At 42.8% G+C, this 72089-nt stretch overlaps 1 long non-coding RNA gene and 1 other non-coding gene across 2 annotated transcripts; one reads left to right on the forward strand and one right to left on the reverse strand.

The window, feature by feature from the left end:
- Positions 1-19567: 19567 nt before the first annotated feature.
- On the reverse strand, positions 19568-43321 carry LOC129060810 (uncharacterized). The gene is made up of 4 exons (XR_008527705.2): positions 43106-43321; positions 42598-42706; positions 20447-20566; positions 19568-19685 (listed from the first exon to the last, which is right to left on the reverse strand). It is a non-coding gene; the product is annotated as an uncharacterized LOC129060810 (long non-coding RNA).
- Positions 20469-20572, forward strand: LOC112134821 (small nucleolar RNA U13). The gene has a single exon (XR_002916171.3). It is a non-coding gene; the product is annotated as a small nucleolar RNA U13 (small nucleolar RNA).
- Positions 43322-72089: the final 28768 nt, after the last annotated feature.

The raw sequence follows: 72089 nt of genomic DNA on the forward strand, positions 1-72089 counted from the left end.
GTTTATGATAGTCTCTAATTATCTTTTGTAATTCTGTGATATTAGTTGTAATATCTCCTTTTTGTTTCTGATTTTTATCTCTTTGGGTCTTTTCCTTTCTTAGTTTATGTAGGTAAAGGTTTGTCAATTTTGTTTATCTTTTCAAAACACAAATTTTTTATTTCATTAATCTTTTGTGTTGCATTTTTAGTCTCAACTTTATTTCTGTTTTGATCTTTATTATTTCCTTCCTTCTACTAATTTGGGGTTTGATCCATTTTTCTTTCTCTAATTCCTTAAGGTGCATCATTAGGTTGTTTATCTGAAGACTTCCTGCTTTTTAATGTAGGGTTTGTTGCTACAAACTTCTCTCTTAGTGCTGATTTTGCTGTATTGTCTTAGTATGTTGGGTTTCCATTTTCATTTGTTCAAGCAATTTTTTAATTTCCTTTTTAATTCTTCATTTATCTATTCATTGTTCAGGAACATTTGGTTTAATTCCCATGAATGTGTACCATTTTCAACATTCCTTCTGTTATTAAGTTCCAGTTTTATTCAATTGTAACCAGAAAAGATATTTGATATGATTTTGATTTTTTAAAATTTGTTAAGACTTGTTTGTGACCTAACATATGGTCTACCCCAGAATATGTTCCATATGTTGTTGAGAAAAAGGCATAATCTACAGCTGTTGGATCAAGTATTCTGTAAATGTCTGTTAGGTTCATTTACTCTAGAGTGCAGTTTACTCCACTGTTTCTTTGTTGATTTTCTATCAAGATAATCTGTCTATTGCGATAAGTGAGGTGTTGAAGTTTCCTACTATTAATGTATTGCAGTCAATCTCCCTTTTAGGTCTTTTCAAATGTGTTTTATATATTTGAGTGCTCCAGTATTAGACACATGCATATTTATAATTGTTATATCATCTTACTGTGTTGATCCCTTTATCATTCTATAATGGCATTCTTTGTAGCCTTTTAAAAAATTATTCTTGGTTTAAAGTCTAATTTATCTGAAATAAGTATAGCTCCTCCTGCTCTTTTTTGTTTCCATTTGAATGGACTATCTTTTGCCATCTCTTCATATTCAGTCTGTGTGTGTCTTTACAGGTGAAGTGCATTTCTTACAGACAAAATATAATTGGGACTTGTTTTTATACATTCAGCCACTCTCCCTTTTAATTGGAGAATTTAATCTATTTTCAAGAGTATTATTGATAAGGAAGGATGTATTGTTTCCATTTTGCTGCTTGTTTTCTGCTGGTTTTGTGGGTCCTTTCTTCCTTTTTTTTCCTCTCTTACTTTCTTTGTGGTAAAGTGATTTTCTCTGGTAGGATATTTGGATTTCATGCTATTTATTTTTAGCATATCTATTACTGGTTTTTGCTTTGTGATTACCATGAGGCTTATAAAAAATGTTTATAGTTGTAACAGGTTATTTTAAACTGAGAGTGGCCTAACTTTGATTGCAAAGAAAAGTAACAAAAACAAACTCTATACTTTAATACCACCCGTCCTACACATTTTGACTTATTGATGTTTCAATTTACATCTTTTTTATTGCCTAGCTCCTAATTATTGTAGCTATTATTGATTTTAATAGTTTTGCCTTTTAGTCTTCATACTTAAGATGCAAGTGGTTTACTTACCACAATTACAATAGTAAAGTATTCTGAATTTGTCTATTTTTTCACCAGTGAATTTAGTATCTTCAGATATTTTACATATAATTCTAATATTACACATTATAATCCATTTTTTCTGAATGAAGAACTCTCTTTAGCATTTCTTGTAAGACAGGTGTGGTGTTGATGAATTCCCTCAGCTTTGGTTGGTCTGGGAAAGTGTCTCTCTTGTTTAAAGGATAGCTTTCCTGGGTACAGTATTCTTGGTTGTCAATTTTTTTTTCCTTCAGCATTTTGAGTATAGCATCCCACTCTCTCCTAGTTTTCAGGGTTTCTGCTGAGAAATCTGTTAAAAGCCATGTTGGAGCTCTATTGAGTCCAATATGCATCTTTTCTTTTGCTGATTTGAGTATTCTTTTTTGGTCTTTAATTTTTGCTATTTTGGCTATAATGTGCCTTGGTTGGGTTGAATTTGGTGACCATTGAACATCATATACCTGGATGATGTCATCTTTTTCCAGATTTGGGAAATGTTCGGCCATTATTTCCTTTAATATGCTTTCTAGGGCTTTTTATCTCTCATGTCCTTTAGGAATATTTATTGCTTGGAAGTTAGTTCACTTGATGGTATCACATAATTCTCATAAGCCATTTTTACCCTTTTTGACTCTTTTTTCTTCTTGCTTCCCTTATTGGGCAATTTCATATATTCTGTCATCAAACTTTCTAATTCTTTCCCCTGTTTGATTAAGTCTGCTGTTGATGCTTTCTAATGAGTTTTTCTTTCTTTCTTTTTTTTTTTTTTTTTTTTTTGACAGAATCTTGCTCTGTCACCCAGGCTGGAGTGCACTGGTGCAATCTTGGCTCACTGCAACCTCTTCCTCCCAAGTTCAAACAATTCCCCTGTCTCAGGCTCCCAAGTAGCTAGGACTACAGGCAAGCATCACCATGCTGGCTAATTTTTGTATTTTTAGTAGTGACAACGTTTCACCATGTTGGCCAGGCTGGTCTCAAACTCCTGACCTCAAGTAATCCACCCACCTCAGCCTCCCAAAGTGCTTGGATTACAGGTGTGACCCACAATGCCCAGCCCAGTTATTGTATTATTTCTAAGATTTCTATATGTTTTATTTTTCATTGTTTCTAATTATTTGTCAAATTTCTCCTTCTGTTCCTGAATTGTTTTCCAAACTTTATTTAGATTTTTATATGTATTTATTTTCTTGTTATTCTCTTAACTTTTATAATTATTCTCAATTATCTGTCCAACATTTCATAAATCTTCCATTTTTCTGAGTCTATTGCTAGAGCTTTGCTGGTTTCTTTTGGTGGTGTCATACTTCCCTGAATTTTCACAATTCTTGTATCTTTACACTGATACCCATGCATTTGAGGTCACAGTCATCTCTTCCACTTTTTACAGGTGTTATTTGGTGGTGTTAGACCCTTACTACCTAGTATCGGAACTTACACATTGCCCTGTTGTTTCTTCTCATTCTGGGGAGGGCTTATGTTGAGCTCCAGAACTAAAACATTGCACTGGAACTAACTCACTACACTGCCATTGTTTCCCAGTCTGGGAAGGACTTATAGTGAACAAGAAAAGTTGAATGTTTCCTCAAAATTATATTGCTGTTGTGATGTCATTTCCCAGTCTGCAGAAGATTTAAGTGGGAACTGGAAATTAATCTCAAACTTTTAGTTGTTTCTGGGCCAGGGGAAGGCTCCACATTAGCACCTGGTGATACACCCAAATCTCGTTTTGAAATGTAATCCCCAGTGTTGGAGGGGGGGTCTGGTGGGAAGTGTTTGGATCATGGGGGAAGACCTCTCATGAATGGCATAGGCCATGCCCTTGGTGATAAGTGAGCTCTCACTCTGAGTTCACACAAGATCCAGTTGTTTAGAAGTGTGTGGCACCTCCCCATTCCCCACCACACCTTCTCTGTCTCTCTCTCTCTCTCTGTTTCTCCTGCTATCACCATGTGATGTGCCTGCTCTGCCATAAGTAAGTTTTCTGAGGCCACCCCAGAAGTGAAGGAGATACTGGCGTCATGCTTGTACAGCCTGCAGAACTGTGAACCAATTAAATCTCTTTTCTTTATAAATTACACAGCCTCAGGTATTTCTTTATAGCAATGCAAAAATGGCCTTACCCACCTGGGCTTTGTGAAAAGTCCATACAGAGATTTGGGCCTTCCAATAAATTGTGTCCCTGTAGCACTACAGCACCATTAGTCTCTTAAAAGTGGCATCCCCACTGATCAAAGGGCAAAGTAGCCACCAAGAGCTACATGACAGCTGCTGCTATCAGTACCCTTCTCTCTGTCCCAATTCACCCTCCTGGTAGTTCAGCCCTCCTGGTGCTCCCAATTATCCTAGTGGGATGAGATTGTAGTGGGTCTCCCATAAGATTCCCAGACCAGGGAAGAAATCAAATGTCCACTTCTAATTTCTTCCTCTCACCTTGGAAACTGTGGGTCTAGGGAAAATTTTTGTGAGTGTCATTATGCTGGTTTTGGGGAGGGAGTGGTACAATCTGAAATGACCAAGTCTCTTACTAGTCACAGCTTCTCTCAATTCTGTGGGCCCAAGGGGTTTCTCTGCTTTCTCCATGAGTTCTGGTAAAATCAGGGTGGTATTCTTATATTTGAATAGTTTCTAGTTGTATTTCATGGGAGGGTGATGCTAGAGGCTCTTCTATTGTGCCATCCTGCCAATGTCTGTCCCCTATAATGGAATTTTAGGAGCTGGATCCGCCATCAGTTGGCTGGCAATAAGTACCTCATCACTGGTGGTAGGTGGAGTACTGAGAGCTCTGGCATGTTGACATTGCAATTGTTGAAACTGTCACCTGTTCTGAACCGGATGAGATTCCTATGGAAGGAAATGCACTGGCTGGTGAATAGATAAAGCGTTAAGAGGTGCAGGGCAACTGAAGTAGTAATTAGAAGTACAGTAAAATCAGATGGCTGCTGCTAGGTGTTATAAATTCATTAGAGAAAGACAACGAAATGTTGAGGTTATTTATCATTATTAAAAGGTAAGGAAGGAAAGTCAGAGGGTTTCCTTGTCAGCAAGCAAAGAGACTCTCATCTCCTGCAGCCAGAGGACAGAAAAAACTTAATTATAAGGTCGTGGAACTCCACAGAAGGTTGACATCCAAACTGCAGCAAGGCTGCAGTGTCTAGTTAAAGCTCTGATTGGGAAGGAATGGAACCCTGATACCTGGGTGGAAACAACTGGGTCAATGCACTGAGGAACTTTGAAACATGGGATCCTCCTGAACCTCCTGGACCTGAAGGAATAGCCCATTCCTCCGTGTTACAGGCTAGCACTCCAGCCTATCCCCTACTGCTTTACTTGAAGACAGTTTGAGTGCAGAGGTCCTCAAGTGCAAGACAACAAATGATCCCCTCAGAATCTCACCCCACCTCCTCTCCTGGCCACCAGAACAATTAGGGTCGAGTTACAACATGATAAATCCAGGGAAGCGCTAGGCCTGCTATGAAAGAACCATAGGCGAAAGAAGATGCTAGTCCTCACCAAGATGCATCAACAGGAGCCAGGAAAGTCTGTATGGGACTGGATCCCAAGGGCTTGGATCAAGGGGACAGAATATAAAGTTGGATAAGAAAGCTTATTGATATGGGAAAATGATGTAACACTCTAGCAACAACCACAGGAGATGGTGTTGATATGCATCTTGGATGGCTACTGAAAGCTTGAAGAAATTGATGTCTCACCATAAGTGCGGTACAAATGCCAGAACTTCCTCCAGACAGTGGAGGAAGGGGTCAAAAGGCTCAGAGAAGGAGGTGTGTAGCATTGTTATAGTACCTGTGGTAGGCACACCATTACATGACCCTCAATGAGCCATGCCCTTGTATAATCCCTCCACTTGAGTGCAGACAGAACCTGCGACTTGCTTCTAGCCAACAGTGTCTGGCAAAGGTAATGGGATAGTCATTCTGTGGTTATGTTTCATTATACAATACTCTAGGTTGGCATCCTGGAATGAGAGATTCTCCTGCTGGCTTGAAGAAGTGAGCTGCCATGTTGTGAGAGGCCCTGCAGGAAGGAACTGCAGATCACCTCTAGGAATTGAAAGCAGCACTCAGCTGACCATCAGCAAGAAAACAGGGACCTCAGTCCTACAACCACAAGGAACTGAATGCTGCCAATTAGCCCATGAGTTTGAAAGAGGATCCTGAGCTCCAGTTAGGAGTGCAGCCTGAACAACATTTTGACTGTAGCCTTTTAAGACCCCAAACAAAGGACTTCAGGTAAGCCATGTCCAGACTTCTGACCTCCAGACACTGTGAGAAATAACTGCATGTTATTTTAAACTGCTAATTTTGCAGTAAGTTGTTATGTAGCATAGATAACTAATATAATACTTAAGGCTGGAAAACCCACCAGCCAGTAATGTCCGTGGGATGGCCCAGTGGGTGCCTCATTTACCAAAGTAATGAGAAATATGTCCATGAGGTGGGGCACCAGCATCACTGGGATGTTCAGTGGTGGTCATCCTCTGTGGGTCACAGCTAATGCTATTGAAGACCCCCTATTAGCAAAGGGACTGATTGGGTTTCAAAATAGTGAAAGCCATGTAGCAATGTTGAAGTATCAAAAGCAAAGTTGTCATAATTACTGTAATGAGTAACAAGGTTAAAATGTCAACCATGCGCTGGGCGTGGTGGCTCACACCTGTAATCCCAGCACTTTGGGAGGCAGAGGCAGGCAGATCACGAAGTCAAGAGATTGAGACCATCCTGGCCAACATGGTGAAACTCCATCTCTACTAAAAATACAAAAATTACCTGGGCGTGGTGGCATGCACCCATAGTCCTAGCTACTCAGGAGGCTGAGGCAGGAGAATCTCTTGAACCCAGGAGGTGGAGGTTGCAGTGAGCTGAGATCATGCTGCTGCACTCCAGCCTGGCTACAGAGCAAGACTCCATCTCAAAAAAAAAAAAAAAAAATGTCAGCCATGGGGCCTGATCCACAAAGTTCTAGAGGTATTTGGAGTGAGAAAAAAAAAAATGTGTGTAGTGTTTATGAGAAGATCAAATAAGAAAAATTACTGCATGAAAACTCTAGTGTTCTATGGCAGTGGTCCCCAACCTTTTTAGCACCAGGGACCAGTTTTGTGGAATACAATTTTTCCATGAACAGAGACAGGGGATGGGGGAGGAGTGGGTATGGTTTCAAGATGAGACTGTTCCTCCTCAGATCATCAGGCATTAGATTCTCATAAGGAGTGTGCAACTTAGATCCTCACATGTGCAGTTCACAATAGGATTCATGCTCCTATGAGAGCCTAATGCTGCCACTGATCTGACAGGAGGCAGAGCTCAGATGGTAATGCTCACTCACCCGCCACTCACCTCCTGCTGGGCAACCCAGTTCCTAACAGGCCATAGACTGGTACAGGTCCATGGCCCAGGGGTTGGCAACCCCTATTCTATGGCAATTCCAGGCTATTCACAGCAAAGAACAACATACCATGCAAAAAAAAAAATCCCTCACATGCTAGTAAAGATGGAGCCTATAACCATGGACATCAAATGATCGTGCAGCCATTATGAGCTGGGCTCCCATCGTGAGCTGGATTCACATCATGAGCTGGGTTCTACCACACCCAAGAAGTCATAAGGCAAGGCAACCCTGCAGCAATCCACTGCCACATGGAGGCAGCACATTCATAATCAGGCACTGACAGGGTCAGAGGGCATAAATAAGCCACACAAGCAGTTGGCCCAGTCCCCAGCTACACAAAGGTGCATTAATAAATGGACTACAGCTGTGGGCAACTGGGGCTCAAGCTTCCTGGGTATCCCCCGAGAGCCTCTATAGAATACACCTCAGAAAGTTTCCATCAGGGGTAAAGAAACTGGGTTATTTATCCACCAATTGCCTGCTTTCTTTGTTTGAAGATTTCTCCCAGAAGTTAACTCCCTGGCACTTCAGATCTCTTCCCCAACCCCAATACATGGGCTGAGCATGATGTTTCCACCAGACGAAGATGCCTGAGTTAGAATTCCCTTGGCCTGGATGAAAACTGTCCACCAAAGCTTCTGGTGACCTCCTTGGTGGATGAGTGCTGATAACCAAAAAAAAAAAAAACAACCTCTGTAAAATATTTAAGGAGGTTTATTCTGACCACGGCCTGGGAAACAGTCTCAAGAAAGCCTGAGAAAGTGTACGCAAGGTGACTGAATTTACAGTTTAGTTTTATACATTTTAGGAAAACAGAATTTACAGGCAAAGACATAAATCTATACATGTAAAGTATACATTGGTTTAGGCTGGAAAGGCAGGACATCTCGAAGAGGGGGCTTTCAGGTCATAAGTGGGAGATAGATGATAGATAGATAGATAGATAGATAGATAGATAGATAGATAGATAGACAGACAGATAGTCTCCCATATATTATACGTATATTTCCCTCTGCTGTTTTTTTTCATACGGATATATGTGAAGGGAGGGAAAGATTTTTAAATCAAGTAGCAATAGGATATTACAGTCCATAAAAGGTAAAATTTGCCAGTGTATACACTCTTTCAAAATGTTATCAAGATCGCCTCCTCACAAATATTAAAGGGGCACTTAACAAATATCAGTAGGGCAGTGTTTCTTCTTATTTACCCAACATAAATAGCACTTGCTCTTGCTACTGAGCAATCAGCTTGTTGCAAGATTGTATCATAGCAACATTCAGCCAGAGAACTTTCCAGAGCATTGAAACATCCTTCTGGGTGGCTACAGTTGTCCTAGCAGCAAGATGGAACAGAACAAAAACTCCCAGCTGAGTGATTAGTGTACTGGGCCTTAGAGACCCAAATCTGCCACAAACTGGATGCATGACCAAGTAGTTTGGACTATATCCATTCCTTCATTTATTTAACAGATATTTACTGAGCATCTCCTAGGTGTCCAGGCTCAGAGCCACTGTGCAGGGGATGATCTCCAAAGTCTTTTTCAAGTCTAACTGGAGACTCAGAATGGCACATTTGTAGAGATATGGAAACATTTATCAAAATCAGCATCTCCCAACATAGCCAAACCCTTGATCCTCTTGTAAACGACCTCCTTGCACATCATCTTTCTTTGTAAAAAGATAGCAGATGTTCTGAGTCCTCTCCTTGCCCACGGAGAAGAGTTCACAATGGAAATGGGAAAGGATGGGAGTGCGTTTGTCTGGGGCCGCTGAGTCAGCCAGACTCCTCCCAGCAACTAGTCCAGTCTCTCCTCTCTTCTCCAGAGAGGCACGCCCTCTCTGCCACTTTGTGGGCTGTGGAAGCTGATTAGCATTTTGCACACTTCAGCAAACTGAGCTTTGGAATCTCACTTGTCCCCTCAGCAAAATATCAGATGGAAGAGGAACAGATTTGAATGCAAAGGGCAATTGCATAATTTGCCTAAGTCCCAGGACAGAAACGCCACATGACTTTGCTAGTTTGCTTCTTCTCTTTTGCCCTTTTCCCCAGCAAGCCTAGAAAAGTAATCCCACAGCCTAGCAACTAATCCCACATGTGACCTTTTGGCAACTGAGGATGCTTTCTTCACATGCTGGAAAACTGCGACATGGCTCCAAATTAAAATGCCTTTTGCCTCTCATTACCATATTAAAGGGTTTGAGGTTGTGAGATGACAGTGCACTTAAATTGTCCAGGAAAAAGAAAAGGTCATTCTTTTACATTCTGTACCTGACCTACACTTCTTCATGAGCCTCATTTCACAGAGGAGCAAGGGAGAATAATAAACTCACCAACTGAAGGCCTCTCAACCTCTTCCAGTTTAAAACAGCCTCTTTCAAGCTGAGTCGCTGAGAAGCAAATGCTCAGTTTTTCAGGGTTTTTTCATGCCTGGGTGCAAAAGAAAGCTTTTATCTTGCAGTAGCTAGAGACGAGACCTCAGATGTAAGACCTCCTTCATGGAAGGCAAATCTTTCCTAGGAGGCAGCTGAGCGGGGCTGGTCCCTGGGACCCAGCACAGGTATCTTCTCTGGCACAATGAGTGCCTCCCCATCCTTTGGAGCAATAAGCTGGCACCTGCTGCTGAAATGTGTGGTTCTTGCCCTTTCTTCCAGTTGAGATGTCTCTGTACAATCGGTACTGAGCCAGGCCTCTGCTAACCCAGCAGTTATTTCAGGCTCCACATCACCTCTGCTGGATTCTTTTCCCAAGGCTGTCATAACAAATTACCACAAACTACATGGCTGAAAACAGCAGAAATGTATTCTTTCACAGTTCTGGAGGCCAGAAGTCCAAAATCAAGGTGTTGCTAGTGCACTGTTCCTCCAAAGGCCCTGGAGAAGAATCCTTCCTGGTCACTTCCATCTTTGGATAGCTCCTGGCCTTCCCGGGCAGTGGCAGCACCACTCCAATGTCTGCCTCCATCTCCACGTGGCCTTCTTCCCTGTGTCTCTGTGCCTCAAATCTCCCTCTCTCTCTCTCTTTTTTTTTTTTTTCCATAAAGACACTACTGAGTGGATACAGGACCCACCCTAAATTCAGAATGATTTGTCTCTGTGCCTCAAATCTCCCTCTCTTTTTTTTCATAAAGACACTACTCATTGGATACAGGACCCACCCTAAATTCAGAATGATTTTATTTCAAGATCCTTAATTACATCTGTAAAGACTTATTTCCAAATAAGGTCACATTCACAGGTACAAAACATTAGGACTTGGACATATCTTGTGGGGGGCCGCAAGTCAACTGAGTACACCCTCCAAGGGCCATCTGGGAACTACTAATTCCATTACCCCTCTTACCCCAAGTTTGCAGGCTGTAGAGAATCAGGAGTGCTGGTTCATCAATTGAGATGTGTCCCTTAGCTATTTCTCACCCACTGCTCAGGTGCCATGGTGAGGCTGGACTTCTCTGTACATCCTGGGAAACCTGGACAAGAGTTGTTTCTGCTCTAAGACGCATTAAAATTTATCTGGAGTTTCAAGCAAACCCTCCAACTCCTTGCTTCTCTATCCTGCCTCACCCACCTTTCTCCCCTACATTCAGCCTCATCTTCCCGCTCCCTTGGAGGAATGTCCTGAAAGTAAAATGAACTCAAACTTTCAAAAGAAAACCTGAGTTTGAACTCCAGGTCAGACATTTATTAACTATCTATCCTTAAGCAAATCATTGCCCCTATTCTGAATTATTCAGTGCCGGGCTCTGACCATGACAGAGACACCCAGACCTTCAATCCCTTGGTTCAAGTCAGTAAGCCCCTTTCCACCAAGGAGAAGTCGGCTGCCACATAATATTCACCGAGCCATGGCTCCAGCTGCCCTGACAACTCCACCTAAGGGGAGACAGGCCATCCTCCAACCCTGCCTGCAAAGACCACAGCTTGTGAGCTGCCTAAAGGTGCCCCTGCCCAATTCTCATCACAGGACTAAGCAGCTTCCCAGTGGCCCCAGCTCAACACTGAGCCATAACCTTAGCTGATTATCCATCCTCTTCTAAGAGACATCCAAAGCCCTTTTCATCACACTTCACATCCTCAATTATCTCAGGCACCATAGGAAGTCCCATCATTATATGTTTTTTGCTTTTGTTTTGTAGAGATGGGGTTTCGTCATGTTGCCCGGGCTTGTCTCAAACTCTTGGACTTAAGTGATCCATCCACCTCAGCCTCCCAAAGTGCTGGGATTGCGGATGTGACCCACCATACCTCCATCATCATGTGGACACTTATTTTCATACTGCTGGTGCATCTGCTAATCAAAACCATCTCCCATCCCTCATCTCCCCTCAGAACCTTTCCACAGAGCCCTCTGGACCTCATGCTTTCACCAGCAAACTCCCCTTCCTCCTCAACCTCTTCTCTGAACATTCCAGTCACCTTCCTCCACTAACTAAAATCGAACCAGTTCCTGACGGTCCCACAGTCTTCTCAAGCAGAAATTATTATTTTTCTCCCCTAACCCTTAAGCCTCAGGGTGTGGAGGTGGGGCAGTGATACACTTTGGGTGTTGTTCCCACCCAAATCCCATATTGAAATTCTATCTCCAATGTTGGAGATGGGACCTGGTGGGAGGTGACTGGATCATGGAGGCGGGTTTCTCATGAATGGGTTAGCACCCTGCCTTTGACACTGCCCTTGTGATAGTGAGTGGATTCCCCGGCGATCTGGTCATTTAAAAGTGTGAGGCACCTCCCGCCTGACTCTTATGCTCCTGCTCTGGCCATCTCATGTGCCTGCTCCTGCCTCACCTTCCGCCATGAGTAAAAGCTCCCTGAGGCCTCCCCAGAAGCTGAGCAGATGTCAGCATCATGCTTCCTGTACAGCCTGCAGAGCTGTGAGCCACTTAAACCTCTTTTCTTTATAAATTACACAGTCTCAGATATTTCTTTAGAGCAATGAGAGAACAAACTAATACAAGCAGGTGTCCTCTTTGCTCCTTATTGTTTCTTCCAACCTATTTTTCCTCCCTGCTCCACCAAAAACAAAAACAAACAAAACCCTCACCTCCTTTGAAGTCTACTTTACCCAGTTTTATCATCACTTCCTCTCATCTTCTCATGCCCGTCTTCACAATTCACTGATGACTTCAGTGCCTGGCTGCTGGTCCGCCACTTCACAACCCCCCTTATCATTCCCAGTGAGTTTAAAATGACATAAATGACACAGCCAACATACATGTTTTCCAATTCCTTGGCTCCTTAACTCCAGCCATTTTTTTCTTCCACCCCATCCCAGCCAACTGTTCAAGTGAAATAAATAAATGGTGGGAGAAGCTCATTTAAAAATGAATTAAACAGCCAGGTATCATGGCTCACACCCATAATCTCAGCACTTTGGGAGGCTGAGGCAGGTGGATCACCTCAGGCTGGGAGTTTGAGACCACCCTGGCCAACATGGCGAAACCTCATCTCTACTAAAAATACAAAAATTAGCTAGGTGTGTTGGCACATTCCTGTAATCCCAGCTACTTAAGAGGCTGAGGCACAAGAATGGCTTGAACCCAGGAGGCAGAGGTTGCAGTGAGCCGAGATCATGCCACTGCACTCCAGCATGGGCAACACAGAGAGGCTCTGTCTCAAAAAAAAAAAAAGAAAGGAAGGAAGGAAGGAAGGAAAGAAAGGAAAGAAAGAAAGAAAGAAAGAAAGAAAGAAAGAAAGAAAGAAAGAAAAAGAAAGAAAGAAAGAAAGAAAGAATTAAACAATATGGAGAGATGAAGCCTTTGCTTAAGTGAAGTTAGTGCACAGAAGTGAGGCGGAAGCAGAGTCAGGAAGACCTCTCAGAGGAGGCGCCACTAAGGAGAATTTTTCTATATAAGCCAGAGTTAGAAACAGGCGTATGAAGGAAGGGGATTTTATTTGGAGATAGTAGATATGCAAAGACACAAAGCTGGAATGAATTATGGCAAGAGGTTTATTTGATTACAGTGGAAACTTCAAGGAAGGGAGCACTGAGAAAAGAGGCTTGGAGAAACAGGCAGGGACTAGATAATCATAGGTCTTGAATGCCAAGCCAAAGAATTTGGACGCTAGTCTGAGAATATTTGGAGCCACAAAGGTTTATTTTGGGCACATAGCTTCCAACAATGGTCACCAGTGATTCCTTCCCTCCCTGTACACATATGATGCTCTACCTATCAAGAGGTAGGATCCCTTTCCATTCCCCTTGGACCTTGCCTGGCCTCATGACTTGCCTTGTCCTGTACAGTATGACAGAAATGACACAGTGCCATTTCTGAAATGAAACTTGAAGATATCAGGCAGCTTGCTATAAAGCAGCTCAGATTCCTGAGTGATGTGACACCATGTTGGGAGAAAGGCCATGTAAAGGAGCAGTGAGGTGCCAGACATGTGTGTGAGGTCTTCCCGAACCTCTCAGCCCAGCCAAGCTGCCAGATGGATACAGCCGGATGAGTGACTCCCAGCATATACCAAGCAGAACAGAAGAACTGCCCAGCTGAGCCCTGCCTGCGTTCTTGACCCACTGAATCATAAGAATGGTGAATCATTGTTGCTTTCTGGATGATTTGTTATATAGTAGCAATAGACAACTGAAACACATTTCATTTTATCTTCAAAATAGTACAAGGATATAGTATTCCCTCCATTTAGATGTGATGAAAATGAGGCTCAGCAAATCACAAAGCAATAAAGGATTCTAAGAGGCATTCAAGATTGAACTCAACCTTTACCAACTGTAGAACCCATGCTCTTTTCACTAGACATAGGGAATAAGCCTAGTATTTAGCTAAAATTTTGGATACAGTCAGCCTCTATTCTGATTGATCTGGAGTTGCTTCCAATTGCTCAGGCCCTTTTCTTTACTTGTTATTAAATATTTGGAATACTGTGATTGCCTGGGAGCACAGGATTATGAAACAAGAACCACAACCATCTTTGGAAGATGTTGGAAGTCTTTCCAGTTTATAGAAAATATCCCCCAAGTCTTGTTTTCCTGGCCTTACCAACCTGGCTTATTTTGGATACAATCAGTACCTGAGGGTGAGGCTCAGAAGTGCCATCTGGTCCTCCCGTGTCTCCATGGCATATCTCATACACAGCCAGAAATGGCTGTCAGCAGGAATGCCCTACAGGCCAAACAAAAATGCACCCAGTAATAGATGCACCTTTATTTTCTTTTCTATTTCCCACCTTTCTCTCACTTTATTTCAGAGCTTTTGCTGTCTGTTTTACTACTTGGGAAAGCCCCTTGGAGTATCATTCTAAAATAAAATTACTTCATTTAATCCAATGTATTGCTCTTGGAAAAAGGTTTTATATCCTGTACTTGAAGCTGGACAGTAAACAATAAGCTTCCATTTTTCCTAATCCTAATTTCCAACCTTTTCTTGTGTCTTCGTAGTTAAGGGAGCTAACAAATTTGTACCATGCCCCATCATTGAAGGAGACTTTGCCTGGAGCCTGGATGGAAAAACAGATATTTCTGTTCAAATTTTACTCAACACACTCCCAGAAGAAAAGGCAGTGAACCAGTTATGCTCAGGTAGTTGCCTTCACGTTTTTAGGGAGTTGTTCTTCCAGGTTGAGTGGTTCCAAGAATGAGGTACAAATTCTTTAGTTCTACAACATTTTCAGTGACTGCATCCTGCACACGAGAACTTTCCATGCAGCTTAGCAAAACAAGGTAGGCATTGACTTTGGAATCAAAAGAACATTCAGATTCTTCTCAACCCATTTCAATCAGACTTTTACCCCCACCATGTAACAAAGTCACCAATGGCCTGTCAAGGTCACTAGTGCCTGCATCTGACCAAGTCCAACAATGGATTTTAATCCTCATCTTACTCAATAGCAGCAACTGACACTGTTGATCCTTCTTTTCATGAAACACTTTTTTTACTGGGTTTCTAGGCAGTCCCACACTCTTTTTTCCCTCTTCCCAATCTGTTTCTTCCATCTTTCCCTCACTGGATTCCCCTCTTCCTCCTGACCTATATAGACTGACAGGCCCCAGGCTCACTTTCAGCCTTCTTGTTTCCTCTCTCTGCTCTCATTCTCCATGTGAGCTCATCCAGTCCATGGCTTCAAAGTCGGTCTACATGCTGAGGACGCCCACATTTTATCTTTAAATCCATTGTTTCCCTTATTAGAAATGTCCAAAACGGAATTCCTAATTTTTCCCCTTAACCCTGATCCTCCCTCAGACTTCCACAACTCAGCAAATGGTACAAATCCTTCACCAAGGTGTTCAGACCAAAACCCTGGAGTCCGTCTTAACTCTTCCATTTCTCATACCCCACATTTATTCAATCAGCAAGTCCTTTTACCACCTCAACTGTTTCCACTCTAGACCAAGCCAGCTTCATTATTTTTTATTGAGACAAGGTCTTACTCTGTCACCCAGGCGGGAGTGCAGTGGTAAGATCACAGCTCACTGCAGCCTTGAGCTCCCAGGTTCAAGTGATGCTCCTGCCTCAGCCCCACAAGTAGCTGGGACTACAGGTGTGTGCCACCATGCCTGGCTAATTTTTTTTATTATTATTATTTGTAGAGACAGGGTTTCGCCATGTTGCCCAGGCTGGTCTTGAACTCCTAAGCTCAAGTGATCCACCTGCCTTGGCCCTCAAAGTGCTAGGATTACAGACATGAGCCACTGCACCCAGCCACTGGCTTCATTTTTGCCTTATTATTGCAATAAACTCCTGTGGTTTCCAATAACTTGCTTTTCCTTCCCCACCCCACTGATACTAGGCTTACACACATGACTTGCTTTGGTCAGTGAAATGTGATGGAAATGATGTTTGTCACTTCCGGGCAGAAGAGTTCAGAAGCAGCATGTGATTCACTGTGATCTCTTTTGTCTCTTCCATGAGACCATCAATAGCTCCAGATGGAGCTGCTTCGTCAACTTGGGTCCTAGAGTGAAGATAATGTGGAACAGACATGCAAAACATGGAGCATTGTTCCTTTGGCATTACTCAGCCCATCCTGATGAATACACCTACCCACTTGGCTTTCTACTTCCATGTCACCGCCCTCCCCAACATCCACCCAGTAAATTCTCCACATAGTAGTCAGAGGGATATTTTGCAAGGGTAAATTAGATCATGTCATTTCCCCACTCCAAGTCCTCCAAAGACTTCCACTTAACTTAGAATAAGATCCAGTTTTCTCATCTTGTCTATAAACCCCTTTATGGCTGAGTTCTAGCTCATCACTCTGACCACATCTCTTGTTCCCTTCCTCTTGCTCTTTTCTGAAAATAAGAAGTCCACACTGGCTTTCTCTCTGTTTCTTGAATACAAAAACCTCATTCCAACATCAGGGATCTTGCATTTGCTGAACCTCTGACTGGGATGTTTGTCCTCCAGATACTTGTATGGCTGACTCCGTCACTTCCAACAGACACCTGCTCAAATGTTGCCCATCTGAGAAGATTTCCTGCATACCTGGTTTAAAATAGTCCATTCCCTCTTCCCACCTGGCCACCTGCTATCTCCTTCCTCTGCTTTATTTTACTTAATAGCACCTGTCGCTACCAATCAATATATTTTACAATTTTTTTTTATTTGTTTTCTGTCTCTCCTTCTAGAACATAAATTTCACAAGGGCAGGAACTTTTTCTTACTTACTATTAAAATTCACAGAACTCTTAACACTGCCAGGTACGTGGTAGACTTCAAAAAATTATATTTGTTTTGAATGAATGAATGAATAAATGATGCCTGAGATTTTCACATTTACTGTCTGTGTGAATATGGGCAAATTATTTTAATTTTTGAGTTCAGTTTCCTTGTCTGTAAAATGGAGACAGCAGTCCCTGAATTTTCTACTTTACAGGGTTATTGTGAGGACCAAATCAGACTGCGACTGCAAGTATGCCTTCCAAACAACAAAGAACTATGGAAATATTGCATAGGATTATTGATACATTATCCTGTTTCAGACACCAGGCAAATTTTTGGCCAAACTCTGAGAGAGAAAACTGTCTCTGGTGGACTTTACCTCTTTTTTCTATTACTATTTCCCCAAAATGTGGTATATGCTTTTCTCCTCTTGTTTCTCCTCTTGAAAACAAGAGGCACTTCCTCTTGTTTGCAGAATAGGAAGAGTAATACAAACCTGGGTCATCTCCAAATCTGCCACAGCTGACCTTGAAGAAGTTCCTTAACCTTCTGAGGCTCAGATTCTTTGTCCATTAAATAGTGATTATGAAGAACTGATTTCATAAAGCTATTATGAGGCTGTAATGAGTCACGCATATAAAGAACTTTGAAGATTGAGTGGGATATAGTAATCTTGTAATAAGTGTTAGTTATTGTTATTTACTTAACTATTGACTGCCTGTGCAAATGATACTTCATACATTTTTGTATGCGAATCAGATGAGGGAAGGTATGCCCATTACTTAGAATTGTGCCAGAAGCCTCATAGGTGCTTAATAAATAGTTGCCATTATAAGTAGTAGCGGTGGTGGTGGTGGTGGTGGTGGTGGTGGTAGTAGTTCAGAGCAGTTGTGAATTTCAACAAAATTTTTTTAATGTTCCATGGTCTCTTGATATAATTTTGTTCTTCTCCTTTTCCAGCATTGTAGTGCTAATTAGGAGACTTTTATATAAACCTTTTCCCTAACCATTTCAGCAAGCCACAATTCATTACACCCGAAAGCATCAGTCCAAATGCTAACATAATAAATCCCATGGCTACAGGCCCTACCCAACCCCACCCCTGAAAAAGAGATCAATGATCTGTGGGTGTTGGTTGCAATGTAAAAGTCAAAACCTGACTACAGTTAAGTTTGTAGGGGCCCTGGCACTGCTACCTGCCTAGGAATTGATGATCTACGGTTTTCAAGCTCTCCTATAAATATGAACTGGGTTCTTGGCATAGAGTCTTCACAAAATCACCAGTGCACTACTTCCTAAATACAGCTATCCCTCATTCTCTTTCTCTAAGTATGAAATGGAATCCAAACTTTGGCCAAGCTTTCAAAAGACATCCTTCTCACTAATTCTTCCCAAGGATCTCTGCTTTAATCTAAAAGAATCATAGGCAGCCATGCCAACTTCCTGCATCTATTATCAATTCTGAAAATGCTGTTCCCATTTCCTTCGAGCCACATGCTAAAACATCTTCTCACCCTCACCATAAAATCATTCAATGCTGTAAGAGGATATTATAGACTTCCACTTAGAAGTGGTGGATGGAACATAAACATTATTTCTGCTCCCTCCCAGAAATTCAGATAAATATTACAGCAAAGGAATTTTTTTTTTTTTTGAGATGGAGTCTCACTCTGTTACCCAGGCTGGAGGGCAATGGCCCGATCTCGGCTCACTGCAACCTCCATCTCCTGGGTTCAAGTGATTCTCCCGCCTCAGCTTCTTGAGTAGTGGAGATTACAGGCACCCGCCATCATGCCTAGCTAATTTTTGTATTTTTAGAAGAGACGGGGTTTCCCTATGTTGACCAGGCTGTTCTCGAACTCCTAACTTCAGGTGATGCACCCGCCTTGGCCTCCCAAAGTGCTGGGATTACAGGTGTGAGCCACTGCGCCTGGCTGGAAAATTTTTTTAAAGCATTAAACCTCAATGAAAAAGATAACCAGAAAGAACATAAACAAATAAAATCTGGAGCTCTAGGAAGCAGATGAATCAGTGATAACTCACTTAGCAGACCTGAGGAAGCTGAACCCCAAGCTGACAATAAGAACAAGCCCAATTTTCACTGCAGAATCCCAGGGTACCACTGGACACAGGTGGGAAGTTGAGTCTGTTGACACGATGACTGGCTGGAAGTATGTTTAAGAAGTAGATAGACCCTCCCCAGACCCCTCATCCTGCCCCTTCCCCAACCCAGACAATTGAAGGCTTAATTCCTGGAAAGGATAAAGCATAGTGGGGCATATACGGCATTGTTGAGGGCAGGGACAGTGTACTGAACACAGGAAGATTAAGCAAGAGCTTACACACTGAATATGAGGACCTTAGCTCTCAGAGCATAAGAAGCCAGACTTAACACTCTGCATGCCAGAGACTGAAGCACACCTCTCTAGGAAGTCTATATACTCCAAGAAAAGATATAGCAGCACTAACAACAGAATACCCCTGGAGAAGCAGATTGGCCAAATCACCTCACAAGTAGTGAGTTCAGAGTTAACAAGTTCCACCCCCACACACTGAGTTTCTAATTTGCTTTTAAGTGTCTCATTTCCAAATGTGAGCCTCAGTCAATGACCACCAAAACTCTGAGGAAATTCGTTAACTTGAAAAATACAATTGATTCTCCAAAAACTTAACTACTAATAGCCTACTCTTGACTGGAAGACTTACCAATAACATAAACAATCACTAAACACTTTTTTATCATATATGTATTATATATTGTATTCTTACAATAAAGTAAGCTAGAGAAAAGAAAATCTTATGAAGAAAATCATAAGGAGGAAAAAACATGTATTTTTTATTGAGTGGAAGTGGATCGTCACAAAGGTCCTTACCTTAGTCATCTTCACGTTGAATAGGCTAAGGAAAAGAAGCAAGAGGAAGGGTTGGTCTTGCTGTCTCAGGGGTGGCAGAAGCAGAAGATAATCCACATATTAGCAGACTCAGGCAGTTCAAATTCATGTTGTTCAGGAGTCAACTGTAAAGGCCAAAATATTAGGGGGGAAAAATAGCAACTTATAGAAAACTCTGCAGGAAAATAAAAACTTCAAAAGGAAACTATCATCAACATCCTCAGACAAATAGGAGAAGTTATAGTAATTTATTAAATAAAAACAATATTCTGGCAAAAGGAAAACAATTGTAAAACAGGAGAGTAATTATAAATTCGAATTTGACAGCCAGAATGAAAATTTCAGTCAAATAGTTAGAAGATAAATTTAGGGAAATCTCTTAGAAAGTAGAATGAAAAAAAGATGGAAGATATGATATAAAAGATAAGTAATTAGAAAATCATTCTAGGAGTTCATCAACTGAGTAACTAAAATTTCAGAAAAAGAACTTGAAAAATAGAAGAAAAAAGACACAAGAAATAATCCAAGAAATTTATCAGTACTGAAGGGCATGAGTTTCTAGACTTAAAAGGTACAGTAAGTATTCAGTACAGTAGATAAAAATAAACTCACACTAAGTTCCATCATCTTAAACTTTCAGAACAATAGACATAAAAGAGGGAATTTTAAAACTTTTCAGAAAAAGGTAAAAATGATTGCTCAAAATACCAAAATGACTGTGAATTTCTCAACAGCCCCACTAGAAGCAAAAAGATAATGTAACAATGACTTTAGAATTCTGTAGAAAAAAATTATTTCTAGCCTAGAATTCTACACCTATCAAAGTTAACAATTAAATATTTGGGTGGGATACAAACATTTCAGACATAAGTCTCAAAACAATTACCTGCCGTGAGCCCATACTGGAGATCCTTTTGTAGTTCATAAGCATGATGATCGGGTGGTCATGTCCGAGCATGAGATGTGCCTCCCTCAAACCTTGTTGTGACGTTGGCACATTTCCCATCTGATATGAAAAAGGAAAAAAAAAAAAAAAAAGAAGCTACTAGATAAGTCCAAAATTAGGAGGCAAAGCAAGAAAGAGGAAGATATGGAGTCTGGGAAATGAGAACATCAATCCAAGAAAGAGCAAAGGAAATCCCAGAGATAAAGGCAAAGGGAGATCCAAGTACAGCCATGTACTCAGCCTAGAAATAAACTAGTCCAGGCTGGAGCAGCTCTGTAGGGTACAGGAAAGATGATCGAAAGATGGCTTTGTTAGAATACCGGATGTGAGTGAGTGTATTGAGAGGAAATTTAAACAACCGAGGAGAAAGTTTGGAGTGAATTAGTGATAGAAAACAAAACAAAGGAAGAAAAAACAATGTAACTATTAACTCCAGGAAAACCTAAAGATTGTGCAAGAAAATAAAAGTAAGCACATTTCAGCTGTGAAGAGTATTTATAGGGACAGGAAAATGTACACACTGAATATTAACCTAAGCAAAATTATGAAATAACAGTAGTGGGATAACGGGAGCATGGGGGTCCAGGGGTTCAGGAACCGTGCATGATGGGGCATGGTAAAAGTGGTAAAAGAGGGCTAAAATAGTGAGAGGCTAACAGTTAATGCTTAAAGCATTAGGCAAAAAAGAAGGAGCACTATAAGCATATACCAGTGACATGGAGGCAATACCAGAATAACCAGCTGCAAGAGCTGAATGTGTTGATTCTAGGAAGTAGGAAATGATGGGTCAAGAGAAGAGTCTATTGTTTTTCACTATGCCTTCTAAAATTATTTAACCCTGAAAATCATGTATGTGTATAAAGTTAATCAAAATTAAAACGAAGTTTTAAAATAATCATGCATCAACGATAAATTAAAAGGATGATTTTAATTTGGCTTCTCTTTTTCATGTGCATACATAGACACACAGTGCCATTTGGGCAATACATTTTGCAAAGCATCTAAATGCATGAAAATATTCCAGAAAAGTGTTAATGATGGCCTAGGCCAATCTGTCTTTTGTAAATAATTTCTCAGGCAAGTATACTAATTAGAGCTAAGATAGGCAAATGATACAACAACCCACCAATCAAGAGCATTTGCTGCTCATCTATTGAATACATAGCAATAAATATTCAACATTCTGTGGGGTAAACAACCAAGTGTAAGATATGGTTTCTGGCATTATGGATTTTATGATCCAATTAAAGACATGAAACATAAACTTTTGTAAAGTTAAATGACAGTACAAAATGTATAAATAAGGTTTTATTTAAAAAGTAAAAGATGTTGCAAGATAATACATGACTTTTGCTAAGTCAATGCCACAAACTACGGAAGTGTTATTGTTTAGAACAAAGAAAAGTCAGGATGCAGGGAAGGGATCTCAGAGAAAAGAGATTAGAAATAGGTCTTGAAAAAAATGGGCTGGATTTGAATGAATGGAGGAATGGGGGAATTCCAAATGAGGATCCAGGAAAGGAAGATGTCGTCTTGGCACCGTGAAGAGATTACAGGTTTCAGAGCCTAGGCGTTTGAGTGACAGCCTGCTCACCAGAATGGGACAGCAATTAGCCTTTGGCCTGAGGAAAGCAACTTGTTCAGAATAAAGTATTTTTATTACCCACAGTGAGGCCAAGAATCCAGTCAGATGTCCTGTTGGGATGTGTGTCCATCATTTTATGAGCTCAAAAAAACCCAGGAATGGCTTCGAATTCATGTTACAGGTCCGAGTTCCCTGGAAACAGCAATTACCTCTTAGCAAAATCATTAATTAGGACATTGCCTTAATTCCACTGTGAATAATAAAAATATGTGCACAGACTTCTGTACTTTGATGAAAGCATCAGGGTGTGATTTATGGGGGAAGATGCTCTCCGGGGAGTATAAATATGTAAGCCTTACACACTTATAAAGTTCAAGCACATTACCTCTTCAATGGCTTTCAAAACTAAAGTGACCTCAGTTCAGTCAAATAAATAGGACAGACATGTAAATTAGCAAAAGAAGTGCTCTGACATTTATGCAAGGCTTAGATCCCACGATGAACAATATCTAGATCAGTGGGAAGTCGGAAGTATTCTATATGTAGCTATTGCCAGACAAATCTAAACACTTGGTAGGCACTCAAAAAAAATCTTGCTGATTTTAAGTAATTAAAGGGGATCTGGTGGGCAGATACAAAAAGACAGAAGTCGCAACATGAGGCAAGGCTGCGACGGGGAGTCTTTCTAGCCAGTTCCAGAAGAGCAGGTGGTTATATCCACCAGTGCCCAGAAGAGGGCAGCAAAGAGCTGCTCAAATGGAACCTTCCTGGGAAGGACACCCACTTGGCACCAGCCAGGGTAAACTGTGCTCTCCCCGGCACAGAGAACAGAATCAGCCCAGAACTGATTGGTGAAGAAGTCTGGGGAGAAAAAAAGCAGGGGTGGGAAACACGGACTAAAGGTGTTCAAGACAGATGAAGAACCAGACCAAGAAGAAACATGGAGAAGCTAGAGAATGGAAAAGAAAGACAGCAGCCAGGGGTCAAAGGAACAAGGCACAGGAGTGCAGCAGCACTGACCTTGCCACTCTCCTGCTCAAAAGAGTTCAATGGCTCCCTACTGTCCATCGCACAAACTTCATAGCCTGACATTCAGGGTCCCACTCTAATCTAACCCTAACCCACCTTAAGAATCTTGGGATTTGCTAGGTTTTTAATCATACACTCAAGGTTCCAAGCAAACCAAAGTCTTTCTTGTGACTTTCTTCCTCTGTATCTTTGTTCTTCCTGTCCCTTCACTCACTGCTGTAAACAATGAGTGGCCGCCACATACTAGTAATGGGAGGAAGGGATACAGGATCAACCAGAAGAAGTGCCCACCTTCAAAGCTGCCAGGAAGAGACAGTGCCATGTACTACCATGAGGGAAGCAAGAGTGGATGGAGTGGAGAGAGAAGTGGCTAAGTCAGGCTGTCCGAAAAGGCTTCTTGGAGGAGGTGACCATCCCCCTGAAATCACCTTGCCTTTCCTCTCCACTCATCTAAACCTTCAGCGCCTGCTGAAGGACCATCTGTTGTTTTCATCTGTCTGCCTGCCTTTTCCCACTCCTGGTAAAATATTCCATCTCCTCCTTTAGGAAACTGCTCCCTACTCCATCTGCCATGTAGGCCAATCTGGTAATGTGGTTGATCATATTACCCCATCCTCTGATCCACAGTTGTTGGTTCAAGGAAGATCCTTCAAGACAGACTAATCAGATGTCTTCCCTGGAGTTTTCCTCTCCATTTTGGAATCGAAGGAATAGCTAGCATTCTCTTTCCCCTGGATTGGAAGCTGACAAGATAGATTCCAGAGTTGCTGATGTCATGTCCCTTGCCTCATGGAGGATTCTGAGAGAATAAACTGGAAAGAGATGGAGAGAATTGACACTATACAAATGCCAGAATTCAGTTGCCCTGAATTAGGGAAAGGCCTCTGCTCCACTGTGAGCAGCAAAAGCCCAATTCCAGAGCTTAGCCAAAGAAGTTTGTTTTTCTTGGGTAGCAGGTGTTTAAAAGGCCAGTGGACAAGCTCTGCTGCTCTGGCTCCATGATGACATCAAAGACCATTTTCCTCCGCCATCCCCAGCACATGACTCTCCTCATGCTCCAAGATGATTGCTACATCTCTGGGGTTATATCCACATTCCACACTGGAAGGGCAGAAAGCTTGTGCCCATTGAGTGTATCCCTTTTCATCAGAAAAATGATATATTCCCAGAAAACCCAACCTGTATCCTTCTGCTTACATCTCAATGTTCAGAAGTGTCACATGGCCACCCCTCACTGCAAGGAAGTCCGAAGAGCTGAGTATTTTTAACTGGCATACTGAGACAACAGAGGAAATACACATTGTGTAAGTAACTGGTGGTATCTGCTACAAGTCCTAAATGTCTTTGTTTGCCTGCATAAACCCATAAGTTCTCCTTTTTTGCTTAAGCTAGTTGGAGATGGGTGTTTGTAACTTTCAATCAAAAAGCCATGGCTAAGACACCTGCCAAATGCCACCACCACCATAGAGCCTCCCTGATCTCACTACATCAGAATAATCTTGATGTCTTCAACTTCCAACAGGTCCTTTTCCCACCAGCAACCTGAGGAAGGGAAATCACAGGGACAGGGAGATCGCACCTAGGCAGCCAAACCCCACCCCAGCAGCGAAAGCAGGCAGAAGAACCCTGCCAGCAGGATTGCTGGAATCTAGCTCTCTTCTCTCTCTCGCTTCACCTGCGAAGGGCCATGAAAGAGCGCTGTTTCAAAGCCATCAGCATCATGAACCCAGCCACTGCTATTGACCCCATACGCTGAACCCAGCAATAAGTACTATCCAGGGCTTGTTGCTGGCAAGAAAGGGGGAGACAGCAACAGCCCTGATTTGCCACTAAAACACTTAAACATAATAGGATACATCTACAGGATGAAGCACTAGAAAGGAATAAAAAGAGAATGAGGAAGCTCTGGATGCATTAATGTGAAACACTTCTAAAACTGTTACTAAGAAGAAAAAAGCTAATTGCAAAATGGTGCCCATATATATATGAGATATATAGATAGGATATACACATACACATATAAAATAATCATTTGTGATGAAAGAAAGAAAAATAATATCTGCACCAATATTTGTACCTGCAGAAAATATCTCTAGAAGGATATACAATGCAAGAGACTGGTACTTTTGGCTGCCTACAGGGTGAAGAACAGGAAGGCTACAAAATAGGAGGGCAATATTTCTCTGTACGCTCTTTAAACCTTTTGAATTTTGGACCCTAGGAGTGAACCACCTATTTGAAAAAGAATGAAAATATGTTTCTGTAAGTAAACACATTACAGTTTGTGCTGGTATGTCTGGTATGTTTTGTTTAGTTAAGGCAAAACAATAGGAAGGATGAAATTGGCAAACTGGGCTGGGAGGAGAAAAGGAAAACAGAAAAATTAGCATCCATTTAACAATAAAATAGAAATAGCGTTTTGGGTGAAGGGATGATTTTCTCATATCTTGCTTCAAGCATTTACAGACATCAGCTCATTCATCCTGTCTTTTCTACAAGCTGCGGAAAAATTGATTCAATTCCTTCCAGCTTAGAGCTGAGGAAAGGCCTAAAGAGCTGAGTCTCCAACACCGCCCCATTTCCCCAACCTGGCCAGGCCACCCCATCCTTGCTCAGTCTGTTTCCTGTGTCTGGAATCGCTCCCCTTTCTACTCTCTCCATTCCAAGGAGCTGCTCCAACACCTACACAGCTTCTCCATTGAAAATAGCTGTTCCAATAAACCAGGCATTGGCCTTTTCTGAAAAGAGTCAGGTGGTAAATAGTTTAGGCTTTTTTTTCATGGCTGTTCTGTCTCTGTCATAACCAGCCAACTCTGCTGTTGTAGCATGAAAGCAGTGATAGATAATACATAAACAAATGGCTGTATTCCAATAAAACTTTATTTACAAAAACAAGCAGGCTGTAATCCAGAACACTGACAACACCAAATGCTGGCAGGGATGTGGAGCAACAGGAACTCTCATTCACGGCTGGTAGAAATGCAACATGGTACAGCCACTATGGAAGACAGCTTGGCGGTTTCTTACAACACTAAACATACTCTTGCCATATGATCCAGCAATTGCTCTCTTTGGTATTTACCCAAAACTGTTGAAAACTTATGTACACACAAAAACCTGCACATGGATGTTTAGAGCAGCTTTATTCATAATTGCCAACACTTGGAAGCAACCAAGATGCCCTTCAGTAGGTGAATGAATAAATAAACTGTGGTCTATACAGACAATGGAATAGTATTTAGCACTAAAAAGAAATGAGCTATCAAACCATGAAAAGACATGGAGTAAACATAAATGCTATTACAAAATAAAGAAGCCAGTGTGAAAAGACTACATACAGTATGATTCCAGCTACGTGACACTCAAGAAAAGGCAAAACTATGGAGACAGTAAAAAGATCAGTGGTTGCCAGGGGTTGGTGGGGAGAAAGGGATGAAGAGGCAGAGCACAGAGGATTTTTAGGGCAGTGAAACCACTCTGATGAAACCACAATGGTGGATACACATCAGTATACATTTGTCCAAACTCATAGAATGTATACCATGAATGATCCAGAATGTAAACTATAGACTCCATGAGTGATAATGATGTGCCAATCATCAGCTGTAACAAACGTGCCCCTCTGGTGGGGGAAGTTGATAATAGGGGAGGCTGTGCATGTGTGAGGGCAAGGAATAAATGGGAAATCTCTTATTTATTTATGTTCCTCTGGCTCCCAAAAGGGGGAGCAGCTGTTCCCTTTGTCCACTCAAGGGGCCTCCGCACCCTGCAGGCATTCTCTGGGGTCCCGGGACCTAGGAGACTCTCCCCAGAGTACCAGTCCTCCCAGTCTCCCTGGCAAAATCAGTGCTGCCCAAACCTCCCACTCAGTGTTGCTGTGAACCTAAAACTCCTCTAAAAATAAAGTCTGTTAAAAAATATATATATATATAGGTGGTGGCCATATTTGGCCTGTGGGCCATTGTTTGCTGACCCTTCCTTTGGACTCCAGGGCAATTTGCCATCAGTGACCATCATTCTCTGTATTACTTTATAGTAGATGGATTTGTTGCCATTTCTTGCCCTCAGATGCAGACACTTTGAAGATAAAACCTGTCTCTTCTTATCCCATCCACTAGCCTGAATGTTGGTTGGATTAAATTGGCCTAAAGTGATGTAACCCAGCTGCCAAAGACAGAACACGGCTCACAGCTTTCTCTTTCCTGGGGCATGTCTGTCGCATCCAAGACCAGCCCTTTCACCACTTGCCCGCCATAGGCCATGAAAAACAATGTCCCTGCCTGCCCTATTACCCTGGGCACCCTGTTTCCAGAAGCTTCCAGATGAGCACAGTCGGAGTGCCTTCTCTAAGTGTTTGGTAGAGGGTGTGGATTAAATAACTTTTAAAGCAAAATTCAAAAACAACAGCATTCAAAAGCACCAAATTCCAAAGCAGCATTGCTCAACCTGGCTGCCACATCTCCTTTTCTCACACATGGCCCCACTGGTTTGCAGTTTAATCGAATATTTATGTTGCTGTTAGTTTTTTGGTCCACCTACAACATTCTAATGTAGCAAACTAGCATTTATTGAGCAGCTACTACCTGCCAGTTGCTCTGAACATTTTAAAGAGATGTCCAAGGGAGGAGAAGGGGATGTTTACTTTCCATTGTATAACTTACAGTGTGCTTTGAATTTTTTACTATGTACATTATTGTACCATGTACATAATTTCAGCTTATAGAGTAAGTGACTGGAGGATTTGACATGTCATTTCTGAAAATGTATATTTTCACATGTGAGGTCTTTCTGAAGGTGATTGCAGATTCCTAACAAAATCTAGAGAAAAATAAATAATTTTTGTTTTGTACTTGCAAATTGCCAAACTGCATTAAATAATCTTACTAAGATTCCTTTCTGTACTCATGTCATGGTACTTCCAAAGTCAAGGACCTCTGTGTTCTGAGACTTGGAAATTCAAAAAAGATGCAGCTTTTCCTCAGCCCTTTGTCCACCCGCCTCCACCCCGGAACAGGCTGCCTTCAGCCCTGCCATGATCACCGCGGCCCGGCAGGACTGTTGTTCCTCTGGCTCCCAGGACGGGGAGCAGCTGTTCCCCTTGTCCGCTCAAGGGGCCTCCGTACCCTGCAGGCATTCTCTTGGGTCCCTGAACCTAGGAGACTCTCCCCAAAGTACCAGTCCTCCCAGTCTCCCTGGCAAAATCAATGCTGCCCAAACTTCCCCGTGCTGCTGAAAATGCAGAGACGTGAAATCCCACTGGAGACTGTGCTGGAAGCTAGCCCAGCCTCCACCATGACTACGACCAGCCCTCAATCCCTGAAACTTTGAGGAAAATAAGAGACGTGCATGTTGACACACCAAAACAATAAGCGAAGCTGCCCCCACCCCTGAGGGCCACTGGGCTTTCTCCCCTGATGATATGTGTCCCGTCTAAATCTCATGTTGAGATGTAATCCCCAGTGTTGGAGGTGGGAGCTGGTGGAAGGTGAATGGATCACGGCGGGTGGATCCCTCAAGGCTTGGTGCTGTCCTTGCACCAAGGACAATAATGAGTGAGTTCTCAATAAGATCTGGTTGTCTGAGGGTGTGGCACTCCCCTCAACATACACTGTCTCTTGCTGCCGCTCATGCTATCTGAGACGCCTGCTCCTCCTTTGCCTTCCACCATGATTGAAAGCTTCCCGAGGCCTCCCAGAAGCCAAGCAGATGCAGGCACCATGCTTCCTAAACAGCCTGCAGAACCGCGAGCGAATTAAACCTCTTTCCTTTATAAGTTACCCAGTCTTGTATGGGCACGGTGGCTCATGACTGTAGTCCTAGCACTTTGGGAGGCCGAGGCACGTGGATCACTTGAGGTCAGGAGTTTGAGACCAGCCTGACCATCAAGGCAAAACCCAGTCTCTACTAAAAATACAAAAATTAGCTTGGCGCGGTGGTGCACACCTGTAATTCCAGCTACTCGGGAGGCTGAGGCGTGAGGATCATTTGAACCTGGGAGGCAGAGGTTGCAGTGAGCCAAGATCACGCAACTGAACTCCAGCCTAGGTGACAGAGCAAGACTATGTCTCAGAAAAAAAAAAAAACAAACAAGCAAACAAAAAAAAACCCCAGTCTCAGTTATTTCTTTATAGTGGCGCAAGAACAGCCTAACACACCTGATTCAGTCACGTTCTGCCAGAGCTCCCTCTGCACCTTCTAGAGCCTGTGTTTGACCCTCAAAAAGTGACCAGTGTGACTGAGGAACTGCCTTTTTAAACTTTTACTTTAATTAATGTAAATGTAAATTTTTAAATAGACAATTCAGTTATTGAAAAAACTTTATGTTTAGAACAATGCGGAGAGATGGCTCTATTGTTTCAATTGTAAATTTTATGAAATTGAAATACAGATCAAATATTTTCTGTGAAAATTTAGAGTTCAGATTGAGATGTGCCATAAGTGTAAAATACATACCAGATTTTGAACACTCAATATCAAAAAATGCAAAGTATCTCATTCATAATTATTTATATTGATTACATGCAGAAATGATGTTTTAGATATCTTAGGTTAAACAGAATATATTATTAAACTCAATTTCACCGGTGTCTTTTTTCTTTGTTTAATGTGGCTACTAGAAAATGTTTAATTAATGTATAGTTTACATTACATTTCTATTGGATGGCACTGTTCTAGGCCATTTCCCAGTTGTCCTTTGCATTGGGAAATGGGCCAGAAATTTTGCTGCTCCTGGCAGGCTGCCCTCCTAGAATGAACAAGATGGTATCCTCAACAGAAACTGCCCAGCTTTCTGAGGCTCGGGAGATGAAAGGAGAGAGAAAGGAGGTGCATTGGCAGGAAGAGCTGGGCCTGACTTCCTTGGAAAAGCCAGCCCTGGTGCCAGTGCCCCACCCATCCCGGGATCCCTGTGGGCCCACAATGGGCCCTCTCTTGGTAATCCAGGGATGATAAACACATGGTGCAGGCTCTCCAGGGACACATGGCTCACAGAGGGCTACATGCAGAGGCAGGATGTGAAGAAGCATCTATTATAATTCACCCGAGAAGGCCAGGAGTTCTCCAAAGTTGAGGTGGCACTGAACAAGGTTGGCAGGGATTCAGACCTCTCTCCAGCTGGCCTCTGTAGTGGCTCTGCAGAGTCTAGTGGTGACTGAATCTGCTGCTAAGCCAGATGCATAAACTTGGGCATCAGAACCCCTCTCTGAGCCTTGGTTTCCACCCATAAAATGAGAGGGTTTACAGCCTCTACTTTAAAATGCAGTAACTCAACACAACTGCCTTTTTCTCTGCATAGCATTGGCAGAGTCCTGGGGCTCCAATCAGGCCCAAGGCCAGGCCTTTATTTTTCTCCTAGAGAGCTCACTCAGGAGTTCATTTCCATGCCCCATGCCCAAGGCCAGGTCTCCTTGAAACGCAGCCAAAAGCCCATTAAATGTACACAGAAGGGAGGGCCACTGGGATGAGATGGCCTGCTCTGCTCAGCATGACCAGCGCCGGGTGTGTAGCTTTCTGTGACCCATCTCCTCCGGCTGCATTTTCCCCACCTCTGGGGAGCACCTCCGTTCCAGAACGCTCCGAGTTGGAAACACACAGGATGAATTTGGGCACATGTCCTCAGTCACAAATGCCAACAGAATTGGAATATCCAGCAAAGTGCTTTCCAGCCTCCTGGTGCCCAGAGACCTGGGAAGCCAGAGATTGGAGATTCCAGGGGAGGAGGTAGAAAGAGCTGTGCAGTGGAAACCCAGAAACCCAGCTCCAACCCTGACTCAGCCAACCGCTAACTCAGTGCTGTGGACAAAAGAATAATATCGACGTGCTCATGTGCATGTGCATGTGTGTGTGTGTGCGCGCGTGTGCGTATGCATGTGTGCGTGTGCGTGCGTGCATGTGCACATACGTGTGTGTGCATGTGCGTGTTTGTGTGTGTGCGTGCATGTGTGTGTCCCCATGTGCCAGGCCCAGAGACGAAATATCACTGTGAGTAAAGAAAGAAGCCCTTGTCCTTCTGAGGCTTCCACTCAATTATAAGACAAGATGCACAAAAGGAGTGTAGGTAAAGTGTAATGGCAAAAAGTAGATGACAGCTTTACCTCCAACTACAGGGACTGGGACTGATTTCCTAGCAAGGAGGCATTTGGGAGAACAAACAAGTGCAAAGTGCCCAGGAGGAGAGGCCAAGGAGGTTTAAAGATGTCCTCTCAGAACACCAAGTTTAGTTGACATCTACCTCCTCTCAGCAACTTTCTATAGCAGTGAGTTGACTCCTCCCTATTCTCTGAGACATAAAGCTCGTTCCAAACGGTTCAAGGCTTGACTGTTCATACTTATTGTTATTGCATTTATATTACCATCAAGAGCATTTGTGATGGTCTGCTACCAGGGTGCTTAGTGCCTGTCTTGTCTCTCTAATAGCACAGTCAGGGAATATGTCCAGTGCTTTCTCTTATTCCCTGCCAGCCTGCCATACAGTCTCTGGGTTGGAAGGAACCCTGGAAATCATGCTATCCAGTTCCCCATCTTCTCTTTCCCGGAGGCCTCTGCAAGACTGATAAGCATACCGTCTGCCTCTTTATTCTGTGTTTGTGCAAAACAGTGTGTTAAAACAGGTTCTGTTTTAGTATCAGCCGAGGCTCCAAGACACCAAGAGTGACTGCACCTCATTTCTAAGGAAAGGTGAAAGACCACAAAGACTTACACAGGAGGTAGTCAGAAACAGGTTTTAGGACCCCAATCTATCCACCACCCGAGCTTTAAAGAATTTGGAGGCCGGGCGCGGTGGCTCACGCCTGTAATCCCAGCACTTTGGGAGGCCGAGGCGGGTAGATCACGAGGTCAGGAGATCGAGACCATCCTGGCTAACACAGTGAAACCCTGTCTCTACTAAAAAAAAAATACAAAAATATTAGCCGGGCGTGGTGGCGGGCGTCTGTCGTCCCAGCTACTCGGGAGGCTGAGGCAGAAGAATGGCGCAAACCCGGGAGGCGGAGCTTGCAGTGAGCCGAGATCGCACCGCTGCACTCCAGACCCGGTGACAGAGCAAGACTCTGTCTCAAAAAAAAAAAAAAAAAAAAGAATTTGGAGCTGGGCTGGGATTAGACAAGAATTTGGGGAGAGAGCTGCCAATCCTTACACTCCCCACCCTCCTGGGGAGAAGCTGTTTCTTCCCACCTCAAGCCTAGGTGAAGGGGCTTCCATGAGACCTCCTGGAAGGCTCGCAGCATGTTCCCTGGATCATGGGAGACTCCATAGATTGATGTCTGGCTCACCCTGAGAAATCTAAAGGGTGAGAGATGGCGGCAGGCCAGTTGCACTGAAGGTGGAGTGAGACGAGGTGATTGTGTTGAGGGAGACTTGCTTTTCCCGAGTTTGTCAGGGCAAAGCATGTGTGAGTTTCCCATGCAGCAGAACTGGCCTGGGAGGTGTGGCATCAGATGCTAGGGGGTGAGGGAGAAGCAGTGGAGGAACAGTCAGAAGAGATGCATGCTCCCAGTCAAGCAAAGGCAGATAAGAGGCGGTTGCTGCAAATTACCCATGAAGGAACCCATGAGGTGAGTCATCTGTCAACCCCAGATGGCTGGAACACCACCAGCGGAGTGAGTCTCTTCCAACCCGCTTCCCTCCTCTCCTCCCCTCTTGCCCTGGCCAATCCTGGAGAAGCCAACGGGTGGGGGGAGTATGGAGGGAAAATGGAAGCACCAGGTGAAGCAAATAGAGGCGCACAGCCCCACAACCCCTTCTCACTGCAGGCGCCAGCCTAATGCAGCAAAGCTGGGAGAGGGAGGAAATTTTCATTTGCAATGTCGATGGGAGGATTTGGGTCCTTATCCTGGAATGGGCATATTAATTACCAATGGAGACTGGGTTTTTGTGGAAGAAGTAACTGGATCATGTTTTCTTAGATAAGAGCGACAAAAGACGTCGTAGAACTCGCCCCACTTTTATCAAGGAGCAGAATAAATACTGCAGAACAAGCTTGACAAGACAGTGGGAGACCAAAAATACGATTCGTTTCTGTTGCATCCTACAAGTCCCTGCTTGTTCAATATGATGGTGTAATATATACACAATTTCCAAAATTGGGATCATATACTACATGGTATTCAAATCTTTTTTTTTCTCAAAGAATAATATATCATGAAGTTTTTCCCTTGGAAGAAAATATTCATCTACAAGTCGAACATACCACCATCTGGACATGCTGTAATTTATTTGCCCAATATCGTATTCAATGTTTGCTCTTGCAAATCACACTAAAATCAAATATCCTATGCATAACTCTTTGTTTGATTTGACATATTTGATTCCTTCCTAAGGATAAATTCCAAGAAGTGGAATTGCTAGACTAACGGGTAGAAACCCTTTTAAGGCTTTTTATCTCTATCATCAAAGAGGCGCAAGATCTCGAAACACGTTTTCACTAAGTAGGACTGAGTTGTCCAGAAAAGGCCTGAAGAGGCTGGATACATCCTGCAGTCTGTGTAGCCCCACTCAGGTACACAGGGAAGTACGACGGTGACTATCGAGGTTATTCCACAGCTATGTAAGGGGAGCGAGAATCACACCTGAATAAGCCCACACTGTTTTTGCTACTATAAGACACACATACAGAATTCAAGTGATACTCACAAGAATAACACTTGTGTCGACGCATCTTTTCCTGACTTGCTCAAGGGGTTAATTTCTGGGGGAGGCAGTATGGAGAGTATGGTCAAGAGCACGAATCCTGGAGTCAGACAGCTTGGCCTTAGCTCCACCGTGGACTAAACACGTTACTGAAGCAAGTTACTTCTCTCTGTCCTGAGCTTCCTCATTCATAAACCTTCCAAATTCAATTAATTCCTGAAAATGCTTAACCAAGTGCCTGGAATTCAGTACATGCTCAATAAGTGGTGTCATTAGTTGTCATTTTCTGGTCTTATCAGAAGAACTGAAGCCAGATCAGCTAAATCTGTGGTTCTCAGTTGGGAGTGATTTTGCCACACGGGGTATATTTGGCAATGTCTGGAGACATTTTTGATTGTCACAGCATAGGAGGGAGGAGGTGCCACTGGTATCTAGTGGGTGGAGGCCGGGGACACTTCTTAACTTCCATGCACCAGACAGACCCCCACAGCAGAATGTCAGTAGTGCTGAGTTTGAGAGTCCCTGAGCTAAACCATCCCTGGTGCTCACCTGAGTTCCAGCTCTCACATGCACATGAGCACTGCATTTCTCTTTTGTGCAATGACATTTCTGTGTGGCATTTCCCTCCCACTATCTCTGAGGTCACCTGGTATACCAAACAGGCAGGACTGGCCACATCCCCTGTCTAGCACTCACAGTGTGAGAGAATAAAGAGGAATCTAGTTACCAGGGGCATTCGCAGGCTTCTGCTACAATGATGCTGTATATCAATTACAAATCTCTGAGGCACACAAAATAAGCATTTATTTGTTGCTCATAGCTTTGAGAGGTGGTTTGGACAGTTTGGCTTCAGGTGATGGGTCAAGTTCAGATCTGCCCCATCTTCATGTTCAGAATGCATCTCATTCTGGAACCCAGGCTGAAAAAGACCCCAAGACTGTAGGTTCTTCCCATGGCAAAAGTCCCAGAAGGGCAAGAAGAAACAGAAGTGCCTCCTGAGGCTCAGAACTGGCACAGTCCCTTCAGCCAGAACTGGCACAGTCCCTTCAGCCATGTTCCATTAGCCACAACCAATTTGTGGCCTCTGTTACCTACAGGATAACATGCACATGCCTTAGGCTGTACTCAATCCTTTATTAAAATCAAGTAGACTGTAAATACATACACTTTTTTTTCTTTTTGTCTTTAGTAGAACATAAAAAGCAGAACAAAAAAGCCTCATTGTTCATCTCTGTCAAGTTCTGGCCAGTGATCAATAAGCAGAGATGTTTTATGGAACATGCTGAATGGCATTGTCTCAGGGACAGGACAGGTCTTCTTCCATTTCTCCTTCCTGCTGCCTGGGATCCAGATGTAGTGGCAGGAATTTTAGCAGCCATTTTGGACCTTGAGGATGGAAAGTACACATGGCGGAGCAGAAAGCGTAAGGTTCTTGGATCTCTGATAATGCATGGAGCTGCCTTAGCAGCCCTGTACTTACTACCCATCTCCAAAATATTTTATGTGAGACAACAGACTCTTGTATGTTTAAGGCTTTGGAGCCGAACCTCTCACTTATAAACAAACTTGATTTTAAAATACCTCAAGGATTTCCTGAGTTCACTGGCTGAACACGCCTTCATTTCAGCGTGTTATACATTCACTTCCCTATCAGCAATGCTGATATTCCCTACCCAGCCTAAAAGGACTGAATAAAAAACCTCTCACATCCAGGTCAGTCTTTGCATTATGGCTGCCAGTCTCTTTCTTCTGAAAACTTGGTGGGTGGGGGAGGGAGAGATAAAGTTTTACCACCAAAGAAGTCACTAACGAAGTCCAGGAAATTTTTATACATTCAGTTACCAATCACCAGTAACAGGTGAATTCTATCATTTTTCTTCTGCGCAATATTAATATTTTACATTTTGAAACTGAAGTCCTTGAGCACAGCTGTTATCCTCCACTGCCTCTGGAAACTCCTCTCTGGTTCACACGGAAGGCTACCCTTTACCTCCCACTCCCTCCCCAAACCTTAGCGCTCACAGCCATCCTTTGTCCATTTCTGTCTATTTGATATATGCCAGTTCCTCTGGCTGCTGTCCAACTGCAGGGCTTCTGAGCTTAGCGTGAAAAGCCCCCAAATGATCCTGCCCCTCCCCCTCTACCAGAGCCCATGCATCAAGTCCTTTAATCACTTACTCTAATTCCCCTTATCTACACCTGCCTCACACTAATCCAGTATCTCCGTGGAACAATGAGGCTTCCAAATAGAGGTAACTTCTTCCACTGCCCGTTCTCTGCATGGCCAGTGAACTGACAGAGTCATAAAACAGGGCAGAGATTGCAGAGTGCCTCCAGGGCAGTGGTTTCCAGAGTGTTTTTATTTTAAACCTGGAACTCTTTGTTCACATGAAATCTTAGGTAAAGCCAAATATGCAAAGCGGTTAAAGGCAGAGCCCTCCAAATGGAAGGGAGATGGTGGGAGCAAGTTTGGAGGGGACCCAGCCCCACTGCCGTCCCTCAGCACTTTTGAAGGGAACCCGCAGAAACCCAAGTCTCTGAGTGGATGAATGCTCTTCCTTCTTCCGTCTGCTGTAAACGCTCCTCCCCCAGGGGTTTGCTCTGATCATTTCCTCATTCCAATCAAGTCTCTAGACAATGTCACCTTCCCTGGCCACTTATCTAAAGTAGTCCCCACTCCACATCACTCTCTATTCTTGCAGGCTACATTAGTCTGTGTCAGCTCGAGAATGGAAAAAGAAATGTAAACTTTGCTGGGTGCGGTGGCTCACACCTGTAATCTCAGCACTTTGGCAGGCGGAGGTGGGTGGATCACCTGACCTCAGGAGTTCGAGACCAGCCTGGTCAACATGGTGAAACTCCGTCTCTATTAAAAACACAAAAAATTAGCCGGGCATGGTGGCAGGTGCCTGTAGTCCCAGCTACTTGGGAGGCTGAGGCAGGAGTATCTCTTGAACCCAGGAAGCTGAGGCTTCAGTGAACCGAGATCATGACACTGCACTCCAGCCTGGGCAGCAGAGTGAAACCCCATCTCAAAAAAAAAAAAAAAAAAAAAGTAAACTTTTATTAGAGGAAACACATATGAGAAAATGAAGGGAGTGAACTGGGACTGGTTGGGAGAGCTGTCAAACTGCAGCGAAGATCTGCCCCTAAGTGGAGGAGAGAGGGAAGGAAAGGAGGGCGGGAGAGATGAAGGATTTTAGACTAGAATACACTTCTACAAAAATTCCAGCAAGGCCTTCAGAGAGTACGCAAGCCAAAGTTTCCCATCAGGAAATCCCAAGTCTGCCTCAGTGTCCCTGCCACACTGGGACATTGAGGGGAACCAGTTCCAGTGCAAACACAGTGGTGCATTCCCAAATGCAGCTGCCGAGGTTCTCAGTCGCTTTCACGCTCTGCAGCATGAGATCCCAGAGGTTCGTTCTCGCGGCCACCACAATTTTCCTTCATAGTGCTTTCACTATCTGACATTATATTTAGTATTTATTTGTTTATTATTGTCCCCAAGCTAAAATGTAAACTCCATGCCAACAGGGATATGCCTGGCTTGTTCCCTACAGTATCCTCAGCTCCTAGAACAATATCTGGCAAATAAAAAGCAAATATCTGTTGGATGAATGGGCAGGTAGAGGGATGTTTTATGGGCTGCAAAGGAGTTATAAGATGAAGAAAATAGTGTAAAGATCTCATAGTTATATTGTTAATCAAAAAGGAAAACGACAGCATCTTTTCACCTTGGGAAACATCTTGGAGAAAGAACAGACTGCTGTTGAGAGGGCTTCAGGAACGCTGCTGCCCGGGGGAAGAGACAGGATTCACAAAAGTGAGGGCAATTCAGCCAAGAGCTTGAGTATATCAGGTAGTTGGTTGGTCAGGGTTGCAATTCATCCAGGCTGAGAGACTAACATTTACTTTCCTGAAGCTAAAGGGAAGCCAGTGGCCATGAAAAACTGCAAATACAATCTAATCTCCTCCTCTTTAGAAAACAGACAGAGACAGAGAGAGACTGGCCTTCTTTTGCATGTGATCATTAGTGATCTAGGTATGATGCTATCCCCATAATATCCTTCACCCCGCCCCGCACAAACCCTCCACCCTGAGAGCACTGTTCTTCCAAACTCTGAGATGTAGATCATTTGAAGACCTGATTCCACTACCTAAATTTCAGAGTCAGAAGATCTGAGAAGACTCAGACTTATGTTAACAAGTGTGTAGAAATGTGAAAGAGGAATGTCTTCTCTGTGAGTCAATATTGGAAGCTCAAGTTATTTTTTCCCCTTTATTAAGAACAAAAAAAGAAGCCAGGCACAGTGACTCATGCCTGTAATCCCAGCATTTGGGGAGGCCGAGGTGGGAGAATGGCTTGAAGCTAGGAATTTGAGACCAGCCTGAGCAACATAGTGAGACCCACCCCCCATCTCCAAAAAAAAAATTTTTTTTAATTAGCTGAGTGTGGTGGTGCACACCTGTAGTCCCAGCTACTCTGGAGGCTGAGGTGGGAGGACTGCTTGAGCCAGGAGGTGAAGGCTGCAGTGAGCCATGTTAGCACCACTGCACTCTACCCTAGATGACAGAGCAAGACCCTGTCTCAAAAAAAAAAAAGAACAAAAGAGCCCAAATGCCATATAAGAATGTCTGCTCTTAGTTTACAGAGCTTTCCAAAATACAAACGCTTCTTTGGTATGAAAAATTCAACAAATTTGTGCAACAAACCATAAAATTAAATGTATATACTTGAAGGACTGGGACTGCCAAATAGATTCTTCAAAATGGGTTTGCCTTTTTGATTTGCTGTACCATTTTTAGCCAAAGCTGGTGCAGTGCTCTAAATATCCCAATAAAATTGGAATCTCATAGACCTCCAAAAGGCTAATGGTGACCTCCAACTTTTAATAAAAGAACTGAGGACCAAGGGAAGACCAAGGGGTTTGATGGATTCAAGATCATAGAAGCAGCATTAATTGTCTGCCCACTGACCCAGGGGAGGAGGTCAGAAAAGGGGCTGCAAGGATCACACCAAGAAAGGAGACAGGCCCAGCATGGATGAGGGGTACTGTAAGCACCTCATCATCCCTTCCCTTCTCTAACCAATGCACCACACTTTTATCTGACATACACGCTGGGCTTGGTAGTAAGCTTTCACATAAAGAAAAGTCTGAGTAAACAATTTGGGTAGCACTAGTCGATTCCACTGAGATGATGTAACACTTGTATCAGATTCTTCATTCCCATAAATCCTGGGGTGTTAGTCATGTAACATTCCCTGACATATTTTCCACTCCCCAACACTCAGGGGCTATCTCCAAAATGGGACAGATGTTATCTGGCACTCACCCTTTACTGGAGCTCTCAGTGGAAAAATTATGCAAAAAAAAAGCATTTCCGTGAACATTTACTGACTTCTGACTCTATGCTAGACCAGAGATTATAAGATCATCTATCCCCACAAATAACTTACAGAATAATAGAAGAGAAAGTGCACAGGCAATGTGAACATTGCTGAATGCTAAATCATTTAGAATGTGTTTTCCTGCAAGTAAGAGAATACCACCCCCTCTCCCTGCCCACACCCACACACAAAATGTGACTTAGGCATCAGGGATTATTACTATATCTCACATATCCAAAAATCTGGGGGAGAATGTTCCCAGGTTGGTTCGGCAGTTCAGGAGTGGCAGGGATCCACTTCACCACCTCTATGAGTCTCTTGGCTTTCCCCTCATAGCTTCAAGGTGGCTGCTGTAGCTCCAACCATCACATCCTCACAAAACTACATCTAATGGCAGACATGAAAAAGATCACTCCTTTGTAGTCATGGAGGAAACTTCCCCAAGAATTCCTTGGCAGATTTCCCATCTTCTCTCTTTGAGAATTAAATCACATCCCCAGACTTTAGCTAGAAGGCAGGTTGGGAAAGAGAATATCAGGTGTTTTCAGCTTCGGTTGAGAGAGGCAAATTCTGCCAGCAAGTAAGCAGGCGGAGGAATGGTTGTAGGTGAGTAATCAACATGGTCTGCCGTATATGTCAGGGACAATGACGGAGAGGCATAAAGCAGGCCATGAGAGCGTGGAGGAGGGGCACCTGTCTCATCAAGAGGAGGCTTCCTGAAGCTGGGGCACCTGTCTCATCAAGAGGAGGCTTCCTGAAGCTGGTGACACCTGAGATGAATATTAAAGAACAAATAGGATTTAGTGAGATAAAGATCATGATAGAAAGGATGGAGCGGGCCAAGGTCCCAGGTAAGGGGCCAACATGAGCCAAAGCATAGGACTGTAAAAGAACACGATGTGGGCACCAACTTCGTGTCACTACAGCATCTAATGACAGGAAACGAATATTGTGAAGTGTCAGAGGCCTGATCACAAAGGCCTCCAGGGCTGTCTGCAGGAGCTTAAACTTGCAACATAAGCCAAAGCTTGCAAACTTGGAGGCTGGAGGCCAAATCCAACCTTCAGACATGTTCTGATTGGCAGGCACTTGGGGTCTGCATTCTAAGTATGAATGACTGGAGGCAGGGCATACTCCAGGGCTGAACACTGGGTCTCCCCCTTTCTATTATCTTACACCTGGACTGCTTCCCTCAGTTATGCCATCAGCCTGCTCCCTCAAGGCTTTTGAGTTCACACTCCTGAATAGGCTCCGGAGAGCCATTGAAAGGTCTTACACAGAGCAATGGCACTACCTGTTCTGTATCTCATATCATTCCTTCTGGCAGCATCGAGTTGGAGTTATGAGATTGGAAATAGGAAGACTGAGTAGAGGTATCTTTTTCAGGACTGTTGGTTGCAAGTATCAGAAACCTTACTCAAATCTGCTTAAATTATTTAAAAAGATATGTTAGTTCCATAACTTTAGAGTCCAGGATAAGTTTAAGCCTCAAATATGGCTAGATCCAGCGGTAACATGATGACAATATGTCTCTCCATCCTGCTTTCCCATGTTTTGACTTTATTCTCAGCCAGGCTCTCTGCTAATGGAGAACATGGTCCCTGGCAGCCCCAGACTACTGTGATCCTGAAAGTCAACTGTTGCCAAGAAAGAAGAATGTCTTTCCTGATAATTCTGACAAAAGTCCCAGGTTAAATGAGATGGCATGTGGAAGAATAAATAAATTAATACATAAATAAACAAAAGTCTCATGGAAGACTTTGATTGGCCTAGCTAGGTCATGTGACCATTCATAAGCTAAAACACAATGCTCATAAAAGGAGAATGTATGGAACAGGACAAACAATCACCAGAGGATGGAACTCCAAGGATGTGAAAGGCTGAACAAAGGGAGAGAAATCTACGAAGAAAGGGTGGTCAGAGAATTAGGAATAGAATCAGAATCAAATGATATCCCAGACACAAGGAAAGAAATATTTAACACAAGTGGGCAACTCTTTCAAATTCAACTAAAGTATATTTCTTAACTTTTTTATAAAAAACTGATGTATTGGATTGGTAAAATGTTAGAATTACTTTTGGTGGAGTTGTGGGGATTTGGGGCAGGTTGAGGAGTTGGCAATGGATTGAGGCATGCATAGAAAAAGTAGAAACAAAATTGTAGATGACCTAAGAAATTTGGTTGAAAGAAACAGAAATAGAGAGGTTATAGAGAAAGAAACAGGATCAAGGTAAGATATTTTTGGCTGTAAAGTGTTTGAATTAGCAGGTGGGAAGGAAGCCTGAAAATAAAGAAAAGGGAGTTACTTTTTAATTTTTTTTATTATTTATTTAATTTTTTAGAGACAGGGTCTTGCTCTGTCACCCAGGCTGGAGTGCAGTGATGCAGTCAAAGCTCACTACAGCCCCAATCTCCCAGGCTCAAGCGATCCTCCACCTCAGCCTCTAGAGTAGCTGGGACCACAGGTGTGCACTACCACACCCAGCTAATTTTTTTTTTTTTTTTAAGAGATGAGGTCTCACTATGTTGCCCAAGCTAGTCTCAAATTCCTGGGCTCAAGTGATCTTCTGCCTCAGCCTCCCAAAGTGCTGGGACTACAGGCGTGAGCCACCACACTTGGTCAACTATTTAAAAAGAAAGGTTGAATTACAAATAAATATAACTACTAGAAGCATCAAGTCAAGATATATGGCAGCTGAAAATTTCTGAGGATTGTCTAAATTCCCGTTTATGATGTCTTTCACCTTTATGGTGATGGAAGAAATAGGAAGCCCTGCTAGCATCTGCTAGAGCTGTTCATTCATTCATTCATTGATTCACTCAACAAATGATTATGAAGCCACCACCTGGCCAGGAACCAGTCCAGGTGTTAGTGATCCAGCAGTGAACGGAATTGACAAAAACCTGCTTCCATGGGTAATAAATGCCCCCTGACACCCGATTCCTGGCTCTCTCACCTTCCTAAAGACCTGATCTATGCACTTGGCTTCCAGCTCTTTCTGGGCCCCACAGGCAGATGTACCCAGGATACCAGGTGCCATCTCTGGCAGCTGAAAGTTTGGTTCTCTGGATTGTTCCAAACTTCATTGCTTTTGCAAGCTACTTACTCATCACCCGACAAAGGGTGAATAGTGAATACAGTCACATCTTTCTACACTCATCGTCTTTTTTCCCTTTCTTTTAGAACCTAGAGGAGGATAGAAAATAACAAAATTTTCCCCACCTGAAGCTGCCAGTAGAATTCCCAAAATAAGATTAACTTCTCTAGATGACTCACCTAAAAATCTCTCCACACTTCTCTTGTGCTGCTGAGAAAACAACCAAAACTAGCTATTATTCTGGAATGTAGGTGAAGATCAAAAGTGGACACCAAACTTGCCAGAAGCAGAGAGCAGAAAGACTTGAAAATAGAGATTCTGGACTCAGACTACCCGGGTTCCAATCCTGGTGTCCACACTTACCAGCTTTCGACACCGAAAAGGAGACACAGATGGAAATCCACCCTGCCCAAGAGGCAGCTTCCCACTGGAAAATGGTAATAAGAGTAATAATAGCAGGTGCATCAAATAGCTGTGAAAATGAGATGCAGTCATTCATTAAAGTGCTCAGCAAGGGGACCACATGGGAGGAGGGCTGAGGTGAAGGTGCATTGCCACGTGAAAGTTGGGGGCTACAGCCAGAATGCAAAAGGATAAATCCAGTGTTCACTAAATAATACTGATAAATTGTCTTACCTAATACACTCTTCTTCTGATCCACTCAGCCTGAACATAGAGAGGCAGGAAGGTAAGATTTCCCTGTCCACTTCAGAAACTGAGGTTAGTACAATTAGTTCTTCATTCTTCATGTCTGAGGCCAATTGGCTTCAAGAAAATCTATCTTTCTCTTAAAAACAACTCAGTGTAACCATTAGGTCAAAATTACAGCTAAAGATTGAGTTTCTGCAAAATGTCAAATAAAATGTCTTACCATTTGTGACAAACAGCTGTTGCCTTCTTCTCCACGATGGAATCAAAGGATCTTATTACCTTAAAGGAAAATGACTAAAGCAGAATTATTTTCCTTTTAATCTTTTTTCCTCTCCATGGAAATTTACATAAGAAGGAGCTATAATCCATTCCTTTCTGTGTGTCAGAAAATCTCCACTCTTGTGGTCTCCATGGCAACCTGAGGCAGAGGCTGTTTCACCCGCAGAGTGCATTGGACTTTTATCTGGTGAGTGCAATCAATGTAGACAAGCACATTGGATGACTCAAACTTGGGGTTATTTCTAATTTTGAATTCCGTGTGTGTTTTGGCTCTCTGTGTTGGTCAATGGTGCCAGATGAATTCAAGGCTGCCTGTTACTTTATGTTGTGGTGAAATGGCCTGATAAGCCCCCTGGCGTTTTGAATGCTGGCTCTCACTCTACACCGATGATGATGCATTTTCCAGGTTTCTAAGGGGGTGATGCAACTGACTCACTTTCTGGGTCAGTGGGGACTTGCCCCTCAAGCTGTTCTGGCAGCAGTGGGCCACTCTTTCTCAGCTTATCTTTTTGTGATGTCCTGAAACACACTCACCTGTGGCCACTGAATAGAGTTAAGCCCATGGTGGGTGAACTATTGTGAAGCTGAATTAGCACACCCAAATGGGATTTAAACCCGTGATCTGCCCTCGTGAGCGGGAACTGGTGGAGTGACCGTGTCCGACGCTCTCAAGGCTAGGTCAGGCTTTTCTGAAATGGCCATTTAAAGCCTCCATTTGTTTCGTGCTGTGAAAGACTCTGTTTAGAGGGTGAAAAGACAACCTGCAGACTGGGAGAAAATATTTGCAAGCCACATATCTGACAAACATTTTGCATCTTCTAGAATATACAAAGAACTCTCAAAACTCAACAGTAAAAAAAAACCAATTTAAAAAATGGCTGAAAGACATGAACTGATATTTCACCAAAAAGGATAGGCAGATGGCAAATAAGCAAGAAAAGTTGTTCAATATCATTAGTCATTAGGAAACTGCAAATTAAAACCACAAAAATATATGCCTACACACCACTTAGAATAGCTAAAATTTTAAATAGTGATAATATCAAGTGCTGGTAAGGATGCAGAGAAACTAGATCTCTTATACATTGCCAGTGGACATGTAAAATGGTACAGCCACCATGGAAAACAGTTTGGCAGTTTCTTACAAAATTAAACACTTACCATACAACCCAACGGTCGTACTCCTGGCATTTATCCCAGAGAAATCAAAACTTATATTTACACAAAAACTTGCATATAAATATTTGTAGTGGCTTTATTCATAATGGCAAAATACTCGAGAAAAAAAATGTCCAATAGGCAAAAGATGGAACAAATTCTGGTACCTCCATACAATGGAAGACTACTTAGCAACAAAAGCAGATGAACTCCTGGTACATGCAACAACCTGGATGGACCTCAGGCATTATGCTTAGTGAAAAAAGCCAGTCTCAAAAGATTACATACCTTTCGGATCTGTTTCCACTTATCCAACATTCTCAAAATGATAGAAAGAGCACAGATTAGCGGTTGCCGGGGAGCAGGAGGATGATGGGGGAGGAATACAAACAGATAGAATGAAATTCTTTTTTTTTCAAGACACAGTCGCACTCTGTCACCCATGCTGGATGGAGTGCAGTGGCATGGTCTAGGCTCACTGCAACCTCTGCCTCCCTGGTTCAGGCGATTCTCCTACCTCAGCCTCTGGAGTAGCTGGGATATACACGTGTGTGCCACCACACCTGGCTAATTTTTGTATTTTTAGTAGAGATGGGGTCGGTCTCACCATGTTAGCCAAGCTGGTCTCAAACTCCTGACCTCAAATGGTCCACCCACCTCGGCCTCCCAAAGTGCTGGGATTTTAGGCATGAGCCACCACGCCCGGCCTTAATGGAATTCTTTGACTGTGATGGAACAGTTCTGTATCTTGATTGGGATGGTGGTTACATGAATCTATACATGGGATAACATTACATACACACAAATGAAAGCTTAAAAAATGCTGAGAACAGAATAAAATCTGCAGTGTAGTTCAACACTACCAGTGCCAACTCCCTGGTTTTCCTATTTTACCACAGCTTTATAAGATGTCACTGCTCGGGGAGGCTGAGGGGAGGGTATATGCGACCCTGTACTCATGGTCCCTTTCTGTGAGTCTATAACTATTTAAAAATAAAAAGTTACAGACGGAGGCAGTGGCTCACACCTGTAATCCCAGCACTTTGAGAGGCCGAGACAGGCAGATCACGAGGTCAAGAGATAGAGACCATCCTAGCCAACATGGTGAGACCCCGTCTCTACTAAAAATACAAAAATTAGCTGGGTGTGTTGGCACGTGCCTGTAGTCCCAGCTACTCAGGAGGCTGAGCCAGAAGAATCGCTTGAACCCGGGAGGTGGAGGTTGCAGTGAGCCGAGATCACGCCACTGCACTCCAGCCTGGCGACAGAGCAAGACCATCTCAAAAAAAAAAAAGTTACCAAAACCCTCCTACTCATTATCGTCTACTCATTCCTTCATTTATTCCCTTAATTATCCATTTACGATATTAAAGGCTATCCCTGTCAAAAAAAAAAAACTTAAACATTCAGCAGATCTTCCTTGTTTTATTCTCAAAACATTGCTGAGACCTGTCCTAGACCTGCCCGTGAGCCATCTGGACCCTTGTCTAACACTCGGTCTCCAACAGATGCATCAAAAGTGGGTGTGATTGTTCTCTGTGGGTAGGGCTGTATCAAAAGCATCTTCAAGTCTCTGACCCATCACTCTTGACCTATCACTCATGAACATATCCAAATTCTTAAAGGATTTTATATTTTCAAACAGTGCTACTTCTAAAGGTAATAAATTCCATGCTAGGTACTCAGAGTGCTAATTCTAGCACTCTGAGAAGCTGAGGCGGGAGGATTACTTGAGGCCTGGAGTTCAAGATGAGCTTAGCAACATAGTAAGACCACTGTCTGTACAAAAAAAATCATTTTAATTAGCCAAGTGTGATGGTACGCACCTGAAGTCCCAGCTACTTGGGAGGCTCAGACGGGAGGATTCCTTGAGCCCAGGAGTTTGAGGTTACAGTGAGTCACAATCATGCCACTGCACTCCAGCCTTGGCAACAGAGAAAGACCCTGTCTCAAAAATAAATAGATAAACGAGACAAGCCTGGCCAACATGGTGAAACCCCGTCTCTACTAAAAACACAAAAATTAGCCGGGTGTGGTGGCGCACACCTGTAATCTCAGCTACTCAGGAAGCTGAGGCAGAAGAATCACTTGAACCGGGGAGGCGAAGGTTGCAGTGAGCCGAAATCGTGCCTGGGCAACAAGACCGAAACTCTGTCTCCAAAAAATAAATAAATAAATAAAGTATAGTATAGTATAGCATAGCATAGCATAGCATAGCATAGCAAATACTGGACAATAGAAACTTTTCAGCTCCATTATAATCCTATGAGACCACCGTCGAGATATGCAATCCATTTTTGACTGAAATGTCATTATGCAGCGCATGACTGTATTGTGCTACAATTGCTCTGTCATTCTCTCTTATATATTTATAGATTTTTTTCTAATTCATTTGAAAGTCAGCTACAAAATCCAGCCATGTTTCCCCCAACATTTCACCGTGCATTCTTGAATGAATATGGACATTCTCCTAAATAAGAACACCACCACCGTCATACCTAAGAAAGCTAACATTTATTCGGTTAAATGGTGCCATTTAATACGTGACTTACTTGTAAATTTTACCAATTGTCCCCAATACACCTTTTAAAGCTCTTTTTATTAAGTCCAAGATTGTGTCTCTAAAACATAAAAATTAGTTTAAATTTCATGTTTGCCACCATCGTTTAAAGCCACTTACACTTAATATTTGTACAACTTTGACCCTTTTGAAACCCCATGGGTGCCCCATTTATTTTATTCTATTGAAATTTGGTGAATAAGTTTATTTACAGGCATCTTTTCTATGCCCTTCATGAATTCATAGCATGTATTTATTTCTTCTTAAAGCTTTGGTATCTCCATGCTGGAGTCCACCTCCTTTGAGCTCATGCTCAAATGTAGGTTCCTCTTAATAATTTAGTTTGCCTCTTTCTATGTGTCCTTTATAGGTCCTTCCTTAAGCAGTGTAATGACTAAAATTGCATACATCCCTCCAAGTGCCAACCCACATAGGCTTTATACAAGATATACAGAGCCACACTTTTAGGATTTAGGACCAACGAAAAGGCTCTTTTACATGCTAACAATTTTAGGAGCTATAAATTTTCTTCCAGACTTTTTCCTTGCCTTAAACTTTTTTACCAGTTGAGAGCTGCATAAAATGAACATCAAGGGCAGAACATCAAAGGAACTAAGAGGCTATGTCCAAGAACACCAGAAAACGGGGAGAAGTGTTTCCCAGGTGCCCACAGCAGGCTGCAACAGAGACCATGGAGGGCTGAGGGTGGCAGATATTTACATAATGACATCGACATATTTTAGCTGCCAGCTGTGAGCTGTCTCCATTTCTTCTTTCAGCTGCTCCTCAAAGTGTGAGGCCCAGAATGACCCCGGTTTGTTGACACCCCCCAGGGACAACTCTGAAATGAACTGCAACTTCAGATTTTGTGTCTAATGTTTCTCTGAATAATGAGCAGGATTTTCTTGGCCTGATATGAAACACAATGGGCAAATATTTTTAGCAAGTCATCTATAGTGAATATTATGTCTCTTTTTGGATTGGCAACTGAGAGCTAGCATTTCAGTTTGATTTACTTGGATTTGTCCCCTTTCCATGTGTTTTTACACATTTGCCTTTCATGAACTTTCTCTCTCTGTGGTTTATTTACTCAGTTGTTCACTCGTTTGATGTCACTTCTCATGTGCTTATTATGGACAAGCCCTTGGGTTATGCTTTGTGGACACATCACAAACATAACTATGACATAGTCCTGGCACTCAAAAAGAGACCTGCATTCTGTTTTTGAAAGAATGCCCAGGCTGAAATGCAGTGGCGTCATCTTGGTTCACTGCAACATCTGCCTCCTGGGTTCAAGCGATTCTCCTGCCTCAGCCTCCTGAGTAGCTGGGATCACAGGCACCCAGCACCACGCCTGGCTAATGTTTGTATTTTTAATAGAGACAGGGTTTCACCATGTTGGCCAGACTGGTCTCAAACTCCTGACCTCAGGCAATCAGCCTACCTCGGCTTCCCAAACTGCTGGGATTACAGGCGTGAGCCACCATGCCTGGCCTGAGGCTTGCATTCTTTAAGTGGAGCACGTGACCCAGCACATCGCGTACTCCTGGTGACAGTGATTGGCTCACAGATTACACATGGCCAGAAACAGTCACGTCAGAGCCCAAGAAGACTCAAGTAAGCTCCATGATGACAGGAACCTCTTCTCTCTGTCCACTTCAGTATCCCCAGCATGTAGAAGAATGTCTGGTGCATACTAGGACCTCAATAAATATTTTTGCATTAATTAATTCCATGACTTTCATTTGTGTTATTGAGAAACAGGCTACCTCTTTCCTGCTGCACCAGAGAATTCAGAAGCTGAAGCTGCCATCTTGCTACCAAATGGAGTCTGAGACTGGAGTCAACAGACTGCAAAGCAAGCAGAAAGGAGAGACACGTGATTGCATCATGTGAGCCCTGAATCTTGCTATGCCTGCAGCCAGGGCTGCCTTGGTCTTGTTACATGAGCCAAGTTTGCAGTTTGTTTATGCCACATTTGATCAGGTTTGTCCCTGTTTGCTGACCAAGTCCTAACTAAGAACATTAAAAGAAGTATCCTGCCTACCCTTAAACCAGAGCATTTCAACCCCTTGACAAGGAAAACACAGGGCCCAGACACAGACAATCAGAGTTTAATGGGGCTGATTTTCATGATGGTTTGCTCCTGATAGGAAGGAAGAGCAGGCTCAGATAGTGGGGCTGTCCTTAGCCCAGCCTCCAGGGCTGATGGGCTGGGATGAAGTCATGTGGGCCAGTAGAAAGAAAGAAAATGTGAGGCCAAAAAATAGGATCTTTGGACTTAGTTTTCTATTTGAGAGCTCCATAGGCTTGAATAAGTGAGTTGACCTCTCTGGACTTCAGTTTCCTCCAGTACAAAATTAATAACTTGGTCTAAGTGATCAGTTCTACAATGGGTGTGACTGCCTATGTCTCTCTATTGGCATGGGGCTCACTGCTGCTGCAGCTGCTGCCGTTATAGCTGCCCCTGTGATAACTGTGGTGGGAGCAGTCACAATCCTGGAGGCCAGAGATCCAAGTGTTGGCAGTGTTGGTTTCTCTGAGGCCTCCTTCCTTGGCTGGTAAGATGGCTGTCCTCTCCCTGTGTCTATCCCTGGACTGCTGCAGGGATAGAGAAGGCAGGGGTGATGATAAGGCTTGCGATGGTGGTGGTGGGTCCTGTGGTGCTGGTGAGGTTCCTAATGGGAAGAATTGGGGCAATAGGGGAAGGCTTATGAGAAAAGAATATTCAGACATGGACAGTAACAAAGGAAAGACCATCTGAAGACACAGGGAGAGGACGGCCATCTACAAATCAAGGAAAGAGGCCTCAGGAGAAACCAACACTGCCAACACTTTGATCTCTAGCCTCCAGCATTGTGAGAAAATTAATTTATGTTGCTTAAGTCACCGATTCTATGGTACTTTGTTATGGCAGCCTCAATAGATGAATACAGGGTCGCGTTCATATTTCTTAACTCTTGCCAGTTTATTCTAACGTTCAGCTTCAAGAATGATTGCCTTATAAGGTAAACCTACACTGCCCAGCCCCCATTCAAGACTCTGGCCACATTCTACCTATCTAACCAGAGACCCCACTTTCCCATAAAGGTTCCCAATTGCAGTGGGATGCTTCAACCCATGACTCTTTTTTTTTTTTTTTTTTTTTTTTTTTGAGAGGGAGTCTCGCTGTGTCACCCAGACTGGAGTGCAATGGCACAATCTCGGCTCACTACAAGCTCCGCTTCCTGGGTTCAAGCGATTCTCCTGCCTCAGCCTCTCAGCCTCCTAAGTAGCTGGGATTACAGGCACGTGCCACCACACCTAGCTAATTTTTATATTTTTAGTAGAGGCAGGGTTTCACCATGTTGGCCAGGATGGTCTCTATCTCTTGACCTCGTGATCTGCCCACCTTGGCTTCCCAAAGTGCTGGGATTACAGGCATGAGCCACCGCACCCAGCCCGCATGACTCTTAAGAATGCCATGCTAGTTTCTGACACAACTCACTCATTTGTCCCTCCTGACTTTTCTCACTCCCAATGTCTACTTTGCCCTTCCACCAAACCAAATGCAATGCAAACCTTTTTCAAGCATTTACTAGGCAAGGTGTTTTGATGTCTAACCAAGTAACATAGTTTTAAAGAAGGGTCTGTCAAGACCATTTACTCTCGAGCAGGGAAGGGAACAGTGGTGGGGAGGTGTATTTTAGCTTCCCACCCCAGCCTTCAAGTTACTCCAACCAGGAACCTATCTAAACCACCTACTAAAAGCTTGGCTCTAAGTTTTCAGAGAGCTAGTGTAGGAATTTCCATGTTAAGGAGAGAGAAGATTCTTTCTGTGGTCCTCTGTTTGGGGGAAGCACCATGAAGGAATTGGTGAATCAAACTGGCAATCTTTTTTAATTTTTTATTTTTCTTTAGAGACAGGGTCTTTCTCTGTCACCCAGGCTAGAGTGCAATCATAGCTCACTATAACATTGAACACTTGGGCTCACGAAATCCTCCCACCTCCACCTCCTGAGTAGCCAGGACCACAGGCGCACACCACCACACTTGGCTATTTTTTTTTTATTTGTTGTAAAGATGGGGGTCTCACCCTGTTGTGCAGGCTGCTCTCGAACTCCTAGCCTCAAGCAATCCTCCTGCCTCAGTCTCCCAAAACACTGGAATTAAAGGTGTGAGCCACCACGCCCAAACCTGGCAATCTTTAAGCTGTGTTCTCAGTTTCCATGGACAATTTTCTTTGCCACTGATTGTCCTGCTAGTCTATGAAATAATGCTAATAAAAAAATATGTTCCTTAGTGATTAAGAGCACAGATTCTGGACTTAGAAGAGCCTGGTTCAAATCTCAGCGCTTCAACCTCCTAACTGTCCAAAAGAGTATTCTAAACTTGGGAATGTGCAGAAGAGATTATTGAGTGATCTGCCAGTGCAGAGCTGGGCTTTCTACTGACTAGTCAATTTTCATCTCCATAACGGCAGAGGTTTACTTGTAAATTTTGGTCCCACAAAGAAGCAAATAATTTAACTCTGGTAGAAGAATTAGCTCCGAGGGTTATAGTTGATAGCCCTGTTGGATATTAACTAGCTTTCTGTCTCACCCAGTAATCTTTTGGTGTTAAATTTCTTTTTTTTCTTTTCTTTTTTTTTATTATTATACTTTAAGTTTTAGGGTACATGTGAACAATGTGCAGGTTAGTTACACATGTATACATGTGCCATGCTGGTGTGCCGTACCCATTAACTCATCATTTAGCATTAGGTATATCTCCTAATGCTATCCCTCCCTCCTCCCCCCACCCCACAACAGTCCCCAGAGTGTGATGTTCCCCTTCCTGTGTCCATGTGTTCCCATTGTTCAATTCCCATCTATGAGTGAGAACATGCGGTGTTTGGTTTTTTGTCCTTGCGATAGTTTACTGAGAATGATGATTTCCAATTTCATCCACGTCCCTACAAAGGACATGAACTCATCATTTTTTATGGCTGCATAGTATTCCATGGTGTATATGTGCCACATTTTCTTAATCCAGTCTATCATTGTTGGACATTTGGGTTGGTTCCAAGTCTTTGCTATTGTGAATAGTGCCGCAATAAACATACATGTGCATGTGTCTTTATAGCAGCATGATTTATAGTCCTTTGGGTATATACCCAGTAATGGGATGGCTGGGTCAATGGTATTTCTAGTTCTAGATCTCTGAGGAATCGCCACACTGAGCCAAGATGGCCAAATAGGAACAGCTCCAGTCTACAGCTCCCAGTGTGAGCGATGCAGAAGACGGGTGATTTCTGCATTTCCATCTGAGGTACCAGGTTCATCTCACTAGGGAGTGCCAGACAGTGGGCGCAGGACAGTGGGTGCAGCACACCGTGCACGAGCCGAAGCAGGGCGAGGCATTGCCTCACTCGGGAAGTGCAAGGGGTCAAGGAGTTCCCTTTCCTGATCAAGGAAAGGGGTGACAGCTGGCACCTGGAAAATCAGGTCACTCCCACCCAAATACCGCGCTTTTCCGACAGGCTTAGGAAAGGGCACACCAGGAAATTATATCCTGCACCTGGCTCGGAGGGTCCTACGCCCACGGAGTCTCGCTGATTGCTAGCACAGCAGTCTGAGATCAAACTGCAAGGCAGCAGCGAGGCTGGGGGAGGGGCGCCCGCCATTGCCAGGCTCGCTTAGGTAAACAAAGCAGCCCGGAAGCTCAAACTGGGTGGAGCCCACCACAGCTCAAGGAGGCCTGCCTGCCTCTGTAGGCTCCACCTCTGGGGGCAGGGCACAGACAAACAAAAAGACAGCAGTAACCTCTGCAGACTTAAATGTCCCTATCTGACAGCTTTGAAGAGAGCAGTGGTTCTCCCAGCACACAGCTGGAGATCTGAGAATGCACAGACTGCCTCCTCAAGTGGGTCCCTGACCCCTGGCCCCCGAGCAGCCTAACTGGGAGGCACCCCCCAGTAGGGGCAGACTGACACCTCACACGGCCGGGTACTCCTCTGAGACAAAACTTCCAGAGGAACGATCAGACAGCAGCATTCGCGGTTCCCGAAAATCCGTGGTTCTGCAGACACCACTGCTGATACCCAGGCAAACAGGGTCTGGAGTGGACCTCTAGCAAACTCCAACAGACCTGCAGCTGAGGGTCCTGTCTGTTAGAAGGAAAACTAACAAACAGAAAGGACATCCACACCAAAAACCCATCTGTACATCACCATCATCAAAGACTAAAAGTAGATAAAACCACAAAGATGGGGAAAAAACAGAGCAGAAAAACTGGAAACTCTAAAAAGCAAAGTGCCTCTCCTCCTCCAAAGGAACGCAGTTCCTCACCAGCAATGGAACAAAGCTGGATGGAGAATGACTTTGACGAGTTGAGAGAAGAAGGCATCAGATGATCAAACTACTCCGAGATATAGGAGGAAATTCAAACCAAAGGCAAACAAGTTGAAAACTTTGAAAAAAATTTAGACGAATGTATAACTAGAATAACCAATACAGAGAAGTGCTTAAAGGAGCTGATGGAGCTGAAAGCCAAGGCTCAAGAACTACATGAAGAATGCAGAAGCCTCAGGAGCTGATGTGATCAACTGGAAGAAAGGGTATCAGTGATAGAAGATGAAATGAATAAAATGAAGCGAGAAGGGAAGTTTAGAGAAAAAAGAATAAAAAGAAACAAAGCCTCCAAGAAATGTGGGACTATGTGAAAAGACCAAATCTACGTCTGATTGGTGTACCTGAAAGTGACGGGGAGAATGGAACCAAGTTGGAAAACACTCTGCAGGATTATCCAGGAGAACTTCCCCAATCTAGCAAGGCAGGCCAACATTCAGATTCAGGAAATACAGAGAACACCACAAAGATACTCCTCGAGAAGAGCAACTCCAAGACACATAATTGTCAGATTCACCAAAGTTGAAATGAAGGAAAAAATGTTAAGGGCAGCCAGAGAGAAAGGTCGGGTTACCCACAAAGGAAAGCCCATCAGACTAACAGCGGATCTCTCGGCAGAAACTCTACAAGCCAGAAGAGAGTGGGGGCCAATATTCAACATTCTTAAAGAAAAGAATTTTCAACCCAGAATTTCATATCCAGCCAAACTAAGCTTCATAAGTGAAGGAGAAATAAAATACTTTACAGACAAGCAAATGCTGAGAGATTTTGTCACCACCAGGCCTGCTCTAAAAGAGCTCCTTGAAGGAAGCACTAAACATGGAAAGGAACAACCAGTCTCAGCCACTGCAAAATCATGCCAAAATGTAAAGGCCATCGAGACTAGGAAGAAACTGCATCAACTAACGAGCAAAATAACCAGCTATCATCATAATGACAGGATTAAATTCACACATAACAATATTAACTTTAAATGTAAATGGACTAAATGCCCCAATTAAAAGACACAGACTGGCAAATTGGATAAAGACTCAAGACCCATCAGTGTGCTGTATTCAGGAAACCCATCTCACGTGCAGAGACACACATAGGCTCAAAATAAAAGGATGGAGGAAGATCTACCGAGCAAATGGAAAACAAAAAAAGGCAGGGGTTGCAATCCTAGTCTCTGATAAAACAGACTTTAAACCAACAAGATCAAAAGAGACAAAGAAGGCCATTACATAATGGTAAAGGGATCAATTCAACAAGAAGAGCTAACTATCCTAAATATATATGCACCCAATACAGGAGCACCCAGATTCATAAAGCAAGTCCTGAGTGACCTACAAAGAGACTTAGACTCCCACACAATAATAACGGGAGACTTTAACACCCCACTGTCAACACTAGACAGATCAACGAGACAGAAAGTTAACAAGGATACCCAGGAATTGAACTCAGCTCTGCACCAAGCGGACCTAATAGACATCTACAGAACTCTCCACCCCAAATCAACAGAATATACATTTTTTTCAGCACCACACCACATCTATTCCAAAATTGACCACATAGTTGGAAGTAAAGCTCTCCTCAGCAAATGTAAAAGAACAGAAATTATAACAAACTGTCTCTCAGACCACAGTGCAATCAAACTAGAACTCAGGATTAAGAAACTCACTCAAAACCACTCAATTACATGGAAACTGAACAACCTGCTCCTGAATGACTACTGGGTACATAATGAAATGAAGGCAGAAATAAAGATGTTCTTTGAAACCAACGAGAACAAAAACACAACATACCAGAATCTCTGGGACACATTCAAAGCAGTGTGTAGAGGGAAATTTATAGCACTAAATGCCCACAAGAGAAAGCAGGAAAGATCCAAAATTGACACCCTAACATCACAATTAAAAGAACTAGAAAAGCAAGAGCAAACACAGTCAAAATCTAGCAGAAGGCAAGAGATAACTTAAATCAGAGCAGAACTGAAGGAAATAGAGACAAAAAAAAAACCCTTCAAAAAATTAATGAATTCAGGAGCTGGTTTTTTGAAAGGATCAACAAAATTGATAGACCGCTAGCAAGACTAATAAAGAAAAAAAGAGAGAAGAACCAAATAGATGCAATAAAAAATGATAAAGGGGATATCACCACTGATCCCACAGAAATACAAACTACCATCAGAGAATACTACAAACACCTCTACTCAAATAAACTAGAAAATCTAGAAGAAATGGATAAATTCCTCAACACATACACCCTCCCAAGACTAAACCAGGAAGAAATTGAATCTCTGGTGTTAAATTTCTACTGCTGATATAACAATGTAACACATTTTAGGGTGTAAAAATCATGCAAATTTATTATCTTACAGTACTAGATGTCAGAAGTTCAAAATCAATTTCACTGGGCTAAAATCAAGGTGTAAGCAGAGCCCTTTTCTTCTGGAGGTTCTAGAAAAGGATTTGTTTTCTTGTCTTTTCCAGCTTCTAGGGATAACCTACATTCCTTGGCTTATGGCCTCTTCCTCCATCTTCAAAGCACATCACTCCAACCTCCGCTTTCGTTCTTATATCTTCTCTCTCAGCTGACACTCTTGTCTCCCTCTTATAAGAATGCATGTGATTACATTGGACCTACCCAGATAATCCAGAATAATCTCCCCATCTCAAAACCCATAATTTAATCACATCTGTAAAGTCCTTTCTACTTATAAAGTAACATAAGTAACATATTCAGAAATTCCAGGGATCAGGATAGATTTTTTTTCAGAGGGAACATTATTTAGCCTATCATACTTGCCTTATTTTTTTGTGGTTAAATTGCCTGCATATATCTAAATTATCTAATGCTCTTTGAATAAGTTTAAACTTCTTATTGGTTCTCTCATTGACTATTGAGTTAAATAAAATCTTCGACATGGTATCATTTTATATTTTCCTGAAAATTGTGATTTACATTTTTGAAAATTACATTTAACATAGCTCTGTGGCCCTAAGCAAGTTGCTTAATCTCTCTAAGTTTCAGTTTACATATCTGTAAATGAGGATATTAACAATAATAATACTTAACTTTGGGGGCTGTCATTGTTGGAAACAAGTGAGACAATGCATGTAAAGAAATCAGCCCAGTGCCTTGTGCATTTGAAGCCCTCAGAAAATGTTAGATGGTGATCCTGCTGCTGATAATGGTGGTGATGCTGCTGATGATGCTGATGATGCTGATGACGATGATGCTGATGGTGCTGATGCTGCTGATGGTGCTGATGATGCTGATGGTGCTAATGCTGCTGATGATGCTGATGCTAATGCTGATGATAGTGATATTGATGCTACTGTTGATGATGAGGGTGGTGACACTGATGATGCTGATGCCGATGATCCTGATTATGGTGACAATGATGCTGATGCTGATGATGATGCTGATGAGAACAAGTGCTCTGGCCCTCAGTGCCTTAACATCCCTAAGATGAAAATATTGTGTTCAGTGCTCTCTATTTTCCTTTGTAGCTCTCTCTAGCTTTATGATCAAGGCCATCAAACATCAGGTATTTTTATTCAGTTTGCTAGATGAAAAAGGCAATGCAACCCCAACCAGAGTACTTGTCTTGGCAAAGGGATGCTCACTAGTTTGGGGTCTTGTTGGCCCAACTGGACTTTTTTGTGGCACACAAAAACAAAACAAACTCTACAGGGAGGCCCTGACTATGATTTTTAAACAAATTGATGACAGTGATGATCACTTCACACTGTTCTCTAGACAAAAGCAGAGTGATATAACAATAATCTGAAAAGAAAGGCAAAACTTGCCTTTGCATTGATTTCATGCCAAAACATGGCTAATTGCATCAGGCAATTGCTAGGAAACTTATTAGCATCAACAATCATATTCTTACACACATATACACACATGCACAGAAAACCTAATTCTGCCCAGAACAAATGGACAGTTATCATTTAACAGCCTAACTAGACAACAGTTCCTCCATGGCACATACAGTGATGGATGAGGCTCTCCATGCAAATGTTGTAACCTGCAGATATAGAAGCACTTACCACACAATTACTTGAACTCAGGGTCATGTTTACACCATAAATATGTAAATGTTCTATGTAAATATTTATTCTCACTCTATTTAAAAAAAAAAAAAAAAGAGAAGACGAATGAGGCTTAAGATGACCAAAGCAGACTTGCTATTCAAAACGCATTCTGAATCAACAGCATCTGAATCACCTGGGAGCTTGTCAGAAATGCAGAATCTCAGGCCCCAGCCCTGCTAAATCATAATCTGCCTATAACAAAATCCCTAGGTGATTCAAATGCACAATGAAATGTGAGGAGCATTGCACTAAGAACTTCTGAATAAGAGCAGTGGGTAGTAATATCACTTGGAATAGCTGTTCCTTTGGAAAAATCACACTATGGCAGCAAACCATAAGGAATATCAGAAAAGGGAAGTCACTGAATGGGTCTTTCAACAAACATTCATTGAGGGCCTATTATGTGCCAGATAGTATTCTAGGTGCTGGGGGTACAACAATAAGAACGAAAATGAAAGACCCCTCCCCTTGAGGATCAGATGAATAAATAAAACAGAGTATATAGATTGTCAGATGTTGGAAGCTCCTATGAAGAAAAATGAAATGGGACAGGGAGAAGGGAAATTTTGCAATTTTAGATAATATAGTTAGGAGGTGATATTGATACAGAGACTCAAAGGAAGTGAAGAGACAAGCTATGTGGATATATCTTGGAATAGCATGACAGGTAAAGGGAACAGCAAAATCAAAGCCCTGAGAAGGAGAAATTATAGCATGTCTATATGTTGAGGAGAAGGATCCATTGAGGATTGCTTGAAGGAGAAGACAGAATTGCCAGTGATGTTCTTGACAGGTGGAAAAGGATGAGATGTAGCACACAAGAGGAGAGGCCAGCCCAGAAAAGGAGCATGGAGAGTTTGACCATTATCATGTGAGAGAAAGCAAAGCCTATGTGTCCAAATGTGAGTAAGCTGATTGATAAAGTGGTGGGAGCAACTGGAAGTCTCCTCTATTGTTTGAGATATTTCCCTGAAATAGGAATCTAGTTTATCCATTGAGGGAGAGGAGAGGATGTTTATTAAAAGTACGGGAAGAGAAGATAAGGTTTGAAATAGCTGTCTAGAAGAGGGAACAACTATCAAAACATGTGCTTGTTGGGCAGCCTTGAGTCCACCTTTGTGATATGTCAACATCCCTTTGTTTTTCTCCAGCCATGTTCACTTTCAAGTCTGGAGATGGGGAAAGAGAGGAGAGTTGGATTTAACAAGAGTTGAGGTTTTGCCAGGCACCTACAATGAAGTAAGATAGGGGAAAATGTGTTGAGGCTGCATGCAAGGTAGTCATTTATAATGAAAGATCATGGAATTAAGGCTAGATTTTAAAAAGACATGAGGGCTCAAACAAAATAAGGGACGATGAATACATAACAGGATCATTGGATGGCAGGTCCCAGTAAAGTCAAACAAACATCGAGGTCAGGGAACTGGAAGAATTAAACTGGAAAGTTAGAAGATGACAGAGAATGGGATTCTTGAAACTGGGATTGTGAAGGTGATACAATTAGCCGTCATTCCATGATCCAGACTGCGCCATTCGTTATGGCAGCCACTAGCCACCTGAGGCTATTTAAAATTTATTAAAATTAAAGAAAGTTAAAACTCCAGTTCTCAACTGAACTAGCCGCATTTTGAGTATTCAATGGCTCCATGTGGCTAGTGGCTACTCTATTGGACAGTGGAAGTAAAGACCATCTCCATTGTCACAGAAGGTTCTACCAGGCAGTGCTATTCTAGGGTTTGACTATGGGGATTCATTGCTGAGGTAAGGTGATGAGTGAGGTCATCAGAGGGCCCTGGGTTATCTATACAGATATGGAAATCATCAAAAATTGGAACAGCAACAATTTTGGAAAGAGTGCCAATGGTGCAGGAGCTAAAATCTTCAAGGTGTCAGGAGAGTGAGGTCAGCAGACAATTACTACTGGGATGATTTAAAACTTCATTTTTAGTGAGAATAGGGGTCCTGAGAGAGCATGTCTAGGCCTATTAGTCAATCAGGATAGTAGGTCAGGGCTACAGGGAAAATGATGTCCCCATCATTTTGATGATGATGGAAGAAGGTGAAGAGGACATTCAAAGATGGTTGAGGAAAGAAGAGATTTTGCTCATGGCTAACCATGTGTCCCAGAGTGACAGTGGAAGGGTTTGAGGAGACAGGGAACAGTGAGCAATCAGTTCATGGAAGAGGCTATGCAGAGCTGCATGGGAAGGCGATCCAGGCGATGAGCAGTCCTGAGAAGTAGCGCTTTGTGTATAAGCTGGGGTAAACAGCAATAAAGGGCACAGGGAGATGGATCCTCACAGCCCCAAAGCATGAACTAGGGAAGCTGTGAGTGTTCAAGGAGAAACAAGGCTCTTGCCAGAAGCACAAAGAATTCTAGAACACCCTCTTCATTTCCGTTCAAGGTAGCATGGAGGCTAGAAAATGACCCAGAGCTCTGGACACCGCGGCTGCCGGCAGGGGAGGATACAGGCCTGGGAGGGGTGATCTTCCCCAGAGAACGTGGAGCTCCCTCTTGACTCCTTAAACCTGCCCCAGACTAGAAATGTCTTTGTGTTGGAGTTTTCCTGGAGAAGGGGTTGCTGTAAGCCAGAAGGCAATCTTCCAAGTCTCTGCACTGGAGACCTACACGAGCTCAAAGCCTGACTCTGATATGCACTTCTCTAAGTCTCCATGCCCAGATCCTCAGGCTTTCCATGTTCTGTCACCTCTACCTAGAAGTCTCCTCTCCCTTTTCCGAGCCAAGGGAACAGTCACAGTCTGCTACTTGAAGATATTCTCTTCAAACATTCAAACAACTGATTTTGTTCATGCATTCATTCATTTGTTCAATGAATACTAATTGAATACCAAATACTAGTTATCAGTATTTATTAATACTCAAGAAATACTGATAACTAGTATTAAGAAAACAAATTTCATAAACTAGGGCTCAAAAACAAGTTGTACCACTTATCATTTGCATGAGGTCCTTACATGTTTCTTTAACGTCTCTGAGGCTATTTTCTCTCCTGCAAAATTTAGACATTGAAACCTTCCTTATAGGGCTAAGGGAGAAGTAAGTAAAATCATCAAACTAATTCATGAAAGTACTTAGTGCAATGCCCAGCACAGATAAGAATTCATTAAGTGTTTGTCATTATTAGTCATAAATGTCTTGCCAGTGATGCACTAAGTGCCAAGGATGCAAAGACTCATATTCTAGCTTAGGAGATAGGATCAAAACCAATAAATTTTCATTATAATGTGATTTCTTAAGAGCCACTCAAAAGAGAGGTATACAAATACTACTGGAGTGTCATGAAGTGAAGGATTCCCAGGAGTGATATCTGGAAAGGTCTTCCAATGACTAGGAGTCTTAATCAGCTTGGGTTGCTATCACAGAATACCATCGACTGAGTGGCTTATAAACAACAGATATTCATTTCTCACAATTCTGGAGGCTGTAAAGTCCAAGATCAAGGCACCAGCAGAATCAGTACCTGGTAAGGACCCACTTCTTGGTTCTTAGATGGTCGTCTTCTCACTGTGTCCTCACGTGGCAGAAGGGATGAGGGAGCTCTCAGGTTCCTTTTATAAGAACATTAGTCCCATTCATGAGAGCCCTGCCCTTGTGACCTAATCAACTCCCAAAGGCCCCACTTTGGGGGTTAGGATTTCAGCATATGAATTTTGGAAAACACAAGCATTCAGTCTACAGCAGAGTCGTTCTCCAGATGGAGAATGGGAAAGCATCCCAGGTTGAAAGAAGAGTATGGTGCCTTGAAAGGGCATGGTGTGTCCACAAACCTGTGAGAAGCCATGGAGTGGAGAGTGCATAGAACAGAATAACAGGAGGTGAAGCTTGAGAAGCAAAGGGTCCCTTATGGGGCAGGGTACATTTGCTTTCCCACCCCTTCTGACTTGATCTTGTGAGCAATGGCAGTTTTTAAGCAGAAGAGCACCATGATCAGGATTTTGGCATTAGAGTGGAAGACAGGTTGGGGGAGGAATGAGACTGGAGGCAGGGAGACTTTTAAGAGGCTGTTGAAATAATGCAGGTGAGACATGGTAAGAACCTGGACAAGGGGATTGGCAGAGGAACTAGAAAACCATGGATAGGAGAGACAGTTCTGAAGTAAAACCCACAGGACTCAGGGATGTGTTGGGCTGGATGCAGGGATAGGAAGATAAGGGAGTCATTTGCCACCAGCCTATGAACTCACATAGTTTCAGATTGCTGAGACACAACTTCAAAATGTCTTAGTGAGTGAGAGCCCCAAGTCCAAGGAAGCTTGCAAGTTACTTGGAATATATCTTGACTCCCTACTGAACACTTGAGCATTTCCTGACAATCATGTAATGATTAAGCAAATAGTCATTCTTTGTTCTCAGAAAAGACTGTAAGACTATGTATCTCTAATGCAAATATAACATTATATTGTTATAATATTAACCATTATGCAATTTGCATGCTGCAAGAAATATAAAGCAAAGAGTATGAGACTTAGCCGAAGAAAAGGTCTACTTCTTGGAGGAGCTTATCCTTGCACAAAGCCTTAAAGGATGAGCAAATTTTTGATGTATAAAAATGGGAACTCCAAGATGAGGGGGAGCTGCCTGAGCTGAGACAGGTGAGCAGGAAAGCATTTCTCAGGTGGGTTCTGAAAGCCCCTCATCTTGTAATATGCTCCAGGATGAAAGGACCCATGATCAAATAAACCCGGGATAACAACCCACTATGCAGCCCCTCCCTTGGAGCATCGCAATACTTTTGACATATTAAAGATCTTTAGAAGTCCTGTAATTAAAAGTAATTTGCCTAGTGACAAAAAGCAAATCATCGGTTGCCCAGGGCTGGAGGTGGGAATAGGAGGATTGATTGCAAAGGGGCACAAGGAAACACTCTAGGTAATGGCCATATTCTATATGATAATTGTGATGGTAGGTTACAAGGGTATATACATATGCCAAAACCCATCAAACTGTACACATAAAATATGTACATTATGCCTCATTTAACTTGATTAAAAATAATAATTTGTTTTTTATTTGACTTTGGGTAACTTTTTTTATTTTTCTCATTAGCATTCCCTCAAAAGGCCTATCTGTTGAAATAGCATCTGGAGAAACACCACTGCTTTAGTTTCCTGTTGCTGCTGTAACATATGATCACAACCTTAGTGGCTTAAAGCAACACGTATTTATTATCTTACAGCTCTGGAGGTCAGAAATCTGCAGTGGGTCTCACTTGCTAAAATCGAATGTCAAATGGGCAGTGTTCTTTCTGTAGGGGATAATCTGTTTCCTTGCCTTTTCCATCTTTCAGAGGCCACCTGCACATCTTGGCTCATGGCCTCTTCCTCCATATTCTAAGTCTGCCATCACATCACTCCAACTTTTACTCCCATCCTCCAATCTTTTTTTGTTTGTTTGTTTTTTGAGATAGAGTCTTGCTCCCCTGCCCAGGCTGGAGTACAGTAGCATGATCTCAGCTCACTGCAAACTCCACCTCCTGGGTTCAAGTGATTCTCATGCCTCAACCTTCAGAGTAGGCATTCTTGTGCCTCAGCCTGCAGATCCCAGGCCTGGGATCACAGACGTGTGCCACTATGCCCAGCTAATTTTTTTTCTTTTGTATTTTTGGCAGAGACAGGGTTTCACCATGTTAGCCAGGCTGGTCTCGAACTCCTGACCTCAAGTGATGGGCCCACCTCAGCCTCCCAACAGGCTTGAGCCACCGCACCTGGCCCTAATCTCCTTTTCTGACTCTGACTCTTCTATTTCCCTCTTTTACTTATAAGGACACTTATGATTTCACTTAGGCCCACTCAGAAAATCCAGGACAATCTCCTCATCTCAAGATCCTTAGCTTAATCACATCTGCAAAGTCCTTTTTTCTGTGTAAGGTAACACAGGTTCCAAGAATTAGGATGTGGCCATCTTTGAGGGCCATTACTCTGCTTATTACAACTATTTTTTAGCATAAAGTAAGAGAAATGAATATTAAGCCTGGAAAAGAAGACTGAGGCCATATCAAGATAAAGAACCTGGACTTTTCCAGTTAAGAAACAGGCAGAATTTATTTACTTTTGAACTGGTAAATTCACATGTCTTAACATTTGAAAGCTGTCATAAGGTATTGAGTAGAAATTTTCCCCTGTTCCCTAGCCATCCAGTTTCCCTTTCTGGAGCCAACAAATGTTACTTACCACTCTTTAGTGTATTATTTCAGACATTATTCATATCTATATACTTTTACATTTTTACACAAATGGTAGCATAGTATAAAAAATTATTTGTAACTCTCTATTTTGGCCTCAACAATATAAACTTGTAGATCATCCCACAGCAGAACGAAAAGACCTTCTTTATTCATCCCTATGGATACATAGCATTTGATTTTATAGACTACTGGTTCTCAACATGGTTGTTTATTAGAATGACGTGGGAGAATCTTGGAAAATCCCCAGGAGTTCCAGTTATCTATTTTTCTGTAATAAACCACCCCAAGACTTAGAAGCATAAAACCATAATCATTTTATTATGCTTGCAATTTTTGGAGTCAATAATTTGGTCAGGGTATAGTAGGGACAACTTGTCTCTGCTCCACAGTGACTGAAGCCCTCAGCTATGGTGGTTGAGATGGCAGGAATGGCTCAGTTAGAGCTATATATATGGGGCCCTGGTTCTACAGCAGCTGAAGTCCTTGGTGATTCTCTATATCATGTCTGCTGGGGTGCAATGTCCAAGAATGCTTCTGATATGGTTTGGCTGTGTCCCCATCCAAATTTCAACTTGAACTGTATCTCCCAGAATTCCTACATGTTGTGGAAGGGACCCAGGAAGAGATACTTGAATCATGGGGGCCAGTCTTTCCCATGCTGTTCTAGTGACAGTTAGTAAGTCTCATGAGATCTGATGGGTTTATCAGGGGTTTCTGCTTTTGCTTCTTCCTCATTTTGTCTTGCCACCACCATGTAAGAAGTGCCTTTCATCTCCTGACATGATTCTGAGGCTTCCCCAGTCATGTGGAACTGTAAGTCCTATGAAACTGTTCTTACTTCCCAGTCTTGGGTATGTATTTATCAGCAGCATGTAAACAGACTAATACAGCTTCCTTACTCACTTGCCTGCTGCCTGGACCACTGGGCTATGTGGGCTGTAACAGCTGGGGATAGATGGGTCTCTCTTTCTCTCTCTCTGTCTCTCTCTCTGTGTGTCTCTGTGTGTGTGTCTGTGTGTGTGTGTGTGTGTGTGTGTCTTCCTCTCCCTCGGCAGCTAACTTGGGCTTCCTCACAGCATGGTGGTCTCAGGGTAGTTGAATTTATTACATAGCAGCTGACTCACTCCAGAGCTAGTTTCAAGAGGCCAGTGCAGAAGCTACAAAGCTTCTTATGCCTTAGCCTTGGAGGTCCCAGACCATCTCGTCAACCACATTCTGTTAGTCAAGCAAATCCCTAAACAAGCCCAGATTCAAGGGAAAGGAAATTAGACTCCACTTCTGAATAGGAGGAAAATTTGTAATCATCTTAATGTACCACACCCAGGTGACCTGAATGTGCAGCCAGGCTTGAAAACCACAGTTATAGATCCACCATAACCTATTGTCCATCAAGCACCATTAAAGGATATGCAGGCTGCTTCAGATTTTTTGCTATTGTAAGCAACACAGCACTCAACAAGTACTCCAATCATCATTTCACACATGAGCAAGTAGGTCTGGAGGGTACATTGGGAGAAGTGAAAATGGTGGATTAAAGATTTGGTACTGGAAGTTTCTGAGCTGTAAAGTGACACAATCAGGGCTGAACTTTAGGAATTCCAATCTGTCTGCACCACCCAGGGCTGAGCAGCGGGATGGGGTGGCTGCTGGCAGAGAGACCAGGCTTCATGTTGTCAGACTAGTTGGGATAGAGATCGTAAAGTGGAAGCACAGATAGGAAGGAAGAGAGGGAAGGGATCGTCAAAATGCAGTCATCCTCATTAGCAAGTGCTGGAAGACAGAAGTTAATTTGGTGATGAACTTGATGATACTGATGATATGTATCATGACCACTGCAGTGGTCATGACAGGTTTCTTGGAAGAGGTGAGACTGGAGACGGAGCATTCAGGATGAGGAGAATTTTAATAGCAAGAAGAAAGGAAGACAGCCTTTTCATTGCCATTTCATTTGGTGCTGTTGGAAGATATGGAGAAAGCTCTGTTTTGAGATAGATTATCCAACTCAAGCACATCAGGCTTAGCCAGTGCCTGTCACACAGCAAGTGCTCAAAAACAGGATGCACTATTCCTACTAATAGCAAGTAATTCCTATTAAAATTCCTTAATATATTAGAACACGACTTTTGGTGACAATTATGATTGCTCTCGTTATTTCTAAACAGATGCATGTGCCATGGGAAAAGCTTTGGCTGGGCCGTAGATTCGTCACCCATCAGCCCAATCTGGAGCAGATGGTGGTTTCTCCTGCATAATGTCCTACAGCCACCATTGGTCTCTCTCCCTTACATGGGAACATTAGAGGGAATTGATGCTGGCTGGACAGAGACATCCCTAGAATTCCATTCTTGACCTACTATCACCCTTCCAGCCCTAGTACTTGTCTCCATGTCACCCCAAAGCTGAGAACAGGAGCTGATTTTCTTTGGGGATGCATTAACAGAAGAGCCTTCAGAGCAAGTATCAAATGAGTCCTACTGTATTCTGGGCTGGAAAGACCTTGACTAATAAATTGTTTCCATTCTAGGTGATATAAAATAACAACAAAAAAACCTAATATCTGGATACTACATTATGCTATAGCTAATCCTACTCAACCTTTGGGTGTCAGTTAAAAGTCACTTCCTCCAGGAAGTCCTCCCTGACAACCCCAAGACTGTTCACGTGCCCCAGTATGCACTTTCTTACACCCTGGAGCTCCCTTGCCATAGCAATTAACACACTATTGTTATTCTTGCTTATGTGTCCACCTCTGCAGTGGAGAAACTCTAAGGTAACCCCCAGTAATTTTTGTCCCCTATTCTTCATGCCTTGATATATTCCCCCCCAGGGAGTGGAGAGGACCTGTGTCTTGATTCTAACCAATAAGGTGACGGAATGTCATCCCCAGTATTATGATATGTTAGACTCCATTTCAGGAGACTGGAGCAAGAGACCCTCCTTGCTGACTGATTGAAGTAAGTGGTCAGGTTGGAGAAGCCCATGTGGCAAGGAACTGCAGGAGGCCTCCTTGTTTCCATGGGTGGTCTCCAGGACCTGAGGGTGGAATCCAGCCAACAGCTATCCAGAAGCTGGGACCTGCAGACATACTACGGTAGGAAAGTCAATTCTGCTAACAGCCTAAATGAACATGGCAGCAGACTTTTTCCCCAGGCAAGCTTCTAGTTGAGAACTCAGCTCAGTGACACCCTGACTACAACCCTATAAGATCCTGAACAGAGAAGCCAGCTAAGCCAGACCCAGACTCCTGCCTCACAGAAACTGTGAGACAATAGAGTGTGTTGTTTTAAGCCTCTAAGTTTGTGGTCATTTGTGATGCAGCAATAGAAAACGAACACATTCCCCCACTAGATGCATGCTCTCTGAGGTGAGACCACATCTATATTACCCCTCACTGTACTCCCAGCATGTCACACCTTGCCTGGCACATAGTGGGTGCTCAAGAAATATTTTCTGGATGAATGATTGAAAGAATGAAGCTGCATCAGTCTTACAATATTTACAATCACTCCATAAGTAGGATTATTTTAATTCAAGTTTTACTAAGACTGAGAAAAAATAAGTGACATATCCAAGAATATCCAAGATTTACATAGAAAGAGAAGAGGTGGGACCTAAACTAGCATCTCCTGGGACCAAATCCCAAGTTCATTCATTAAAATCATGGCTATAAGAACAGTGTTGGCTTTCCACCTTGACAGAGCCAATAGAAGCTTACACAAATATTTGTACCTCACTCATACCCAGAACAGACATCACTAATCAATCACAATACTCTTTTAGGTGAAGTTCATCTTCTAAACTAAACCTTCTCAACTCAGGATTTCAGTAGCCACAGCAATTGACCACATCTGGCCAAGGAGAAGAAACCTACTCGTCATCCAAATGCTAACCTGCTAGTTAGAATCTATACCTCCATGTAACTGAATGTAGAATCCATTCCCAGCAATGTCTGGGAAAACTATGAAAGAAACAAGAGTCTGAGCATAGAGAGGAGTAGGATTTGGGAGAAGAAAAGTCAAGAAAAGAGGTTGGGGTAGGGAAAAACAAAACAAGAAAGAGTGTTTCTAGAACCTTCTCTGCAGAGGAAAGCCTCTCACCATTTTCAGGCAGGAAATTCAACTAATGATGCATGCTACAGCTGGATTCTCTTGTGGCTGAATTCCCTGAGTCAGCTGATGAATTCTTCCTTGTACAGTAATTGGCTACAGCAATTAGATTGCGTTTTTTATTATTCGTATTGCCGTGACATACCCCGACTTCTCTCTAAAAATCCAGCTGATGACCGTAACAAGAGTGCAATGCATTGAACATTTGCCATGAATGATATTTTCATTGTTTTGACAATTAAGGTGTATGTTTGCCTGAGGGACTACAGTTATGATATATTAAACATTAATCTCCAGAAACGAAAGCCAACTGTTTGAACAAGAAGTACGTATGCTGCCATAAAAGTGATGGAGCCTAAAAGTAAAAACAGATTGAAAAGTGAGGAAAACAGTCAATGAATTAGTTGTTTGGTTTTTACTTTCTTTATTTGTTAATAAATTGATTAAATCCATTTTTCCCTAGGCATTGCATAGACCAGAGTTATCAAACACATTGTGCTGACAGTACCATCTATCTTGGCCACGGCAGGCATTACTAATTAATCACATCTTTCTTTTCTCCCTGAGCCCCAGCTTGGTCTTGGAAACCATCCCACTATGGAGCTCCTGGTAGCCAATATCAATCTATCATTTTGGATCTCAGGGCAGAACTCCTTACCATCCAAGACTACAAACACAGCCCCAACTCACAAGTTATCAAGCAGAAAGCAGTAAAGTTTTAGGATTAAGATGGGCACAGACACTGGACCCAGAGTGCCTGGATTTGAAGCCCACTTCTGCTATTTACCAGCCCTTCCATGCCTGTGTTGTCATCTGTAAAATGGGGATACTGCCAGCATCTGCATCACAGAACTACAATGATGATTAAACGAATGAAAATACAAGTGTTGGAAGAGTAGCTGGCAAACATAAGCACTGATCTTTCTTATATTTGGATAGTTTGATTTCCTTCATTCTCTGTGCAAAATCTAGCTCTCCTACGAGGCTATAAGCTCTTCAAAAGCAAGTGGCATGATTTTTCCTTCTTTGCATCTCCACCACTTAATACACAATAGGAGCTGAGTCTCTATTTGTTAAATTGTTGAATCAGACTCTTCCAGCCAGACTGGCACACTCACTATCCCATCTCCTTTTATTGGAGATTTCTGCATCCTTCCATCACTCTCTTCCATCACTTCCCACCTCCTCCATTCCTTTAAAGCTTCACATTATCTCTTCCCCTCTTCCACTCTCCTCACCTCAATCCCATCCCACAAATATTCACCCGTTTCCTACCCATTCTTTAGAGCCTACCTGGCTGGAGTAGTCATTATTTCATTCACCAAATAGTTCCAGCTCTCTGCCTTCTAGGCACATAGCAGAATTTTACTTCCTGCTTTTTTCCCTATGGTCAGTTGAGGCCATAGGAAGAGTCTGACACATGAGTGGAGAATTTGGTTGCTGGTGAGAGGCCCTGCCAATCTCAAATCTCTCTTCTGTCACCAACAATGCTCCCATCGGCAGCTGCCCCATCAGTTTGGTTTATAGTGATAATGAATTGAGTGATATTGTTTGGCTGTGTTCCCACCCAAATCTCAAATTGTATCTCTCAGAATTCCCACATGCTGTGGGAGGGAACCAGGAAGAGGTCATTGAATCATGGAGGCCAGTTTTTCCCCTGCTAATAGTGAATAAGTTTCACAAGATCTGATGGGTTTACCAGGAGTTTCCGCTTTTGCTTCTTCCTCGTTTTCTCTTGCCACTGCCATGTAAGCAGTGCCTTTTGCCTCCCACCATGATTCTGAGGCCTCCCCAGCCATGTGGAACTGTAAGTCCAATTAAACCTCTTTTTCCTTCCCAGTCTTGGATATGTTTTTGTCAGCAGCGTGAAAGTGGACTAATACAGTAAATTGGTACCAGTAGAGTGGGGCGCTGCTGAAAAGATATCCGAAAATGTGGAAGCGACTTTGGAACCAGGTAAGAGGCAGAAGTCAGAACAGTTTGGAGGGCTCAGAAGAAATAGGAAAATGTGGGAAAGTTTCAAACCTAGAGACTTGTTGAATGGCATTGACAAAAATGCTGATAGTAATATGAAAAATAAGGTCCGGCTGAGGTGGTCTCAGATGGAGATGAGGAACTTGTTGGGAACTGGAGCAAAGGTGATTCTTGTTATGTTTTAGCCAAGAGACTGCTATTCTCGTGATAGTAAATTTCACAAGATCTGATAGATTTATCAGGGGTTTCTGCTTCTGCTTCTTCCTCATTTTCTCTTGCTGCCGCCATGTTAGAAGAGTCTTTCATCTCCCAACATGGTTCTGAGGCCACCCAAGCCATGTGGAACTGTAAGTCCAATTAAACCTCTTTTTCCTTCTCAATCTGGAGTACGTCTTTATCAGCAGTGTGAAAATGGACTAATACAGTGGGGCAGAGCCACTAGTACACCAATCATGGGCTAATAGCATGAATGAGAAATAAATCTTTGTTTTTTAAGCCACAAAAGTTTGTTGTTATTGTTGTTTTTCTGCACCATCATTTAATCTATCCTGATGGATACATTACCTTTAAGCCTGTTCCAGCTACCCTGACCCACAGCAATTTCTTCCAAAGGGTAGGAAAAAAAAAATCTTAATTCACTTTTATCCCGGAATCTAACATAGAGTCTTGCATGTAGTTAGTGCTCATTAAACGACTGTTGCAGAAATGAGCAGCTGTTAAAAACTCTGAGCCTCCAGTTTCCCACCTGTAAAACAGGAAAATCAATTTCTTGCATTCCATACTTTGCAGACCTATTGTGGGAACTCAGCTGGAATTATGTGTAACAAAGTGCTCTGTGAACTATAAAATGATGGACATCTCAAACATTATTATTAGATGATAAACTACTGAGAAATATTCTCAGAATTCATTCATTTGTCATATACCTGGCACTATTCCAATTTGATAATGAATTGCCTCCATACACACAATTCTTGAACTCTGTTGCTGTTTTTAAACTCAGGAATGATGATGATAGCCAACCCCTATTGAATGGTCAATATACAGGCACTGGCCTGGGTGCTTCCCATGCCGTTATCACTTACAAGCCTCAGTCATAGTAAAAAGAAATGATTTGGATAGTTTGATTCCCTTGTTCTCTACAACAGTAACCCCTCAACATTGATTCCCTTTGTCCTCTACTACAGTAACCCTCAACATTGTCAATAGGTTCTTGGAAACTGCGACTTTAAGCAAAACAGCAAAACAGCGTATAATGAAACCAATTTCATCACAGGCTAATTGACACAAACAAGAGTTATGTTCCTATGCCATATTTCTGGAAACAGAAATCTCGCCAAACTTATAAATAAAGACCTAAAACACTTGTAATATTAAACATTGTAATAAATGTGAGCTATATGGCCAGGAGCAATGGCTTACACCTGCAATCCCAGCACTTTGGGAGGCTGAGGCTGGCAAATTGCTTAAGCCCAGGAGCTCAAGAGCAACCTGGGCAACATAGCAAAACCCCACCCCTACAAAAAAAAAAGTATATGTATATATATATACAAAAAAAATTAGCTGGGCGTGGTGGTGCACACCTAGAGTCCCAACTACCCAGGAGGCTGAGATGGGAGGACCACTTGAACCTGGGAGGTCAAGGCTGTAGCGAGATGTGATTGTGCCACTGCCCTCCAGCCTGGGCGATGAAGAGACCCTTTCTCAACAACAACAACAACAACAACAACAAAATGTGAGCTATAGATATATTTAAGAAGCTTAATAAAAACAAGTAAGATAATTGTTTGGCCAGTTGTTCCAGCTCAGAGTCACCAGTAGGAGTTGAGGGCACAAGACAGGAACCAGGCCTGGACAGGGCACCATTCCCTCACAGGGTACAGTCACACCCACACCCAAACCCACTCATACTGGGACCATATACTCACACCAGTTCACCTCATGTGCACATCTTTAGGATGTGGAAGGAAACCCTAGTACCTGGAGAAAACCCACATAGACATGGGGAAAATATGCAAATTCCACACAAACAGTGCCCCCAGCCAGGAATTGATTTTTTTTCCTCATCAATGTTATAACAAAACAACGTTGCACGAATGAAACGAAGTTATTGGAGGACCTGCTGTATGCGGCTATTTTACAGACAACAAAACCAAGGTTTAAAAGTGCTAAGTTGCCGGGCGTGGTGGCTTACGCTTGTAATCCCAGCACTGTGGGGAGGCCAAGGCAGGTGGATCACTTGAGAACAGGAGTTCAAGAGCAACCTGGCCAACATGGTGAAACCCCATCTCTACCAAAAACACAATAATTAGCTGGGCCTGGTGGTGCGCACCTGTAGTCCCAACTACTCAGGAGGCTGAGGCAGGAGAATCGCTTGAATACAGGAGGCAGAGGCTTGTGAGCTGAGATTGCACCACTGCAGTCCAGCCTGGGTGACAGAGCAAGACTTGTCTCAAAATAAATGAATAA

This window comes from Pongo abelii, chromosome 7 (genome assembly GCF_028885655.2).
Source record: "Pongo abelii isolate AG06213 chromosome 7, NHGRI_mPonAbe1-v2.0_pri, whole genome shotgun sequence".
Lineage (NCBI taxonomy): Eukaryota > Metazoa > Chordata > Mammalia > Primates > Hominidae > Pongo > Pongo abelii.